Source organism: Neophocaena asiaeorientalis, unplaced genomic scaffold (assembly GCF_003031525.2).
Source record: "Neophocaena asiaeorientalis asiaeorientalis breed wild unplaced genomic scaffold, Neophocaena_asiaeorientalis_V1.1 scaffold546, whole genome shotgun sequence".
In the NCBI taxonomy this organism is placed as follows: domain Eukaryota; kingdom Metazoa; phylum Chordata; class Mammalia; order Artiodactyla; family Phocoenidae; genus Neophocaena; species Neophocaena asiaeorientalis.
Genome location: NW_020175442.1, coordinates 1121136 through 1193224, shown reverse-complemented (window position 1 = coordinate 1193224; position 72089 = coordinate 1121136). Strand labels below are relative to the sequence as shown.

General features: G+C 36.8%; 1 protein-coding gene across 2 annotated transcripts; it reads right to left on the bottom strand.

The window, feature by feature from the left end:
* Positions 1-16367: 16367 nt before the first annotated feature.
* Positions 16368-70743, bottom strand: ZNHIT6 (zinc finger HIT-type containing 6). 2 transcript variants are annotated; one of them, XM_024767841.1, is made up of 10 exons: positions 69905-70743; positions 68693-68758; positions 68499-68605; positions 68328-68413; positions 60544-60647; positions 39792-39860; positions 38284-38364; positions 36814-36891; positions 20915-21039; positions 16368-16535 (listed from the first exon to the last, which is right to left on the bottom strand). In XM_024767841.1, the coding sequence occupies exons 1-10, from the start codon at positions 70573-70575 to the stop codon at positions 16501-16503; spliced, it is 1422 nt and encodes a 473-aa protein (XP_024623609.1). In that variant the 5' UTR covers positions 70576-70743; the 3' UTR covers positions 16368-16500. The 2 variants fall into 2 exon arrangements, with proteins under 2 accessions (XP_024623609.1, XP_024623610.1); XM_024767842.1 differs by lacking the exons at positions 16368-16535; positions 20915-21039 and adding an exon at positions 23450-23850.
* Positions 70744-72089: the final 1346 nt, after the last annotated feature.

Below are 72089 nucleotides of genomic sequence, written 5' to 3'. Positions count from 1 at the left end.
ATCCAGAATGGGGACCTCATGGGGCAGAATAACAGAGACCATCTTATTCCTTGCATTTTGTGCTATGCTTGCTCAAGTACTTTCTACTATTCTGGGCCTGGGATCAAAACGCTTAAGTCTTAGAATAAGAACCATTTTCCTGAGAGGTTATAATATTGGCTTTTTCTCACTCTCCATTCTCCTTGGTTATCCTTGAATGCATAGAAATTCTGTGTGTTCATTAATTCATTCATTCACCCATGTAACTACTATTTATAGAGAGCAACTTTGTGCTGGACATTGTTCTAGGTGCTGAGGGAACAGCAATGAAATGGAAAGACAAGGTCTCTGTCCTGGTAACAGATGAGACTGGAAGGAGTAAGCAAGGTTGGAATTTGTACTTTGGATTTTACCTGAAAAGCAATAGAAAGCTATTCCAAGGTTTTGGTCAGGTAAGAAATATGATCAGATTATATTTTAGATATGTTGTTCGAATTGGCATGTAGAGAATGGACGACAAGGCGATAAGAACAGAGGCCAAGAGACTTGTCAGAGGACCAATGTAGTAGCTGGATGAGAAAAGATGTTAACTTGGACTAGTTTGGTGGCCAAAGAGAGAAAGAGATGTGGACAGAATAAAAAGATATTTAGGAGGTAGAATGAACAGGATCCTGTAGGTGGTGGGAGTGTTAGAGAAAAGGAAAGAGTCAAAGATAACTCTGACATTTCTGGCATAAGCAACTGGTTGAATAGTGACAACAATGGGTAACCCAGGAGGAGCTGGTTAGGGACAAGTGGAGTAAAGGATGAATTAGCTGTGGGTCACACTGAGTACATGTGTGACTGTCGTGTCAGGTAAGCAGTTAGGTCGGGTCTGAAGGTCAGGAGAGAGATTCAGAATGTGGAGTTATCAGTGGTCACTAAGCCAAGGAGTTAGAAGACAGTGTCCAAGGAGAGGATGTAGACTGAACAGATGGGTCACCAACGTTGAACTCATACCTTCAATAAAGGAACTCTGGAATAGTTTGCGTCAGAAACTGTAACTTCTATATTCTGTGGAGCCCCACCTTAATTCTTCTCTGCTACAGTTGTCTACAGTCTCCAATAACAGCCGGCCCCTTCATTTAAGGAGGTTAATAACTTAAGCAACATTAATGGTGGACCCACCATTTGGCCCAGACCATAGAAAGATTCTCAGCTAGTTCTGTTCAGTTCCATCTTGTTTGGAGGGAGACGTGTTCCTCATCATGCCCACATCCTCACACAAATTGTCCAGGTAAGTCTCCCACCTTTGGTTCAAAGGCTTACAGGTTTCCGGGGCCACTGGACACAGGGCTACACAGGCTATGGGTTGGTGTTGGTGGGATGCTGGGGTCTACCCTTGAGGCTATCCCAGCCCCGAGTCCCTTCTACTCTGTTCCTTGGTCTTCATGGCAAATCTGAGGATCCTCTTCCCTTCAGACAGTCCTCTCTGGTGCCACTTGCCCCACTCATCTCCCTTCCTCACACCAGCGTTAGGATATCTAGTCATATGGAAAGACTGTACATTCAGTGGATCCTTTGGGTCTTTGTTTCTGTTTCCATCTGAAGTGCCCTTAGGTACCACGGAGAGAGAAGAAGGGGAAGGAAATACACAGGAAGCCCATTAATTGTCTGAGAACGCTGCCACACTTTCAGATGACAGGTTCACCTACAAATGTTTCAGGAATCAGCTAAGCTTCTGAAGTTCTTAATACTGCCAGGAGTAACTCAGAAGGCTGGGAGTACGGGTGGAAACATCAGGCACACAAGCTGTTGAAAACCACAGTTTTGGTAAATATATGCACCGTTGTAAAAAACGTATTTGCAAAAATCTAGGTGTTTCCAGTCCAGCCCTCCCTATTAATCAAAGGATTTTCTTGAGCTCCATGGCCCAGCCTGCGATCCCAGCTCTGACCACTGCTGCCCATGCAAGTCTCAATGAATTCCTCTCAGAGCCGCCAGACTCCCTTGGCTGGCGACTTGTTCCTCTTGGGACAGTGTTTGCCTGAGCTGAGCAGCCGGGCCCCCAGCTGTGCAGGGCCCTCTCTCCGGTAAGAGGAAACCCTTTCAGCTTAGTCCATTAACACAAACATTCAAAAGCAAACATTCAAAAGCCACAGATCGTGTTCACATAAATAAAATAGGATTGAGAAAAGCTTCACCCCCAGAAACCAAAGGGGTGTTTTAAAAAACTGCCCCTCTGCCGTCCAAGTAGGCAGGCAGCAAAGCCACAGCGATTCCAAAGGCTTGTGTGCTTGGTAGAGCTGGGTGGCTGAGGCCACAGGCCTTTGAAGAGGAAATGCCATCCCTGGGACAGGCAGGCAGCCAGCCCGAGTCTTGAAAGGACCAGAAAGAAGCAGAAAGCAGTGAAAGGGAAGGGGGAGCACAGCTGGGAAGTGAAAAATGGGAGGAAGGTGCAGGGAAAATAAATGGGGAGATTCTTCCCAACTGTGCTCCCCACACCCAGACCAAAGAGTCACTAGACAGAGCAATTCACTGTGCCCCTGAGACAGAGCTGAGGCGTGGAGAGTCCTGGTCAGCGGGCACAGCTCAGAGTGACTAAGGCTCCGAGGAGGGGTGTGTGTCCTCGCCGAGGGGTGGAGATGGGTGGTGGTGTCTGGGCTGAGAGATGCCTTTAGTTTGAAAGCTTCAGAGGAAATTAACTTTACAAGGTGCCTCCCTGTCTCCCAGAGTTATTAAAAGAAAGGAGGGAGCAAAGAAGAAATGGAAAAATGGTAATACCTCAGGAAGGGCTGAGTGATCCCAAATGAAGGAAATGGGAGGCAGATTAAGTGATGAATGTGCAACCTCCCCTCAGGGAGGAAGAGCTCCGAGTGTGACCTTGTGCAAATGGGGAAAAACACACACACACACACACACACACACACACACACACACACAAAGCACAACAACCAGTGTGGCCAAGGACAAAACACACAGAAACACATACATACACCCTCTGAATATCTAGGATGAATGATTAATTAAATATCCTAAGAACTTCCACGTAAAAAGTCTGTTGGTACTTCTGTCTCAATAGGGCAGCACTGAACGCTAAAGGAATGGCAGCGAGTAAGAGACATGCTGTAAATCATGCAGTCCCGAGAAGGTACAAATATGGGAGCCTTTGCGAGTCCTAACAATGGGGGCCATAGATGGATATCTAGACATCAATTGCTCTTTTGGTGACGGAGAGAAAAAAAGAAGCACTAGATCTAAACACTCTGCAAAAAAAAAAAAGAAAAAGAAAAGCCAAATGAAGTAATCCATTTCACAGGGTAGGAAGCCAGGTGTCTTCTATTTGTTAAAAATCTCGGATTTAAATTTTTAAAACCCTCCTGCCTGACAATAATCCTCAGATCAGATGAGGCCACCCTCGCCCAACTCTGGCAAGCCCTGTCAGTGTTTGAAAGCACCATCCCTAGAAGCTTGTGCCTGCCCAGACACGTGCACCACAACGGCCTTACATTCAAAGTTGTGTTCAGGTGGGATAGCAAATCGCAGGGTTGGGAAAAATACAGCGGGAGACAAACAGCCCACTTACGGCCTCTTTGGTCTCTTCACTTCTAAGCCCTCTGGTCCCCTAAGCCCCTTTGGATGGCAAAGCTAGGACCTTAATGCCTCTGGAGGTGACTCAGAGTGAGTGGCCTCCTAGTGGAAGGGCACCTTTGTGCTTCCAGACAGTGCTGAGTTTGCCTGGTGGTGCAGGAAACATCTCCAGCTGGTTTCTGCTGGCTCCTTCATCAAAGCTGCTCTCTGAACTTCTCTACAGGGGAAGCCCTTGGAGGCTTAGAGTTTTCTTTACCAATTTAACAGAGTATCCTGACTGAATTACTTCAGGACAGACGGTGACCAACCAAAGTTCACGAGGTCATGATGGACAGCTCCAGTCTCCATGGGCTAATTTTTATTTTCAACTTTCTAATTATTTTGTGTGTGTATCAATAGACTTACAAACAATCAGCCCCAGCATATTGAGTGTTTACCACGTGCTAGATGCTTTATATATACTACTTTATGTAATTTTTAGCCTGAGACAGGCACCATATTATTTCCTGGGTTAATTGAGGCTCAGAGAGGATGTACAGCTTGCAAGAGGATATATGACTAGAAAATCATGGTCAGGATTTGAACTCAGTTCTATTTCACTCACAAACATGTCCCTTCAATCCGTATACTGGATTGGCTCCTGGGACCAAAGACGGGTTTCTTTCTGCAGCAGGGAGAAATTGGTAAGAAATCCGATGCTGAGCTGAACCTTTAACTAGTATAACTCGATGCTCTGTCTCTGACATCGACCAGCAGGAACATTAGAGAGGCAAGGTTAGGACACTGTATTTAAAAAGTTGAATAATTTCCTAAATCTCTCCTAATCTCTCATTGACATATGTTGAGCCCATTAATATTTTCAGTCTACATCAATCTCTTGAATACTAGGTTCCATATGTTTATTATTTTCTACATTTATTACATTTTTATGTATCCTGAAATTACTTTTACATTTCAAGGGATGCCCTCACTCTCTATTACTCCTGCATTTAATAAATTGGTTGATGGAATCAAGATCCAAAACAAAAACAAAAGCAAAAACCCTCAATAGACTGAAATGAAAGAATGAAAATAAGTAAGAATAAATGACAAGTCATGAACCGAGGTTCAGTTAGTCAGCCAACTGACTACAGAATGATGGTGAAAAAAGATGGATGCTGTCACTCAATGGTCAGCCATAGATGTGGTGATCTCAGGCTGCCCAAATAGAAACATAGGGCCTAGGACAAAGGGTGGGAGAGCTCTAGTTTAGTCTACGCTGTATATATATTAAGGCATGTTCTAGACACACAGCTTTAATAGCAACAAATCAAAAAAGAATGATGAGAATGATGAGAAAACCACATTTCATGAAGAGAGACCTCTGTGTGTGTGTGTGTGTGTGTGTGTGTGTGTGTGTGTGTGTGTTGAGAGAGAAGTGGAATTAACTGTCTTGAAACATTTGAAGTTGGTGGAGCGGCTTCAGAGGGAAGAACTGGAACCAAACGGAAAGCAATTTCAAGTGGCTCAGTGTAAGGGAGAATTTTCTATCAGAACTGCCAAAACAGAATGCGCTGCCTCAAATGGTGATAAGCCTTCCATCCTTGGAGATATTCAAAAAGAGGCTGGATGACCACTTGTGAGAGATGCTTTGGAGGGAATTTTGACATTGGAGGTGGGTGAGGCTGGGGAGGTGACTCCATGACCTCTAGGCTCCCTTCCAGTTATGATTCCCTATTTAATATCTCTCACCCTTCCTTCACCATCTGGGCAATCCCTAAAAAAGCCAGTAATCTCTCAAAGCTTCCATTTCCCCTTTGGTAAAAGCATTACATAAAACCTGTGAAATCACAAGTTTGATGTGAAAAATGCTAGTTATATTTCACTAGGATTCATAATTACGTACTTTTTTAAATAAAAAATATTCATGAATCATGTAAAAATCCCCTTGCTTAACCCCCTGAGTCACCTTTGGAGGCCCTGGACTAGTTGATCTCTATGATCCTTTTGGTTCTGAGATCCTAAGATTCTGTGGTTCTGCGGATTTCAATCATATACTTTGAAGGTCATGACACCCAGGGGAAAGCTGTTTGGAAAGATGACAAGACCACTTCAAAGGAGATGCTCATTTGAATTTCCTCACATTCTCTATGTCACTTGGGAAATTTTGTCATTGCTGCAATTGAGGGAAAAGCCCTACAGAATGACTGCAAAATGAAAGCAAAAAGTTTTAACTAGGATCCATCTCTCAGCTTTGCTTCTAGCTTGATTCTCAGGCTTGTTCCCCTGGTGGCACCAAAAATGGTCACAGCAGTTCTAAAGCTCACATCCCCACATGAGTTAGCCCAGTGAGAAAGAGAGATGGAGTTCTATCATTCCTAGCAAAAATCGGAGGCTCCCTCTAGTATGGATTTCCATGCCCATTCTTGAACCAATGACTGTGGCTGAGATGGTAGAATGGGGAGGGGGGCATCAATCCCAACTAGACCATACAGCTGAGGATGTGGGGAAGTGGCTCTCAAAGGAAATGTGGAGTACCACATAGAAGGACTGAGCAACATTGGCTAGTCCAGTCTTTGGCTGCCTAACATCAACCCACAGGTTCCACACATACGGGTCACATTCCTTCCCTAAAGGGACTTCATGTGAAATCTTTTTATTACTAAATCTAGATCCAAGTCCAGTATTTCATATCAGTGTGCAAATTATGTCAAGTGACTCTTCATGGTTCAGTGATCTGTGGGTAAATAATAAGTTCAGCCACATCCTATATATAATAGGAGAGAGAAAAGAGAACTGCAATAAAAATTCCAAATTGCAAAGAGGAGAATGTAGAACATCCAGTGGCTATCAGTCCTCACACATATTACAACCTTTTTGGACAGAAATGGCAGACTCCTCTATCTTGCAGTGAAGTGGAGGTCTGGGGCTGCTTCAGTTTCACTCTCCAAGAGGATCCCCCTTGTCTATTATTTCTGTACAAGAGCCTCTTCATAGGACAGGACAGCTTTAAATGCCATTACTCTTTGGTATAAATGGGAATGTATATTTGGTGGAGGAAGGGGTCCCAAGGACTGCTTTCAGGATTGGGCAATCGTGGAGTATTGTTCATCAGAGTTGAAGGTTCCTCTGTAGTATAAATCCCTCATGACTTCAGTTGGCTCCCATCTATGTGCTTCTGGTTGTGATGGTTAATTTTATGTATCAACTTGACTGGGCCACGGGGTACCCAGATATTTGGTAAAACATTATTCTGGATGTTTCTGTAAGGATATTTTGGAATTGGATTAACATTTAAATCAGAAGACTGAGTAAAGCAGACTGCTCTCCCTAATGTGGGTGGGCCTCATCCAATCAGTTGAAGGCCTGAATAGAACCAAATGGCTGACCATCCCCTGAGTAAGAGAGAATTCCTCTTGCCTGACCACCTTTGAACTGGGACATTCCTTCAGACTCAAACTGAAACACCTGCTCTTCTGGGTCTTAGCTCCAGCACTCACCCTGCAGATCTTGGGACTTGCCAGACTCCATAATCACATGGGCCAATTCCTGACAAATCTACTTCTCTCTCTACATGTATACCTTCTATTGGTTCTGTTTTCCTGAAGAATGCTGATAATACACTGGTCAAGTCCATGGGTTAGTAATAAAAGTAGAGATCTAGCTGATTGATACCTTCATTTAGAACACATCTAAATGGGAAGGCTGTAAATTAATGGCTTCTGCATCTATACTGGCCTCTTTTTGGGGACAATACAATGCAATGACCTGGAGAAGGGAGGAACAGCTACTCTCCCTTTGCTGGAAAGCTGCACACCAGCTGCATCTTTTCAAGAGGCATGGATGTCCCTTTTGACACGTTGAGGGGGGTTATAATAAGAGGATTCTAGAAGAGGCCTGGGAGATCACACTTATTCTAGGTCATAATCTTTCTTTATTGTACTTTTCCCTTCTTCCTTCTTTTGCTCAAACTAACTTAACTTTATGCAGGAATCTGGCTTTTCCATTCAGTCAAGGATCCAGACGGCTGCACTCAGTTGACTTGGATTGCAGGTCACAGGCAGAAATTGTTTCTTGTAGCAAAGCCCTATTTCATTCCTTCTTGTTTTTAGAGGCATAAGCTTCAAAGAAAACCTCTTTTTCTTGTAAAAACTTACAAAGGCTTCAACCTGTAACCAATACGTTCCTACAACCTAAACTTTCTGTCCAAGTCCCTTAATGCTGCAGCCCAGGGAGACATATGGGCTGAAGGTCCCAATATACATTAGCCAATGGAGTAACCCACTGTTACAGCACCACAAGAATTGCCAATGACCAGCTGTGTTAAAGACTGTTACTTGTCCCAATACCCATTTAATCCTCCTCCTTAGTAAGAAGAGCCACATTTTTAAATTAGACACATTGCCAACCTGAATAAAGACTTCTTCCCATTCCCTCGAAAGCAGGTGTGGCTACATGGCCAAGTTCTGCATATGGGATGTCAACAGAAGTGCTGTGTGCAACTTCTAGAAACTGTCCTTAAAGGGCCAGTTAAGATTATTTTTCCTTTTACAGACGAATCTAATCCTTACTGCCTAGCCTAGGATACAGAGGGTTTCCTATCTTGATTCATCCAATTTTATAATCCAGGGGCTGTAACTTGCCACCCTTCATTTCCTGGTGTCAAATCCTGACATAGTTGACAGAAAATCTAACTTACACAAACTTCATTAAGAAAAAAAAAAAAAGAGGAACATATTGGCTAATATAACTGAACACTCCAGAGGGATAAATGGGCCTGGCTTAATCTAAACCCAATCAGCCTCCTCTGAGTTGTCACCAGTCTCAGGCAGGCTCCCCTTACAGTAGAAAAACAGGCTAACCCGCTTTTAACCTTACATCTTTATAGCAGGACAGAGTCTATCTGCCTGTCCTGTAGGTCCCTCAGATTGTACCAGTTTAGGTCACCTGCACAGTTCTGAACCAAACACAAGATCACAGGAGTGGGATACTCTGATCTGTTGAGCCTGATGAAAACCCACCCTGGAGATAGGGTTGGGCTTAATCCCATCCAAACCAGATGGCTGTGAACAGGAAGGAGCTGGTAGTTTCCCAAAGGAACTCAAGTAGGGTTACAAGAAGGGGGATGCACGTTGAGTAGCAAACAGCAGATTTTTACCATACCCTTCAATATAATTTATACTTGTACCATCACTTGGCCTAAGCTTTACAGATTCATTACTACCCTTTGGAGAAATACTAAACAAGACTATAGGAGACTACAAAATATTATAAAGTACTTTTGGGTAGACTAAGTTACAGGATTTCAAAGAAAGTATTTTTTGATGGGCTAAGAAATAACTTGCTTTTCTTCTCACTTCTAAGGGGTACACATGTTTGGTAGGGGAAAGGAGGATTGGATTGCTTAGGAAAAAAAAAATCAAACCAAACCTCACAACTCGTCTCCTTGGCATTTAGGAAAGTGAGAAAAGAACATCTGGATCATACTCTCCCTTAGACTGTCCACACACAGGTCAGCCACAAACAGTAGCTTCCTTCTTACCGAGTTGCATGAATTCATTACCTGGAAGATTGGATGCCTGCTCTCACTTGGCTTTCCTGGCCACCTCAAGTTTTCCATTTCCAATGCATAGAAGTTTTGTTTGTGAGGGTCCAAATGCGGCAGAAACTATTTACAGGCTTCTAAAGCTGCACTTGCTGCGTAGGCCAAGGGTGTTGGCTGAACAACTGACCAACCTTTCCAGGGAGAGATCTGAAGAAGGTAATTTGAAAAAACACCTTCCAATCCGTCAGGAACATGGAAAAACTTGCTGTCTCTTCTATGTTGGCAGAAGCTCCAAAGCACAGCATCACAGCATCTGGTTAACCGACCACTGAAACTTCAAAACACAGAGATCAGACTCTACTCTTTTTCTTTAGGAACACAGAGGAGCAGTCAAGAGTAGGACCACAGAGCTCTAGGAAAAATAAGAAGTTACTGGGCTTTAGGACTGTCTTTGCACCACAGATTCATACCATATGGACTTAAACTAGAATCAACTGTTCAGGAGCCAAAAGAAATCATGATACCAAGAGGTGATGTGTGACAATCTCTCCTCACAGTAAAAATAACCTAGAGTGCTTAGCAGAAACCTGGGAGAAGGAAAACTTTTCTGAAATAAAAAGTGAAACCATTATTTGATAGTCCCTTCATTACCTACACCTGAGGGGGATGGAAATTTCCCTTTTAAAAATCACGAGGCTTAGTTTACTTCTCCTTGGTTATACAGTTCAGAGCACTTGCTTCCATGAAATTAAGATTTAAGACTCACATTTCACTGTTTACAATGCCTTTCATTTGTCTTTTCATGGATTTTCTCCAACCATCCCATTTCCACTTCTGAAGCCATTCCCAAGATTTCCTACAGGTCCTGAGATTATACTTCCTCTCCCACGATTGTCCTAGCTCCCCCAAGCCTGTCCTGTCCAGAGGCAATGCCCGGCAGCTCTCAGTTGGATTCACCACTGTACCAAGAATATGTTCCTTCCGCAGCTCAACATAAGGTCAACTCGACAATCATTAACAGCTATCTTTGTGTCCTTATGTCCTTTCCACGTGGGTCCCCTTCACAATACAGTCCTGGACAGCCATGTTCCCTGAGGTCTGCTGTAACAGCTTTGAGCAGTGTTTAACTTAGCAGCGCACAATTCATAATGGACAGTGAAACAGACTTGATGCTATTATGTTGGAATCCACTGAAAGAAACTGGTGCTAGCATTAACAGCTGGTTTCAAACTAACCAAAGTGATTGAAGTCTTTATACCCAAACCAGCAAAATATGTGAGTAACATGGATGAAAGACTCAAGAGAAGAACTAAACACGCTAGAAGAAACAGCCTGCTGTCCATCAACAAAGAAACCTCCAAGAAAAGCGGCTTCACAAACCCCGAAAAAACTGTCCTACTTTTTCAAAAAATTCATTAAAGTAGCCGATTAAAATAATTATCCATTTTTAAGTGGCAGTAAACTGTAATATTCTCTCTAAATTATCATGAAACATAGTATGACTTCAGGATGGCTTGGTGACCTGGGCAGAGCCCACCTAGGAGGCCAATTAGCCTAATGGTTAAGGAAATGACCTCTGAAGCCCCCTTGGCCGTGGTTTAAATCATGGCTCGCCTAGTTACTTACATGTGACCCATCTGGCTTGGACCTTAATTTCCTTTCCCACATAAAATGGGGATGATGGTACTGTATTTTATTGACTCTAGAGCTCACATTTCAACATCCTTGATATCTTTAGGGTCTTAAAAAGGCTAGTGGCCAGGCCACAGTCACGATGTACCTGTCATTCATTGCTTGTGCATATGTGGGCTTAGCGGTTCATTCTGGTGGCACAAGTCAACATCAGCAACCCTTCAATATTGCATTCCACAGACCACCGTCCTAATAACTGTTGACTGAAACCCTTCTATTAACATCTTCTGATCAAGAAAACGCCAGCATTAGAACTTGCAGAATGGGTGTCAATGACTTTGAAGGAAATTGCAGTGGGGGAGCACTTCATTAAGTATTGCTGCATCGTGAGGTCTGAGTCATGAAGGTCAGGCTGTAAAGTTTCAGGAATGCCTTACCCAGTGAATTTCACTTGTTTAAAGTATAAGCACAGAATGATATCAAAGTTTGTCTCAACATCACATTACATCAATTCTAGCTATTTTTTCAATATTTTAACATCTCAAGTCAGGATGTGTCATACAATTAATTAAGCTGTGTTTTTTTGTTCTTAGTGGTATACAAAGTGGTGTGTCTTACAATTGATGGAGTCTGAGATTTGTTGAAATAAAATGCCAAAAGAGCTCTTTACATAAGTATAAGCATTCTAAATTGAGTTTTTAAAAAGCATTGTCATAATTTAATTGGCAGCATTGTTTTCATTCTTAGTGTTATATAAAATGGCACATCTTATAATTAATGACAGTTTGGATTCAATGAAACTCAGCAGTACCTACCTCACAGGATTGTGAGGATTCAGTGATTAATGTTTTAATGTGCTGAGAATGGGGCCTAGCTTATGCTAAGTTCTATGTCCTTAGCTATTAATATTAGTCTATCAGTCAGGGGCTTTGCTGTAGATTGAGAGATATCAATCTATAACAAAGCCTTAAAATTTTGTTTTCAACTTAGAGAGCTTCCCTACTTCTCCCACCTTATCTCAATACCCAGTCTTTATTGAGGGCTTACTTTATGCCAGGAACTGTGCTTGATACGGTGATGCAATTATCACCCACACTTTTGGACTTCAAGACCAAGTAAACAATGAAGAATTTTATCAATAATTATATAGACAGGAAGAAAGATAATACCAGGTACCAACAGGAATTAAGAGAAGGAAGAAAACCCAATGTCCATCGTTTACCATTTAACAGTGTTACCTAAGGATAAGCTTTAACCACTATGTGACTTGATTTTCTCATCTGTAAAATGGATTTATCATAAACCCTGTCAATAATACTGCTTGCAGTAACATGAATCGGTTCCATTTTCCACTTAGCCCCTGTTCACAAATGCATGTGGGCTCAAATCCTTAACTCTTGGTTGAAGCAAGGAATATGAAAGAGGGGGTGAAGGTGGGTGAGGAAGTGGCAGGCTGTCTCAGGAAGTGCAGAGGCAGAGGGTGAGTTAATCTCAGAGAAGGCTGATGAGACGGGCATCGACTACCTGGGAGATTTCTGGACTAATTCTGTTTTCCTAGAAGTACAAGTCAGACATAGGACTGATTCACAACTGTTGAAATTGTGCTTGGTATTTAGTAAGCTATTAATACACATTGGTTATTACTCTTATTATAGTGTGATATTAAAAACACTTAACCATCAGTATAGTATTAGCATCACCCAATCAGGAGATACACGCAGTGTGAACATAACTATGGGTTCTACATGGGAGGATCATAGCAATTACTGGTCAAGCTGGGTCTCAAAGGAGAGGGAGAGTATGCTCACGTGGAGAATATGAACAAGGAGAAAGGCACTTCAGGGGGAAAAAGGCTGGGACGTATATATGGTAACCTTTTTGTTGTTTTACAATACTGAAGTAAAGGGTGGAGATGAAAGAAAGAAATGGCTGCAATATTAGCTTAGGGCCAAGTCATGAAGAGTAAGCATTTGGTACTTTATTCAGTAAGAAAATAAAACCGGCAACAGCAGAGCTGTGTAGTAGCTCATCAAAGGCTAAAGGATGCATTCGGTTATGAAGTTCAAAATGAGTGCAGCCCACCACACTCCAATATGGAAAATGTTTACATTTTAGTTCATTTTAAAAAACATATGCACAGATACTTTACATAGCTTCCAGTTGACCAAAGTTGAAAGAAAATACTTTGTAATGAAGTACAGATCCCCCAAAGGTTTATTTAAGGGCCTATTTTTATTTAAATAGTCTTTTTTTTTTTTTTTTTTTTTTTTTGCGGTACGTGGGCCTCTCACTGTTGTGGCCTCTCCCGTTGCGGAGCACAGGCTCCGGACGCGCAGGCTCAGCGGCCATGGCTCACGGGCCCAGCCACTCCGCGGCATGTGGGATCCTCCCGGACTGGGGCACGAACTCGTGTCCCCTGCATCGGCAGGCAGACTCTCAACCACTACGCCACCAGGGAAGCCCTGGTCTTCATTTTTTGAAGCATTGTCCTCCAGTACAACTCTAATTTCAAAATCAGTATTTCTCAAATGTTCATGAAACTGGAAATTTCCAAGTCCATGATGGAAACAGACTGGTGCTCTGTGCATCTGATCAAACCAGTAGCAACATAATGTCTAACACAAATGGGAAGCATTAAAAAAAAATAAAAGCCCATAATGGCAACTCAAAGCAGCAGTGGCATCAAATAGGAACTGAAATCTCTAGTTAAAGCCAGTGAAGGTTTGCAGGTTAATTTTGAATTTTACTCCTTATGCTATTTCAAATCAGAAACCTCTTGCTACTCAAATTCAAGTAAGTGTGCGGTGTACATCTGTTTGTTACTTTTGTATTCTCAGGAACAACCTTTCGTCATCTGCTCCCTACACCTTCCCCTTTTCTGATAATTTTCCCTTCCTCTGGGGGAACTCCACATCAGCTCAGGAATGGAATGTGATCCAATCTGGGCAAAATAAAAGTTCTTACTCCAAATTTTACATAACTTGCTGCCAAGCTTTGGTTATGATGATGTAAGCTGAAACTGTCAACAGCTGTCACCTACCATCCTCACCTCACTGCTTCCCACCTCAAAGAGGGCATCCCCAAACAGAAAGTTTGCCTGGAAGAGAAAACCAATCCAGGAAAAAAAAATCAGGGTCAAGTATGGGGGCTGGAAAGATGGCTTCTTTGGTTCTTTGGATCCAGCCATGCCTGAATTTCCCGGTGTAGGAGCCAGTAAACTGCCCTTCACGCTGACACTAGTTTGAGTTGAGTTTCTGACACTTGCAATTGAAAGATGATTGGTTAATAATCAAAAGTATACAATATCTACCTGAAAATAAACAACACACTTTAATACAGTAATTTATGATTAAATAAAAGCAGAGTAGGCTTCTTTACTTAATATTTAATGACTGATATGAAATCAGGTACAACACACTGTATATGCCAACCAAATTAAACAAAATGTATAAAGGAAATTGTTGGCCTCATAGTTATGTGTTTAACATTTTACTATACATTGTGAAACCTGAATCCCATCACTTGCTACAGAGAAACAAATTGGTTCAACTACACTTAGGAATCTTAAATATTCTAGTAACTCTCTTTAATTCATATTTATAATATGAACAGGTACAAGTTTTGTTTACTGTAAATTTATGGCTATTAATCCCATATGTAATAATTAGCAATTACGGAAGGCCTACCTTCCCTTTGAAATCATTGTTTAAAAAATAAAGAAGGCCAGGTGGAACTTTTCTCCTTTTAAAATGTGGTTCGTGAACAAAATGCAGGATGTTGAACTTAACATGGGTCAGGGAGTTTGTTTATTCATCAGAATTTGTCAGGAATCCAAAATGGTGAAGGCCTCTAAAAAAGAAATTGGGTTGTAATACTACAAACTTCTAGGGCTCTCAGTGAATTATTCCAATTCACCCCCTCCAAGCAGCTGACATGGTTATTCACTAAAACACACGTTTATTGTAAATCCCCTGGGAATAAATGTGCATATTAATCAAATGAGTTGATAGTTATGTCAAGGGAACTCTGCTAGTTAAATTCTTTCCTAAGGAATAGACTATAATAATTTAAAGTCTAATAGAATTCTAGACAATAGGGATGGTAAAGATGCATTAGATCATGTAGGGGTTTTTCCCTTTCTTTTTACACCTGGGTAGGGGGAGGGAAAGTACAGGATAAATCCTTTGATTTTTGTCCAGTTTTCAATTTAAATTCTAAACGGGATGGAACTCAACACTTTTCTTGGAAATGAGACTACATCATAACAGATTTCACTGTCAGGAAATTCCTCTCCACCCTGATATTCAGATCACATGTTCTTTTTGTGTTCTTTATCCCACTTTTCCCAATAACAATTCTATGACACATTTGATTCAATTCATTCTCTTTCTTGCCTGTCTCAAGAAGACAAACTTCACTGTTAAATTTTGAATTCCCGTTTCATTGTCTCTCCAGTAATACTGTGCAAAACATAATTCGACACAAAGTTTTTGCTATATGAGGAGAAGATTCCTGAAGCTGCTTTAGGAAGTATATATATTTCTCAAATGGCAATGCCTTACCGTCTATGAATCCCATTTCCACTATCACTTTTATACCAAGGGTCTTTGTGCCACTATTGCCTTTAGAGGCTCTTCTCATATATATGTACACCAAGTTACATATATCTGTGTTCTAAAAGTTTCTCCTATGCTCATGTTCTCATTATCTTTTCATATTTCTAATCTTTCCAAGTCTCTTTAATACCTCTGGTTTCCTTTTGGTCTAAAACTTATTCTAATTGTAAACTAAAAACAAATTTCACTAATGTCCAATTTTGTCATTGTTTTTTTAACCATTAAGTGCACAGATGCAATACAGATGTAATAATCTTTTATAGTCATATTGCAATTTCATAACTGTATAAATTCCAATAAAACTAGGAAACTTTAATTTTAATACGTGAGATCATAATGTATAAAGAGCTGTCATAAGGTATAAATTATGTATATAAAATAATTTATATACATACATAAATTATGTATGTATAGACATAAATACACATATACATTCCAGTAACACTTTGATGAGTTCCAAGTGTTTTTTCTTTAGTTACTGCTAGATGTTTCAAAACACAGCATAAAACTGCTCATCACAACACCCTGTGTGGTAATGACAAGAGTAGAGTGGGAATGGGATGAAAGGCAAAGAATTCATAGTAAGACACAGCTCACTGTGTGAACAAGTAAAGCCAAATTCATGAGCACTGATGGTTCAAACAATGTGGAGCCACTGATTTTCTGAAATGAATATAAGAAATAGCAGTTCATAGTATTTAGACAACCCTTTACAAAGGACATCATACTGGGTGCTACCCAAGTATAAAAGACTCATCCAGTTGTCTCAAGAGGTTAAGTTACATATAATCCCAAAGACAAGAATAGGTAAATGATGGACCAGTCCTCCTGTGGCTAGATGGTCTGCCACATGGCCTTTCTGTTTAGTGAGGTTCCACTAAAGAGAACGCCAACTTTGTGGCTGACACAGGTGATCCTTGGGTTTGGTGTTGCATCAAACTAACAAATAACAAAAATTTCGGCCTACAGGATGAAGCATATTAAAGCCTGTGCCTTACGAGTCAATTTAAGAGGCTAGAAAATACATTAAAAAAATTTTTTTTTCAAGACTGTTTAATTACTTTTCAGAGAAACAAAAACTTCCAACCACCAAGCGACAATACCCCCAAATCTTCCAACAAGGTCCTCTGCAATTGTCTGGGAATTTTCATGTTCTTCCTCCAAAAGAAGTGCTCAATTTTAATTGCCAATGTTCTTAGTAGATTCACCTTTCACTGAAAAAAATAAGTAAACATACAGTCAAGTGTTTATGCTGTTTCTGTTTAGCCTGTTCTGTTTTCCCCTCTTCTCTCCTCCCTTCTGATGCATACCAACAGCACTGCTCATGGTGACAGACAAACCATGTCATGTCCCAGGCAGCTGGGATATACAATTCTGGCCACAATAAATAGAGAAATGATGTCTGAAAGTGGCAATTATATTTTGTGAGGTAACATCCTTCCTGACTCTGTGGAAGACTTGGGAATGGTCACTTCTCAGTGTGGGTAGGATCCAATACTTTTGCCACTGAATAGACCACTATTATCACAGAGGCTGGCCAAGTGTGGTTGGAATAAATTTTTTCCATGATTTTTTTTAAACTTAAAATTGAGGGTCAGTATATGTTGAGTGAATGTGGGCTGACAGAAGACTAGCTAATCTCCATCTCCTTCTTTTCACAGGAAAGAAGACTCAGAGCAGAAATGGAACTCCTTTAAAGGAGCTGCCTTGACTACAGCAAGACTATGATTCACTAACTAAACTGAGAGTTCCTTGAGGATAGACACTGGATCTTTCTTTCCTATATCTATCCCCCCCAGGGTAGCATGTATGCTGAATCAATATAACTGTAAGTTACTCCAAATTTTAGGTTTCTTTTTTCAATTTGAAAAATGGGAAGCAGAGTAACCGCACCACTTATTTCACTGTATAGTGAAGCTAAAAGGAAATAACACATAAACACTTTGAAAATTGTTAAGGTTAAAATAGAGATCATTTTGCTTGAGGCTTATAGCCCTTTATCTCCATTGTGTAGATAAAGAAAATAGAGCTCAGAGAAGCAGAGTGAATGCCAAGGACCCAGCTAATAAGAGCTGATGCCAGAACCATAAACTTGGATCTTGCCTCATATTCCAGTTGCCAAGTTCCTTGGGGTATGCCGATGGTACCTAGATGTACAATTGTACCAGCAACCAAACTGGTGTCCATTGAGTCCTTTTTATGAGGAAGGTACTGAAGTAGGTTCTATCCAAGATATGGTCCTGATCCTTGTGGAATTTCATAAACTCTAGCAGAGTCCTTCAAGTATCTCCACGATATTACAAGTTAGTTGTTTTCTCCTCTGGCTTTCTCTGCACTGAAACCATTATAGAACCTATTGCACTGTGGCATTTACATGTGTGTTCTTGTGCCTAAACTCCATCCCCATCCCACTGCCACACACACACACACACACAGAAAGAGAAAGGAAGAAAAAGAGGGGGTAAGCAGGAGTGAGGGAGGAGAGAGGAAGAATGGATGAAAGGATTTATTGGCCCAAGAAGAGACTGAAGTGGGAATTCCCTGGCAGTCCAGTGGTTAGGACTCCATGCTCTCACTGCCAAGGGCCCGGGTTCGATCCCTGGTCAGGGAACTAAAATCCCACAAGCTGCATGGAGTGGCCAAACTCAAAAGAAGTTAAAAAAGAAGAGACTGATATGTAAGTAACTGCTATGCTACTATTTTCACTAATTCAAGTAATCATTTTTGGGTTGGACTCCTCAAAAGACAGAGATATTTTCTAATTTTGAGTTATATTAGAATAACAGAGACAAATATTTTGCTGGTATTTTTAAGTTAATGGGCTTTGTGCTGTTTGGCACTGCAGTTTGGGAAACACCTTTTCCTTTCGCTGCTTACTGAAGTTGCCCAGTTTTCTTCTTTTGATGGAACTCCATTCTTTTTTCCTTAGACTGAAATGTAGGATGCTTTCATTGTGTCATTTAAATCTACCAGCTAACTTTGGCAAACAAGGACCTGCGAGACAAGTAACACCATTCTGAGCACCTCCCACTGGATTGATACAAGGTGGGTGAGCAGCTCTCTACACTCTACACCTAGTGGGCTACCTTAACTGCTTAACCTTTTCCAGTCAACCCTTTTCATTCTGTAAAAAGCAAAAAGCAAGCAAACAAAACTTGTCTATTGCCCATCAGAAAAGGCAGACTTTTGAAAAAATAAACTATGGCAATCTAGACTTATAACAAACATTATAATAATCATCAAGTGTGAAAAACAACTGAATCCCAGTCCAGAAACACATTTTTCCCAAACTAGAAGAGAGACACCTTTGCTATGAACTCAAGATCAAAATCCAACATTTTTGCCTCTGGAGAGAGAAAGAATTTCAAGGCTTTCCAAAGAAAATGCCCTGTTCTTATACAACCCTCCCCCTGCATTAAGGGACCACCCTGCAGAACATCCAACGCTGTGGGAATGTACAAAGAAACAGACAACTTGAAGTGCTTACACAAAGAAAAGCATCTACGGGAAGGCCTGGCGTTATTTTTAAAGTGTGTGTATTTATGTGACAACACTGATATGGTCCTTAAAATCCTGCTAGATCCTCTTTGGTTCTTTGCTTCAGCAGCCCTAAATGATCTTCTATACTGAAAGCACGAGTCACTTGAGCTTCCTGTAAATAAGCCAAACATCGTATACCCACCAAAAAATAGCAAATTTTACTTCATAAGGTTCCAAGTACACTACAAAAGTAGCCTTTTCTTTTTGCTTCATGACAGGAAGCCTTACTTCAATGTGCATTCCTAAACAAGGTGAAAGAGGAACTGTGTGTGCTGTGGTTATTTACACAGACAATGTTTGCTCTGGCCAGTAACCCACATTACTAAACAACTTTCCCTGAAACCAACATTTAGAGAGAGAGAGCTATGTGAATTATATTAAGGAAAAAGTAAGGTTTTACACAGCTTAAAAAAAAAGTGAAATTGGTCATTTAGAACTGAAATTTCTAACTTAATTTGAGAAAATAAAAATGGATGTTCTCAAATTTTAAAAAATATAAAGTCAAGAATTAACCTAGGCTTCCCTGGTGGCACAGTGGTTAAGAATCTGTCTGCCAATGCAAGGGACACAGGTTTGAGCCCTGGCCCGGGAAGATCCCACATGCCGCGGAGCAACTAAGCCCGTGCTCCACAACTACTGAGCCTGAGCTCTAGCGCCCGCAAGGCACAACTACTGAGCCCACGTGCCACAACTACTGAAGCCTGTGCACCTAGAGACCGTGCTCCGCAACAAGAGAAGCCACAACAATGAGAAGCCCGCGTACGGCAATGAAGAGTAGCCCCCCCTCACCGCAACTAGAGAAAGCCCGTGCGCAGCAGTGAAGACCCAACACAGCCAAAAAAAAAAATCAATTGATTCAAAATGTTTAAAAAAAAAAAAAAGAATTAACCTAAAGATTTAGAGACATATAACTGATTATTAGAAACTTTGTGTGTGCCAATTAAAAATCTGGTTTCACATTGTGGCACTGACAAAATTTTGGCCACTTAGGGAAAAAAAGTAATTCTATTAACTTTCACAAAGAAAAAATTCTATTAACTTTCACAAAGAAAAAAATACACACATACAGAGAAGACCTTACAACAAAGGTTACTGCCTATTACAGTCCATAATGATGGTATAACAATAAAACCTGAACCACATATTTCAAAAGATATTTTAAAAAATAGAGTTCAATCCAATCCAAGGATTCTATGGCCCTCTGGAGTTTGTTACAATGAAACTTGTCCTGTACCTATAACTCTTAGCTGAAAGTGCTATCTAATGGTTTTGAGTTAAGTAAGTAGCTCTCTCTCTTCTTAGAAGTAATTTTAAAATTTTATTCATCCTCTAGAATTTACATACTGAAACATAATTAACTTAATCAGTAAATGCAGATATGGGTAAGTCACTTTATACACTAACATTTTACTTATATCGTTTCTGGTTTTAATAAATTCTCCCAATTCCACTACTCACCAAAGAGGGGAAAGTATCTACTTTTAAGGAATCACTAAAATGCCAAGGAATATAGCCAAGGAAACAAAATCAGAGAAAGTAAAACCAGTCGGTTTAAAAGAAAAGGAGATAAAGGGTCAAGGCAATGGCACCAGCTTATTCTAAATGCAGTCCAAATTTTAAACACAATGTCCCTTGAAACATTTCCCTTTTCTATAAGGCAGAATACTAAAAATGTTTGTAATCTCTCATTTTAGGAATCTCTAAAGAATTTTAATTAGGGAGTAAATTTATCTGATCATAGCCAGACTGTTACTTGAAGACTATTACCTTAAAAAAAGACAAAAACACACAAAACTCCCCAAAGGCAAAGTATATCCTTTTACAGCCAGACATTCAAACCGATTCATTCATTTTAAGTTGATGAAAGCTTACATGCTCTGAAACAGAATAGAAGCAACAGCTCAACCATATGGTTCTTTACAGTATTATCTGTAGTTACAGAGTAAATTCAGTTAGGTGTGTAAGTACAGTGGGAAAATATATAAAGACAATAATGTAATTGCTTCAGTTCACTAGAGTTATTTAAGCATTACAGGAACAAATTTACACTTACCTTGGTGAAGAACTTCCATGTCATTACTGTATTCTTTTAATACCACATGTAATGTTGGGTACTCAATGATCACTTTGTTCCTCAAATTGTCAAGGAGACTTTTGTCAGGATCCATTTCATAATATCTTATAGTAAAAAAGCAAAACCAAAAAATACCATTTTATTTGAAATTACTTGTAAATAAAATATGAGTCCCTTACATTAAAAAATTTTAAATGGTAATGACATCAATTCAACAGCTATTTCCTTATAATATAGTAACTTTACCAACATAATCAGGTAAAAGAGCGATTATTATAGAGGTCCTAAAGCTAAATCAAAAGTATATGAAATAATTTGACATTAGGAAAGCTCTAGAACAAGTCATTCATTTTCATATCAATAAGGGATAAAGGCTAACTTTTATAAAATGAATTTTTCTTGGATAAAATATTGACTAGCTAAAAATTCAAATTCCTCAAATACATTTAGTTTGAGTCTTAAAAGAAAACCAAACAACTATCCCATGATAGTTCCTAGTAATATATGGTGCTAAAATGGCTACAAAATACTTTTGTAAAAACTTAATTCTAAATTATAAATACTTTCTGGAAATATATATTACCATATAATTAAATTTGGCTTTCCTTTATTTTGAAATTAAAAAAAAAACAGGTTTGAATTTATGAATGAGGTAAAAGCACAAAATTTAAGAAATATGGAGTTCATTTGTCACGGTATCATGACATAACCAGTAAATGTGTCACAGGTAATTAGATGGTAATACTCCTTGAAGTATGAAATTCTCAAGTCATTACTTAAAAAAAAAAAAAATTTTTTTTTTTTTTAGTTGATTAAAGTTGCATGCCCCTAGCATTCTCCCTTGCTTGTTTTCTGAGGTAGGAATAAAGGGGTGGAATTTCAGCTAGCTCACTAGGAGCTGCATAAGGGAATGTGTTGGCAAGTGACTATCACGTCACGACAAAGAGGAGAAAGTAGAGAACACCTTCACCAGTGTAGTGCAGAAGTTCTCCAACTTTTTTTCTCCATCTCCACCAATGACAGATGATATTCACATACAAAACATACATCCCAAGGGATACCAGGCCTGACAGCTGGAACTCCATCCCTTCCCCTTCCACTCAAGAAAGTACACTGGAATACCAGTCAGTGATCAAGAGTGAGGTTACCATCGGGATACATTTGAATCTGCTGTAATTTTAAGAGTAAATCATACAAACGTTGATATTTCTTAATTAGTGACAAATTATTTGCACCATACCTTGCAGCTGACTCAGAAATGCAGCACACTTACTAAGAACTCTTGGTATAGTGATTTCTCTGTGTTCTAAGTCTGTCCTGTGCAATATTTTTCCAATAAGGGAAAGCAGAAGTGCTTAACAAAGTGCAAAGCCGAGCCCATTATAAAAACTGATTTCTTTTTAAGAAGTGGGTGACAAGTGAGAGGACTTGTAAAACCAAGACTTTACTCCTGTTTGCCTGACCACATGCCCCACTCCTGGAATTAAATTCTTCACTTTAGAATCACAGAATATTTTTTATGTGGAAAAGAAACTTGAAATGCAAAATATTCAGTTTTCCTAAACCAGCCACCCTCGTGCCCATAGGCCACAGAGTGCATACATTCTTTTCCCTGTGTAATATAATACAGATGTGCTTACAATACTTTAAAAGTGTTCTTCCAGCATTCAAGGATTAAATGCATCACATTTTTTGCACATTATTTCCCTTTGAAAGAAGCAGTGTTTTTTAAAAAGTTAGCAGTGATTATACAAAAAAGAGAGGCTGAATTAGATATAAAAGTATAAAATTAACTTATAAAGTGAAATATAAAGTGGATATAACTAAATTTTTCTTAAGAGAAAGCAAGACTTGAATTTTCAAATAGGAACTTTTCAAGTGGTATCCTACAAACACTTGAAGCAACTTATCTTCTGTGCATTTTAACTGAATCATAAGGCTTCTATTAAGAGACATTTCCCAAATCAGGGAATGTTTTCTATCAACACTTATTTCATTTTTTTCGTAAATAATTTTCAGTGTATACCTAATGTTTTAGGCATTTTATTTCTTTTTAAAATATTAAATCTTCATTAAGCTTCTCTAGATTTCCAAAGCTGAAACAATTTAAAAAAAAAAAAAGAATTCTTCAAAAGCCACATGGTAATCAGAACCTAATATTAATGCTGATATAATACAAAATATGATCCCAGCAGAGGAACATTCAGAGATTCTTAAAAATTACCATGTAATAAGTTATACATTATTTCAATCTTAAAACTATAATTAATTACACTTGTTTTATTAATAAAATTGGTCCCTATTTTATGTGCCATGCAGGCTCTGTACAAAGTATTTAGAATGTAAAGATTTATGTAAGAATTTATAATGAATTACTTTAAAATATTTCACTCAAATGCAGTGAAAATCTGGTATGTTGTGTGGTTTTAATGGGAACCACTGAATTTTATTTAGTGTTTACCCGAAGATGTTGTAAACTTCTAATCACAGCAATATTGCTATTGAGTGTCAATAAGCTTCAAGGCCTCAGCTTTCCAGTCTGTCACTTAAAACAGGTCAGACTTCACTAGATAATTTTTCAATGAAATTCTGAATTTCTTTTTCTACTAGGAGTGGTTACTCTTAGTCTACCATTAATATTTGCCAGTAATTAAAAAGTAAATTATGTAAATTGTTTTATAAAGAAAGGCTATTAAACACAGATGGGGTAACATTGTGGGACATGGGGTTTAGTTAAAGGAAGCAGTAACTTTTAGTGGTTGCTTGGGTTTGGAGTCTAACACCAAGTTAAAGTCCTGGCTCCATCACTTACTGGTCTGCGATTCTGGACAAGTTACTTAACTTCTCTAGTTCCTAGTTTCCATGCTTGAAAGTGGAGATAACAGCAGTATCATTTCAGAGAGTTATTATGAGGGCTAAATGATAAAACACAGAAACTGTTAGCTCATTTACTTAAGCCATGAACACAGTTTTACAGTTGTATTTACCTAAAATAACAACGCATTCTTACAGAAACTTTAGTTCAGGACAAAGTCACTGAACTTCTTCAGTAACAAAGAATGGCACTTCTTATGTAAGCACTGAAACACTTATTTGCCTTTTTATGCATTTTGCATTTTAAACGTAGCCTTACAACTTTCCGTATAACTTTCATTTTTTTATTATTTTATATTACATTTACTTCCAAGAGGCTACAACTACTTTGAATCCTCCTGTTTCCATTACCTTGAGGCAAGGTGTAGAGTCCAGCTTGGCATTGCCCAAAACATTTAGGTGTTAGCTCCTCTGCAAGTCATTAAGTCACTGAATCCTAAGGGGCAGCTTCATCTATTTTTGAAATTTTCAGGAACTCTGGTGTTCCCATTAGTGAAAGGGCTCTGCTACCACAAGACAAACTACTTGGGTTTGAAAGAATTAAGATACCAACATTTGTCTTTTATTTTACCCTTAGGGACCCTCTCAGACATTTCCTCTTGTTATTTCACTTGCTTTACTCTCACAGGCTCACTAGCTGACCCTGCTCCAGGCAACTTCACAGGGGCATTGTAAGGGCAGCATAGCTCAGTAGGCTAAACAGGTGTTACAGTGTTTGACATCATACAAATAAAAGTTGTCTTGATACTCAAGGGTATGCTTTTAATCTTGGCTCTGTTACTAACTTTCAAAGAAACTGGCCAAGTTCTTGTACTTCTTTCTCTGCACTTCATTAGCAAATTAGGATTTATTTTTTAACTTCCCATAACTCAAAAGGAAACAGAGAATAATAAAAAAAAAGGAGTCACAAACCATTCTATTTCCCACCTGATCACTGGCACCCCTTAGATCATCTCCCCTTCTATCCCCTAATAAAATACTTAAACTAAATTTGAATTTTCTCCAAATTTAACAATCTAATAGCAATCCCTAGGCCACAGAATTTTTTCCACTATAAAATAAGGTCATCTGATGAGGTGATCATCAAGATCCCTCCAGCTCTAAAATTGTACAAGTTTTGATATTTGTCTGCCCAAGGCAGCACTTAACCAATATTCCTAATAGTCGTTTGTATTTATTTCTTAACTTAGGTTTCTAGGTTAAAAGTGCAACTAACTGATTCCAAACGTACACAGTTGAATCTCTTGCTGTTTAAAAAACTTAACCTTAATATAAATCAGTTATCCGATAGCTAAACATTTATAAAGTATGGCTCATCTTGGTATTAACTGAATTCATTAAAGTTCCTGAATGTATTATAAACTACATGTTTTAGATTCATACTTACCAAATTCCTTTAAAATAAGTAATTTAAAAGTACTAAACTTATTTTAATAGAGCAGAAAGAGAACAGATTAAGTGAACAAACTAGCTTTTAAAATCCAAATGAAAAGGAAGAAAGAAACCAGATTGTTAATGAAGACCCAGAATAGGAGAAAAAAGATACATACATTCAAACTAAAACATATAAAACCAAACTAAGTACAGGGGTCAGAGAGTTTTTTAACTCTTCTGTTTACAAGTAAAAGGTATTATTTAAAATTTCTCCAAATACTCCTGTGTGACAATTTTTGCAACTCAGACTGTCCACGTCACATTAGAAGTAGATTGTGTCAAAGTTAAATTTTTTCTTACCTAATTTCTCTAGTTTTCATATTAAAAAGATAACAGTAACTGAATTAGTGGTTTGCTGCACTTTGTTTTGGGACTTTTACGTAATTTATGTAAATGTGTAAACGAGGGCTCCACATACTTGACGTGGGGCACCAGTCATGAGTGGGGTAGCACAGACACATGCCTCCATTCAGAAAGCTCTACGGTCAGAAATGCGCTGGCAGATCATCCTGTCTATTGATGACAAAAGGTATGGGATGCAGTGAAATAAAGTGACTAATTACACATTTTAAAACATGCTTTAAAGAGGGCCTTACAAGGCTTTTGTTCTAGGTGCTATTTGTTCAGGCTTTCCTTATCTTCACTAGTAAGCTCAATTACTTTTAAATGCAGAAGGCTTGGGTTCCAATCTTATCACAGGTCCTTAGAAGCTGTGACTCCTCAAGGGTACTCAGTTTTCCTCATCAGTATAATGATGGAAAGGTTATCTACTCATCAGCTAGCTTATAAAGATTAAATGTAACAGGTGAAAATGTTTCTAAAGTGTAACTTGCCAAACTGATATTAGTAATAAGACTTTATACTTCAAAGGTAATTTAGCACCTTTAGCAGGGAAATAACATACTTATCAGGGATTATCTTCATGATCTATATGATGGGCTAGTTAGTAGAAAAGGCATGAACTTTGAAGCCAAAAAGACCTGAGTCCAAATCCAGGCTTTGCAACTGTAGCTTGGTTTCTTTGGGCTAAGTCAATTTCTCAGAGCCTAAGATTCCTATCTTGTAAAGTAGAGATATAGTATGTACTTCATTAGAATTAATGCATGTGAAAATGTGAACAGTGCCTAGCTTCATTAATCAATCAATTCCTCAAATATTTATTTAGTGTCTACCATTACAGATAGTCTGCTAGGTAATGGAAGTTCATAGAAATAAACCCCACATTTTATTGGGAGTGCCAGTCAACAAACAAACTATCACATTTCATTGGGATAAGTGTCAGGATAGAAATCTAAAGCTAAGTAGATACTCAATAAACTTTCTTTCTTGTCCCTTATTCACCTCCAAATGTTCTTTCAAATATTATAGTGCCTATAATATCTAGGCACTTCATTTGCTAACTCTAGCTCTCCTCCTCCTTAATTGGTTCTTAAAATCCCTCCTCCTCCATGGATTTTCTCCTAATTAACATAGGAAATTTTAATTAGCCTTACTCTTGTTAACAAAACATATGCTTCCTCTGGTGCTAGACTAAATGCAGGAGTCTGATCAGTACAGACTCTTACATTTTCAATCTTTATTAGGAAGTATATCACTTTGGAAAATATGATCACGTTCCTCAGAAAAACTTCTGCTTAAATGTTAGTTAAATAGTTCATGAATTAACTACACCACAGAATTATATTATTTTAGAGTTACAAAGAACTTAAGCTACTTTTTTTTGTCTTCCAGGTGAGGGCACTGAAGCCCTGAGGAGTATCTGGCTCAGGGTTGCTCAAGGAGATGCAGAGTTAGGACTGTAAAGCCAATCTTTTGAGTTCTTCACTCAACTCTTTGCTTGTTTGCTCATTCCTCGCTCAACACATATTTACTGAGGGAGGTCTACCATGTACCAGATGCTGTTCTAGGAACTGGGAATACAATGGTGAACTATTAGGTATTCACTAGAGATGAAAAGATGAAGGCTTTCTAGGAAGAAAGTACCTATACAAGGTAGAGGATATGGGAATACACATAGAATTCATACAGTTTTGGTATGTATAAATTTCAGTGAGAGGTCTGCTTGAAAAGGTGAAGCACTTTGGCTAAAATGAAGTATCTGAATCACCTAGAAATATCAATTAATTATGTCATTACTCTCTCTGAAGAGTATATAAAGTTAGATATAAATTATTATGTAACATAACTAGAATGGATAAATTTAGTGGATTGAGGGTTAAAATTTATTTTCCAAGTTTTTAGAGAAAACTCTCATTTTATATTTTACATAATTCCCTTAATCAATGATCAAAATAGTACATATTTGAAATGAGATCATTACTATGGAAATTGTAGTCTTTATAATCTGTTAAGAATTTGACCATAATATCACTTTGGATCTACTTTTCAGTATAGCCTCTCAAATTAAATTTCTCAAGTTCACAGCAGCTGAAACTTCACTCACCCAGCTCTGCCAACTAGTAGAGCTTCAGCTTCCCTAGAGCTACCTAAGAGTAAACTTCCCTAGAGCTAAGTTTACAAGTCTTATCATAAAACTGCCTCAAGCAGAAGGCCACATACGAAACCCATTCCATCACTGGACGTGTCATCTCTGAGATGATAAAAGTATTTAGCACCCTGCTCTACATATTTTCTTTATGTGTGTGGACATTCTTCAGGTTGATTCTAACATTTTCTAGTCCTTAAATGATCCCTTGCTTCCGCTGTTCTAGAGTCTATGTCCAAAATGTGGCCAAAGATTAAGACCATTTTGAGCATGTACTCATCCTGATCTTGATTCTCACTTTGGAAAACAATCAATAATCCCAAAGAGGGATAACAAAGAACTGGGGCTGGGTTCCACATAATCTAAGAACGTGCACTGTGGTCATTTATGGCGCTGAGAGGCATGTGCTATATTGCAAAGGCTTTGGAGACAGGTGGGCCTAGGTCTGGATCTAGGTTTCACCAGTTAGTGGTTACAAAGCTGCAGTCAGGGCTCTCCGTACAACTAAACATATTTATAATGTATAATGTATGTACAGCGTAACATAATTATAGTGTATACAAAATGCTTAACAAAGTACCTAAAATACAGTAGGAGACACTCAATAAGAGGGTGTCATTAGGACTTCCCTGGTGGCACAGTGGTTAAGTATCCACTTGCCAAGGCAGGGGACACGGGTTCGAGCCCTGGTCCAGGAAGATCCCACGTGCCGTGGAGCAACTAAGCCCGCGTGCCACAACTACAGAGCCTGAGCTCTAGAGCCCATGAGACACAACTACTGAGCCTGCATGCTGCAACTACTGAAGCCCGTGTGCCTAGAGCCTGTGCTCTGTGACAAGAGAAGCCACCGCAGCGAGGAGCCTGCACACCACAATGAAGAAAGCCCGTGCACAGCAACGAAGACCCAACACAGCCAAAAATAAATAAATATGTTAAATATATATATATATTAAAAAAAAAAGAGGGTGTCATTAATACTTATTATGTTCCATAAAGACATCCATCAGCCTCTAGATTTAACCCCGATTTTAAATCACCCTTGCAGCAAACGTTTTTTTGTGTGTGTATTTGGCAAAACTTATTCAGGTTCTTCACACTTTCCTGCTTACACCTAACCTAAAATAATTTCAGAAAACAATGACACTTGTAGATTTTAAAACAGACATCTAAAATTTCATTTAATTTCTTTACTCACAAGTTGAAATAGATATAAAGAACGTAATTTATGGTATAGTGTAAATATTGATGGTTTAGAATGAAAATGTTACATCACTCTTATAAAAATTCACTAGAATCTAAGTAAAATGGGAATGGTACCAGTATCATCAATTTAAAAACTGCATGAACAAGTTCTTCCTTAATAGTTAGAAATCTTATATAGTTTCCTTTTTCCCTTGATTGTATTTCCATTCCAATTCTCCACAGAATTTTATCCTGAATACTGATACATTTATGCTTGAAAATCTTTTACTTATAGCCCAATCACACTTCTCTGTAACAAAAATGTGTATGTAAGCTAAAAATTTAATTTTATTACCTATGACCTTAAGGCTTTAAATGTTAAAATTTCTTCTGGATTGAATAATTATTATTAGTACAAAACTGATCAAAACACAAATATATTACAAACATTTATAGTAAAACTTTACTGGAAATGCATTTCTTAATGTGATGGGTGAGTGCTGATGATGGCATCTTCTACTACATGCAAGGCTGTTTACGACTGACTCTTAGATTAAGTGATTTCCCCCATTTATCTCTGCAGAACTCATTGCCAGAATTAAATTCCAGAAGGAAAATAAAAGGAAGTTTAAGTAATCTCATCTAGAGAGCACACTGCTGTTATTCACTAACCCTTCCTTCATCACAGTTATTTTCAAGGGATCTAACTAAAAGGCAGAAATGGTCTCTGGCTATTTACATAAGACAAGGCATCTGAAAGTAGTTAATGCTGTTCTTAGAAATTCTGGAATTCCTTTAATGTTCTCTGACATATATTTAATTCTGTACCATTATTATCAAAATAATCTTAACTTCCAAGGTCTTCAGTTCTAATGGCAGGATATTTTTTTAAAAATCCTAACTTTTAACATATATATTATACATTTCCTATTTAGAGTATCTTTAAATATACTTTTCAATCATTCTCTGTAAGCCTGAAATAAGACTTAATTTTCTACTTCCAGTTCACTTAGGCAAAGGGTACAGACTAGTATCTTTAAGGATGTAGAAATTTGACTTCAAAAATTCATCCTAATATTAAATGACATATTTCTTTACACAACTTCAACAACTCAACTGAATAAACATCTACCAAATATTTATTATATAGAAAACATGCTAGACACTTGTATGGGATTCAAAAATGTCCTCAAGGATTTTATCATCCTTGGCAGTGTTTCTCAAAGTGTGGTCCCAGGGATAACTTATATCAGGGTCCCTCAGGAGGCAGAGACTTTAACAAATGCAGGTTTCTGGGTACTAGGTAAGATTGACTAAACCAAAAACTCTGAGGGTGGGCTGAAAATTGACATTTTCATCTGTCCTAGATAATTATGATGGACACTGAAATCTGAGAAGCAATGTTCTGAGAAAAGAAATACTGGTTAAATGATCAGTTGAAGAGATGCTTATGGTAAGGTAGCAAAATTGGCCAGTAGGGGTATGGGCTAGGTGAAAAGCAAGGAGGGACCTGGCAGGACTACGAGGTGAGGCAGGCAAGAGACTAGACTCTTAGAATCAACAAAGTCTGAGAGGTGGTATCTTGCAGGCAGAGTTGAGACTCTAGGAAGTCAGAATCTGAGCAAGTAATGTGAACTGGGAGGTCACTCTGCTTTAAGGTAGAAGGGGGTCTTTGCTTGCTGGTGGGTGGGTGTTAGCAAAAGTCAAAAAGACGTCAGGTGGGTCTTACTTGAGGCCTTTAGAGAAACCAATTTCTCTAAAAGGGCGTAGGAAAAAGTGTCTTACCTCTTAACTTCAGAGTGAATGATTTTTAAATATTTCATGTTACAGATCCAAAGAAAGTAAAGTAACCTCAGTTTTTTATTTAAAAAAAATCCTCTCAGCACGGAAATAAAATCATCCAAGAGAAATAGCTCATTCTTTTGCTGGTTCCCTTTTATAAAAAAAGAAAAAAGTGTTCCAAAATGATTAACTACAACCAGCACAGCAGGAAACAACTAATAGAATCTGCACGTACAATAAGGTAGTCCCTCCAAAAAGAGTAATAATCTTCTGTGACGTGCATGAAATCAAAGCTTAGATAAAGCTTTAATTTGGCTTGGGTTTAAAGTCTCAACTCTTGGCTCTATATGCCAATTTTTGGAAGCAGAGTAAAGGCAACTGGTCTGTGCATCAATCAAAAACTGACATGCAAAGATGCCATGTTTTCCACTGGTCACCTGCTATGCCATATGTATTAAACACATATCTATTGTAACATTATCACACACCTATCTCCCCTCCTTGACTGTGAGCATCTTGAGGGCTAGTCTTTTAGATGTCTATGTGTTCCTAGTGCTTAGTGCTGTGCTGGTACATGGAAGGTGCCCAATGAATATTATCTGAATAAATGAAAAATAAAGACTTCATCTTTTTTTTTCTTTTTTTGAATTTTATTTATTTTTTATACAGCAGGTTCAAGACTTGATCAATCTTAACCCATTGATACTTTAGGTCAAGGTTACGTATCAGAAAGCCTGTTCTCTGAACAGGTGCTACTTTTTCTGAAGAAACTTTAATTAATTAATTTATTTATTTTTAATGGACTGCGAAGACTTATTTTTATTTATTTTTAACTTTTTATTTTATATTGGAATATAGCCGATTACCAATGTTGGGATAGTTTCAGGTGCAGAGCAAAGCGACTCAGCCATACATATACATGTATCCATGAAGAAACTTTAAATTATACTTGGTAGTTTTAACAATCTCTCTCTCTCTCTTTCATTTTATATATTGAGAATTGAAGCCTGCAGGAATTGGCAAACTATGGTCAGCAGGCCAAATCGTGCCCATTGTCTGTTTTTGTAAATAAAGTCTTACAGTCATGCCCATTCATTTATGTATTGACTATAGCTGTTTATGTGCTACAATGGTGGATTGGCAACTACAACTGTATGGCCCACAAGTCCAAAAATATTTACTGTCTGGCCATTTGCGAAAAAGCTGTCCAAACCCTGCTTTAGAGTATTAAAGTGGTATCAACACCTAGCACATAGCAGGCACACATATATTTAAGTGCATTAGTATACTACTTATTAAAAAAATTAAAACTGAATTCCTATTATGGGAAAGTCACTGACTCAGCACTGCAGGAAATATAAAGATGAAGATGCCTAAGGCAGCCACTGTCTTCAAAAGGGAGTTTATCATCATACGGGATGTTTTATTGGGATAAAATATAAGACAGGATTGCAGGAACCTATGAGAAGTTTTTGAGGCTCAAAGGATAAGGATTACATCCAGTTGAGGGGAAGGGATAGGCTCCACTGTAGACACTGATAAACAATAATCTTCTCAAAAGAATGGAGAGAACATACAGAAGGCTCATATGGAGGCCGACCACGTAAGGCAGGGTGGTGAGGGAGAAGTGAAAGATGGCTCTAAGGTCATATGCCTTGCTTACAAGAAGAATGACAGTGCCAATAACAAGGAATGACTGTCAACATTTATTGACTGTTTACTAGATGTCAGGTACATCAGCAGTCCATTTAATCCTCATTTAAAACAACACACACAGAAACACACACTAGGAACAAATGGATGTGGTGTGATGAGATCTAAACATGTTGAGTTTAAGATTTAATGAGATGTGTAAGTGAAGATACATGCAAACTAACATTTGAAGTCTGGGAGAAAGGTTGAAAATATCTCTAGATTTGGGAGTCATTTGTACAGAGATAACAGTTGATGACATCTTAAATAAAGTAGCCCCTGAAGCTTCATATTCTTCCAATACTAATTTATGTCAAAAGAAATGTAAACTAACATGATTGGGTATCTGCCCCCTTGTGGTTAGTGGTGAGTGACCTGTTGGGAGCATAGCTAATATTGAACTTAGAGTACTTCCCAGAAGTATAAGAAATCATTTGGCTGAAAGAAGCCATTATTTTTCAAAAAGTAATACGTAAGTCAACTGCCAGCCACACAGAACTTGTTTTTAAAAACAGATTTCCTCCTTTTATTGATACTAAGAAAAGTAATTTCTAGGATTAAAACAACAAAAACTCTTACATTCATTGAGTCAACTCAGCAAGATGTTGACCTAAATGCTGCAACTTGTAATACATGAATAATACATATTTACTGAGACTGATTTGCTATGTGCCCGGCACCATACTAAGTAGCTGACATGCATTATCTGGAAGCAATCTTCACAACAGTGCAATACCTTTGGCTTGATCCCCTCTTTCAGATGGGAAAACAGAAACTTAGTAACTTTCCAAGGTCTGCATCAAATTTATAACATTATTTCAAATTTATAGAAAATCTACTTTGATGTAGGTTTTTGGATAAGAGCAAAAAGGTTATTTTGGAACATCTCATAATTTGTGTTAGGTTTGAGAAGTAGTGATTTAATAAATTTAGTATTTGTAATGGTAAAACTTTTGGTCTACAAAGTCTAACCTGGAACCTCTTAAAGTAAAATAACGTCTACTTCTCCACAGATTATGTATTCTGGAAGGAGTTACTATTTCTTGTTGGAATGCGATATAATCTTACTGTGAAGGGAGCTTAGTAATAAGGGATTAGTATAGAAAGGCCATTCTTTTTGAAAATAACGTTCGAGAAAATGATGCCACTTCTACTTGAAACTCAATGTGCCCTAACTTCCATCTCTCAGAAGACAGATTCATGCCAGGTACCCCAGTCACCTTTACTTCATGTCTGTTTTCTCTGCTACAACAGAACTGTACCCTACTCAGTCTTGTATAAACCCCAATTTTTATTTATATGCCTAGGAGAGTAAATGTGCTTAATTAATGGCTTTTGAGTAAATCTGGAAAGAATCATCCCACAATAGCTTAAATCACATCTTTATCAAAATCAGGATCTTATATAAACATCAAAGCAGCAAAGTAAACATAAACAATGTATCTGAATTTCTTCATGAAAAATAAATGATTCTATTAATAAGTAAAATATAGGTCTAAAATTCAATAGATTTGAAAAATTACAATTAAATGGACAGTATCAAAGCTGGGAGTATCCTAACTTGTCAGTAATAAGTTAGCAGCAATACAATGGCTGACTCTGATGGTGCCTGGTGTTACCAACATAGGCTTTTCTGCCTCAAAACACTCACTCACTTTCTGAGAACAGAAAGCTGGTGAGAAATGATGTGGCAAGAGGGTACCTTACATGAATTCTCCTCCACTGGGAATGTAAGCTCCACAGAGATAGGAACGGTTTTGCTTGCTGCTATCAGCCTAATGTCTTGAACAACACCTGGACCACAATGGTTACTAAGTGTTTGCTGAATGAATGAATGGATTTACTTAAGAAGACATATTTACTTTTATAAGAAGATACAAATTCAAACCCTGTGTATTCTGGAAAGAAAACTCTGAAATAGATCAGCAACAAATTCTTTAGAGTTAGACATACATTCTATTATCAACTAAACCTAAAAATAAAAGTTGTATATGGCAAAGCTAAAGCCTGGGAAACATTTAAGATTGATCTAGCTGATCAGGTATATCATGGGACAATTGTCATAAACTCTTCAAGAATGGAAAACACAACCACTGGAAATTGGCAATACCAAGTATTTGGTAAAAAGACTCCACTCTGAATTTACTGGAATGCTATAAATCATATGATACATTTAAAATCAGAAAGCCACAAGGAAAATACATGGTTCTACCTTCTAAGTACTTTTCAGGAAATAATAAAATCCTCCTTATCTTAAATTAGAAGCCCACATTTTATAACCTATAATAATCTTACTTAGATGTTCTCTGAATGTACTTCCCTTTAATGATATAACTGTGATTAAGCATACAATCAAAAGTGAATGCTCATCTTAGCCTATCTATGAATGTACTATCTGGTGAACACTGGTTAAAAAATCTTTAATTAAAAAAAATCTATTTCTAAATGTATCTCCATAGTATCTACTTGCATTATTCATGATTAGAAAATCCTAATAAAACTAGGAAGTTTTGTAGAAATTAGGATAACTATACCTTAAGGCTGACTGAACAGTCAGAAATATAAGGATGTACCTTACTCCAACTTAGGTCCACCTTCATGATAAAAGCTACCTCAATTGGAGTTTCTAACATTATTATTGCCTTAAAGTGATAATATCACTAGTCAAAGTTAAATAGGGTGGCAATTTTTAAATACAAAATTCTTAGATCTTGGTTGTAAACTTCTGCTTCCTCTTCTTTGATGGTATTTTCATATATCATTGAGTTCAAGTAAACAACTCAAATGGGGAAATCTGGAAGACATGTTTTCTACACAGATAAAGGAAAGTCAGAGTACTTTTCATGTCACTAAGTTTGGCTCAGGTTTAGTAACAAAACAGCCTATTCTAGGTATTCCTTAAAGTCAATACCACTTAGCTTTTCCTTTATTAATCTATCATTCCCTGCCCTTTGGGGATTAAGAAGGTTAACCCAAGGCCCAACCAAAGTCCTTTTTGGGTTCCTAAACAAGGAAAGTCATAAAATAAGAGAAAGTAAAGGACCTTAAAGGGACATAAAGCCCAGAGAAGTTGAGTGTCTAGAATTAGGTCATCTGATCTCACTGCAGTACGCTCCTTTAACCTTCTTTTTTTGGTGAAGGTTTATCCTCTTTGGTTCTTTGTTAAAATAAAACCTACCAGTCTTATTAGTATCTTCCTGTGTTCTGGTCTTTCTATGTTCTCATTTCCTTCTATGCAACTGCCCAAAACAGTTTTACCAAATGCTCCCCTCTGGGTCACGTCATGCTGCATGCATTTCTGTCACTCTCCTAGAAAACCCTGTCTCCTAGGGCAAGCTGAGATCGCCATTCTCTTTCCCTCTTCGTAGATTTACAGTACATATTTCCAAGTCAAAAATGAATGCTATCTGGGCCTATGCAGTCTGCCCTATATTATAAACTTTAAAATATTCTGTATCCTACATTTACCTTTTATCACATACAACTTTGGTTTCCTTGAATTTTAGAAGATGTTTTTTAAGAATCTATTTATCTTCTGTAGTAGTAATAGTAATAGTAGAAATAATAAAAGCATGCACTTACCATGTGCTAAATAATCATCTTAATCTCTCATGATAATCTGATTATCATCACCTCCAGTTTAGAGATGAGGAAACGAAGGCAAGTTAGGCTATGTAATTTACTCAAGTTAACATAACTGGAAGCAGGCACAGCTGGGATTCAAACCCAGCTCTGCTTTCACAGCCTGGATGCTTACATCTCTAAGCTCTACTAGCAGATGAGACCAATCCTATCTAGTCTGAACTGGATCTAGTAGTTTTGTTAATGAAACGATGGAAGACAGGGAAAGCATCACAGATATTAAAGATCAGGGTTTTGCAATTCAATGTAATGACACATAACTGCAGACACTGAAGGGACTCTCAGAGATCTTTTAGTGTAGTCTCCTTCATCATTCCATTAATGAAGGAACAGGGAGCCCAGTGATATTAAAACTCTCAAATCACATAGTTTCTTAGAACCTGGCTTTCTTCACATTTCTATGTAGAGTTCTTTTCACTGTGATATATACAATGGTCAGTTCATCACAGGAATTTTTTATTTCCCAAAAGCAAAAACTTGAACTTTGGAACTCTGTTGTACAGAATATTTCTTGAAATAAGTTAAAATGGGATTGAAAAATCTTTCAGTTGCACACGATGTTACTTTAAAATATTCTAACCAGGGTGATTTTTCAATTGAATTTATCCTGTATTATGATAAGTGTGATTATTTAAAAATTTTAATTTGAAGGTCATTTTTAAAAGCCTAGGCTTTGTTGATTGCCAGATAATTAGCATAATAACTAGCCACTTAAGCTAAGCAAGCTACTTAATTATACTACAGAATTAGAAAACATTTAAAGAAATGGAGAGGGAAGCAATTTTACCTTACTAAATTTTGCTGCATATTTTCTGCCTTCATTAAAATTCTGACCCCAGTCTGAGAGTGAATGTAGGCTTTCAACCTGAAATAAAAATGTCATATTAAAGGAAGCAAAACTGATTTTTAATGTATTTTAAAACTGTGCCTATGGAAACTAAGCATCTATGAGTAGTTATTAATAATACTTAAAATTTATCTATCCAAGCACAGAAACGGTGTTAAAGATATTTTTCAACCAAGGATCTGTTTTAAAAATTACCTTCTCTCTGTACAGATTAATCTTGCTAATTTATTTATTTTTAAAATATGTGTCCAATTTGGTGGCAGGTATTTTGTCTTATTGTTAAATATATGACCAGCAATAACAATTAGATTATTGGTAATAAGAGGAAAAGAAACTCAACTCTGGTAGCGGTCCCAGAGACACCGCTTGATATGTGACATGGATTTGTTTGAGTCTGGGCACCACTTTCTATGAAAAGTAGAAGATGAAATTTAACTAGAACTGAATCAGACACTTCAGAATCCACTCTGTTTCAAATTTTAACCAAAACAAGTATTCATAACCTAAGCAGGTATCAGCCGGTGAAAAGAAATTCCTGCTCAGAAACACGAATAACTCACATATTAATAGTTTCCTTTTTTGAGTGCTGCTTACTATGTGCTAGACTCTGTACTAGAACTGTATATATGTAATTTTTTACAAGCTTCGTAACAACTCTATCTAGTAAACATCATCGTTCTCATTTTACTGATGGAAAAAATTAAGGTGCGGAAGTAAGTTGGTTCCTGATCACATAGCTAATAAGGGACAGAATTAGCTATTCTAACCCAGATATTCAAAACTGAATCTTTCCACTATGCTATGTTAACCATTTTTGTCCATGGTGTGTTTCTGGACAGGAGGCAGAGTGTGTATTACTCAGTTTTATGAAGACTTGGCTGAAATAGGATTTCCTGTCTTTAACTACTTGGAAACTCAGTTTTCAGAGTTTTTAGTTCAACTGTGAAAGGCAGTTTAGTTTAAGGGGTAAGGGTACAGACTCTGACTCCAGACCACCTGGATTTGAATCCTAGCTTCCCTACTTATGAGCCATATGAAGTCACTTAACCACTTTAAGGCTCAGTTTCCCCATCTGTAAAATAGATATAACGGCAATAATCTACCTTAAAGGGTTATTGTGAGGATTAAATGAATTAATACATTTATTATTATAAGCTTCAAAGAGTAGTATCTGGAATGCAGCAAACAGTGTTAAGTACTGCTGTTATTACTATAACCAAAATCCTTACCCAGAGCATCATCTCTGACTGACAAAGCCTTGAGTACACACCAAGGAAATGGGACAGAAAGTAAACAGTACAGAAACATTATACTCTAATAAAGACATGGCTTTATTTAATAAATATGCATATAGTAAATACCTCAACATTTTTAATAATTTCAGAAAGTTACAAGATTTTTGAAACATACCTTTGACGAATTACAGGATCAGACTTTTCAGGATCAATGTAAGGTCTTAGGATTTCATTAATAGTTTTATCATCTGGTACTCTTCCCAACAAAAACAAAAACAAACCTTATTACTTATAATTTTCTATTAAAGGTGTTAATTTAGAATTACTAAATATTGTGGCTTTAAAAAAATAACTGAACACAGACCTTTTATTTTAGTCTTAGCAAAATATAATATCTTTTTAAGCAAAAATTACTTAGGAAAAAAGCTCAAAAACATTTCTTGGACACATTTAACAAGTCTTAAAAATAATATTTTGAGACGTTCCCTATAAATCAATTATAAAAATACAAAGCCTCATTTAACACACTCCTGTTTTCAAAGATGAAAAGAAAGATATCACAGTGAAGTAGATTCGAAAGTTGCAGAAATCAAAAATCTGAAAAAAAGTTTCAGATGATGCTAGTTTCAGTGCATGTTCAAATTTATTTATTCTAAATCATAAGACCAGGTTAAAAAATTGATACTACTCTCCCTGGAAACAAAGCATTTTAGGTTTACCAAATTTCCTGTATGTATGTCTGCATATTGTTTTATACTATAAAGTTGTAGAAACAAAATTAAGACACTGTTTTGAACTAGCGATTTTCCTTAATCATTTATACATATTCATATACACTACTGTGCTACACACCCCACCTGTAAAATATGAGTCCTTTCCCTGTCTTTAGTCTGCTATGCAACCTTAAATAAGGAAGTTCTTCCCTAAAATCCATATGACAATTACAAAGAGAGGACATTTATGCATAATGTGAATATATGCTAAAGATATTATTTAAAAAGCAACTTAAAATTTTCCTAACCCAAGGAATCAAATAGTATTTCACCATTCAAATTTTAAAATAACATTTGAAATGTTCATAATATGAAAAAAGTAGGATAAAAAACTGTTATGCAAATTACTTCCAATTATGAATACACACATATACATGTCTAAAATCATGTATTTTCTGAGAACACACTATGATGTTAATAGCAGCAATTTTATCATAGCAGAATTTTGGCTTATTTTTCATTTCCTATATAACCACCTTGCTTAAGATTCTTCCTCTTGATTCAGCCCTCTTGATTCTCCCTGCATCGCTCTCCTTAACATCTGTCCCCATGCTGAAGTAAACACCATCATGATTTCTGTGCTAATCATTTCCCTTAGAGCTCTACCACCACTAAAAGTATTCCTAAGAAGTATACTTTCATTTTTTTCATATTTACATACGAAAATCATACTCTGAATTCTTCCTTAACTTGTTTTTCTCATTCAACATTATGTTTGAGATTCATCCACGTTGATATGTGTAGATGTAGTTCATTCATTTTCAGTGGTGTGTAGCATTGCACTGTATGAATATACCACACTTAGTTATCCAGTCTACTATTGACATCACGTTTAAGTTAACAGTTTATTTCAAATATGGAGACAAAATGAAAACAAGTGAGTTCTTAACAGACAGTCGTGATACTATACCTTTTTTCTACATACACAGCTTGACTCTGAGGAAACTGGAGCTTCACATGCCAACAAAACTGTTGTTTTCTAAGACAGAAAATAAACATGTGGAGATCAAGGCAGACAATAAAAGTCTGAACAAAAAACTGATTTCTTGAATTTTTGTTTTCAGATAATAATTCTAAAAGTATTCTTAGAATTTAACATATTTTTTCTACTAAAAAGTATTTTCTCTTTTCTAGGATTTTAGAGGCAATTTTTTTTTTTTTTTTTGCGGTACGTGGGCCTCTCACTGTTGTGGCCTCTCCTGTGGCAGAGCACAGGCTCCGGACGCGCACGCTCAGCTGCCATGGCTCACAGGCCCAGCTGCTCCACAGCATGTGGGATCTTCCCGGACCGGGCACGAACCCGCGTCCCCTGCATCAGCAGGCGGACCCTCAACCACTGCGCCACCAGGGAAGCCCTAGAGGCTATGTTTTTTAAACAATATACTTGCAAGAGGTTTTAAGAGGAAAAAACATTAGGCAGAGCAGTTCGAAATTCCAAGGACTTCGCATTCTTAAATTAGAAGGCAATTTCTCATAGTTCAGGGGCTTCTGAGATCACTTTGCTACTGCTTGAAGTTTACAAATAAATTTCCTTGTGACTAAAAATAATGAGCTGATGTCTCTGCCTGACTAGTCTGGAAAGTAGGTGAATGAAGTATTGTCTGGTTGAGACCAGCTGGCTGCAGATACACTTCTGAGCCATGAGTACTTGCATTCAGTAGCAAAACAGGAGACAAGTTGGTTGCTAAGCAGAATGCACTCTGAGTTAGTCCCTTCGCTTTCAGTCTAAACTTTGGTTTGATAACAGGATCAACAGTAATAATTCACTAAACGTGTGATTTTAGAAAAATAGCCATATGCTCTATTTAACATATCTAAATGTGGTGACACCAGACACCATTCCTTTTTAAAAAAATTTAATGCTCAAAATAGTCAATCCATTACAGAAATTTAAATGTCTTCATTACATGATCGTTTTGCACATTCTCCTTACTTAGAAGAAATTTCTAACAACCCACTGGCAAGTTAATTGCCAGCTGTATGTCCAAGCAATGGCTAGCATCTCCTATAAAACTATCCCTTAGCAGCACGAGCCCAAAATCTAAAATAATTTTCTTTTAATACAATCTAGCAGAGTATCTCCCACCAAACATTTATACGATTTAAGCAAATTTTTGTCTGAGGACAACTAGCATAAAATCAAGTAAAAATCCTTCTATTAGGGTAAGTAATCACAGATTTGGTTAGTAACAAGACAGTTTTGAGCACTAGTTAGAGAAAAATATGCTTGATTACACTTATGTTGATAGTGCCACTTATCACACAAGAAACAAGCATGTTAAGTTTAATATTTTTTTGGATAGAATAAAGTTGTAAAGCACCCCTTACTAATTTAAAGGTCAGATGTCTAAAATCTCAGAGGAAAAAACTTAAAAAAAAAAATCTGAATGCAAACCACAAAGTTACTGGTTTTAAACAAAGAAGTCTTCTAAAATGTAACACCTTGCAATATTTGTTATCTGTGAACAGGCATCGTGTAGTATCACTATCAAGAGGCTGAGAGATACCACATTTCTCTCTTACTATGAAATAAACTGATTTTTTAATCTTAATGCACAATATGGTTTCTTTCTAAATAAATTTGATAAGTTACATGGGGAAGGAAAAAGTTGACCAACTTGTCATCTTGTGGAACTGTAAATCATACTCAGTTACCCCAACCATTGCTTGAGTAATTTCAAGAAACATTCACCTTTCTTAACATTCAGTAGACCCTAAATACCTTCAGAAAGTACTTAACATTCCAAAAACAAAGAGAGAAAAGCCCTTGAAAATAATTTTATTTGCTGTAGTTAGTTGTGGTTATAAGGAAATCATTCATTACTTTTATTATATATACATTGCTAAATTATGACTATTATAAAAATCTTTCTATATTTGGCCTCAGTTCAAATATGAACAAATCTGAAAAGTACGTTTAGTTTTAAAAAAATGTGATGTTGCACTATTTCAAAAACAAAAAGAGAATAAAAACATTTAATGTAACCATAATCAGATTTAACCAACTTGTATATTGCCATATTTATATGCTTGAGATGCTTTTCTTCTAAGAAATATAAGATTATTAATATGGTTGATGAGTCTTTTTACTGTTCCTTGATCCAATTCTCTTCTCATCATCAGAGGTAACTACCATCCTGAGGTTGGGTGTTTATTTTTGTCATCCATGATTTTATATATATATATATATATATATATATATATATATACACACACACACATACACACATATATACATATATATATATACATATCTATAAATAATACAGTATTTTGTGTGATATCAAAATTTATTTCAGTGTTATACTCTAAATATCTTATGCTTTGCTTTTCATTTACATTATGCTTTGGAGATTTATGAATATACACGTAAATTAGTTCATTAATTTTAACTGCTACATTTATTCCATTGCATGAAGAATGCTAAAATCTATTTATCTACTCTTTACTGATAGACATTTATGATTGCTTCCAATTTTTTACCATTTGTTCTTTTTCTTCCATATTAAATCACAGTAAAGAAAAAAATAAAAGAATATCCTCAGGGATGGGACCATCATTTACCTTTAACTGGTGCCCAGAACTAAAAGTTAACTTCATTGAAAAACTGCCTGTACTTTTTTACTCTATGGTAGTATAAGAGGCATTTGAGAACAGTAATGCAGAGTATAAGATTTAAGAGTGGACAAAGAGGTTGAAGGGTGTTGTATAAACAATTCCTGAAATGAGTGAGTTAATTATCTCTAAAGTAGTTCTTTAGTTTTCCTGAAATTGATGTGGTCCTGACACAGGCAACTAAATCTCTTCCTGCGCCTGAAAGAATTGAGTTTGTTTCTCATTTTTCATAAGTATATATAGTGATATATGTCCCACTTAAAAAAATACACATACATCAAAATCCCAACAACATTACTTATGAGGGGAACTCTGAGTCCCCCTCTTTTTTGCTTATAAGTTTTCTGAAAGGACAGATTTTGTAAAGGAAAAAATTAAAGAATGCTTCGGTGAGTATCTTTAGGCATATACATAACTGTTGCTGTGTTTTGGATTATTTTCTAAAGATAGATTCCAAGAAATAGAATCATTAGGATAAAGCTGGGTTTCTCAACTTCAGCAGTGCTGACATTTTGGACCAGATAATTCTATTATGGTTTGAGGGGTGGAGGTACATTGTCTTGTGCATTGCAAGATGCTTAGCAGCATCCCAGGCCTCTAACCATGAGATGCCACTAGCAACACCCACTCCCTTAGTTGTGACAACCAAAAATGCTCCCAAATATTGCAAATGTCCTCCGGGAGGCAAAATCACTATTTTTGAGAACAACTGGGACAGAGGTTTAAACATTTATTATTGTTCTTAATGCATTAGGACTACTATTCCCTAAATTCAATAAAATGCTTTCAACTATAATAATGTCATTGTGTCCTTGTCGTATTTATCAACGTTCTCAAGAATAGAAATACGGTACCCAGAATATTCTCAGTCACTTAGGCACTCCAAGGCACTATGTTTAGAGTTTGATAATAGACTGGTGAAGTAATGGTGGTAATCATTAAACTTAATGTTCCCTTCTGGACAACCTGATAAAGTAACAGAAAAACTGACCCCTTCTCTCTGAGTGCCACGAAACTGAAGTAACTATTCATGCACAGCAAACCCTTTTCTCCTCCTCCCCCAAATATCCACACACACACACACACACACACACACACACACACACACATTCTCTCTCTCACACACACATACCCCATGCATTTTCAACGGGGGCAGCATCACCCAAAAAAGGCTGAAAACTGGTTCTTAGGAGGGTAAAAAAAATCTTAGATAGTATAATGGTTTGTGGCCCTTTAGAGGGCGCCTGTACATAAACAGATATATAGAGTATAACTGTGGTATCAAAATATTGGGGGCGGGGCTCAATTTGAGGGAAAATGTTTAAAAAGCCTCCTTGGGAGGCAATAATGAAAAAAAAGTTGAGAAATACTTATATGTATAAGTATTAAATGACGAAAATAAATATTTTTTATACTTGATTTTAGTGAGTTAATATAGGACACTTATTTAACAACTCTTGCTTACTAGAAACTATTAAGGATCTTTTCTCCCACAGTTTCAAGAAAGTAATATGTGGATGAAGACACAAATTTGGGGGGGAAGTACTATACCTATATACTCAATTATTCTTCTGACTTCATGACTTTATAAGTATGAAGGATATGCCCCAAGCTTTTAACTACGGTTATTTCTTAACATTGTGAAAGGACTTAATTCTTACTTTATGTGTCTGTATTAAATAAATTGTTGACATAATGACTAGTAGTTTTTATAATCAGAAAAATCAAATATGTTTTCATGGGGAAGTGCAGGATGGTAGTCACAGAAAGGACAGCAATAATTTTAATATTCTTTTTAAACTTAAAAACATTTTATTATTAGAAGTGTTATTTTAAGGTGTTTCTTTTTTATCTCAGAAATTATTATCCAACCAGAACTGTCAAATGATTACTTATCTAATTATTTGACAGCTTCAAAGCTATCTTCCTCAAGAAATATGCTACGACTAAGAGTTACACATGGAGGCTGACTTCTAATAACTAAGATTTCTAATACAAAGTTTAAATAAGCATGAATATTTTTGTTCCTAAAAAAAAAAATCACCAATTCTCATTCCATTCCATCACTGATTAACCAACATTTACTCAAAAAATACTTCTAAGGGCTTGCTAGGCATTAGGGATGCAAAGAGACCGAGGGGATGAGCCCAAAGCAGACCTCTTTTTAGGGCAGTGAGTCAACCACCAACCCACTGCGTTTTTCTTCCAAATCACTGTGAGAAGCTTATAGAGTTTCACATAAAAGAACCCTGTTCTTTACTGACACTGTACACAGAAAGGATATCCAATATACTGTAATGCCCAGAGGTAGGAGAGGGCAGAGATTAAGTGGACTCTGTCTGAAACCTATTCTTAACAAAATTTATTACTTCATGTGATCTTGAGCAAGAGACACATCTCTGTGCCTCAGGGTTCTCACAGTAAAATGGGGAGAACAGTATTTATATCATAGGATTAAATGAGTACATACACGTCAAGAGCTCAGAACATAGTAATCAAAAATGCTAGTTAATTTTTTCCATTGTTATAATTGTACATTCAGTTTAATGTCCTGTGAGTTATGAAGCTCAGAACAGAAATACTGATGGGGCCTTTAACTTAGAATATTGCGCCATGAATTTATAACCAAACTCTACTTACATGGAATTCAGTGTTTATGAAACTGGACATGTGGGCTAATGCCAGATTATAAAGGGCTCTGAATGTTCTGCCAAACAATATGGATTTCATTCTGTGGTTAGTGCACTACCAACAAAGGTTTTTAAAGAAGAGGGAAATGAGGGGCTTACAAGGAGATCTCTCATCCTACTATTTAACTCTAATAACTGTTTCTAGAGTATATTCAGGACATTAACTTTTTAGCCCTTGTTTGTAGTTATTAAGGAAAGTAGTTCCTACTACTTTTGAGAAGTTCACTGACATAGTGCAGTTTAAATATGCCTGGAATTTTTACTTATGATTTTTAAACACAGGTGACTCCACGAGGTAAGCTAAAGCTAGATATTCCACAAGTCTGATCTTCAGAATACTATACCACTTATTAAGTTAGAAAAGCCTACAGGTTATGAAGACTACCAGTAGATCCTTTTACCAGAGAGCACTAGCAAGTAGCAATAACAATAGTCATCCCCTGGTATCCTGGGGGAATTGGTTCAGTCCTTCCCCACACTCCACTGCACAGATACTAAAATTGAAGATGCTCAAGTCCTTTATATAAAATGGTGTAGTATTTGCATATAACCTACAAACACCCTTACATATACTTTATCTAAAAAAGTTTTTTTATTTAAAAAAATATTTGGTTAATTAATTAATTAATATAGGCTGTGCTATGTGGGATCTTTTAGCTGTGGCATGCAGACTTCTTAGTTGCGGCATGCGAACTCCTAGTTGCAGCATGCATGCGGGATCTAGTTCCCCAACCAGGGATCGAACCCGGGCGCCCTGCACTGGGAGTGCGGAGTCTTATCCACTCGACCACCAGGGAAGTCCCCTCACATATACTTTAAATCATCTCTAGATTGCTTATAATACCTAATACAACATAAATGCTATGTAAACAGTTGCTGGTGTGCAGCAAATTCAAATTTTGCTTTTTGGAACCTTCTGGAGAGTTTTTCCCCCCAAATATTTTCAATCTGTGGTTGACTGAATCTGTAGATGCAGAACCTGCAGATACAGAGGGCTGACTAGTTTATTAAGTGCCTTTTGAATGTCATGCATTGTTCTAAATGTTTTATATGTGTTAATGTATTTCACTCTTGTAATTCTGTGGGATAAGTGCTATTATTTACAGGTGAGAACACTAAGGTAGAGAGAAGTAAGTCACTCCTCCAACACGATTATTCAGCTGGAAGGTGGCAGAGCTGGGATTTGAACCCAGGCAGCACATTAACTCCAGAGTCTATGCTCCAATCTAGTATACTATTATGAACTTTCCAGAAATGAAAGTTCAGTAACAAGCCATGTATTTTTCTGTACTGGTAATTCAAATGGATCTCAATTATATTTTATTTTAAATATTTGCCTCCATATTTTAAAATCACTTTTAAGAGTTATAGTGGACATTTTGTCTCCTTGGCAACCCTTATCACCATCCTCGTTCCCAATCCATAACCATATTTTGATGAATGGATCCCATCCCTACCTCCAGGACTATACACTTAACTGTCTGGCTTAAGAAAATCACATCGTATGTCCTCCTGGACACAATGGTTCAGGACTGGGCAGATGACCTAGGCGGTCCACTCATGGTGAATTTCAGGTTTCCTGTTCAGTTATGCTGGGAAAGAAGCATTCCTAAATATTTACATAAACTGTTACAAGGATTCAGCTGACACCATAGAAGATACAATGGAGAATCAGCAATAAACTGGGTCCTTCAAGATACAATTGAGTCATTGTACCTATTCACCCTGAAGTCCATCCAACCTCAGAACATTCAGTTATGAGAGCCAATAATACACCCTATTTATAGCTCAAACCGGTTTGAACTGAATATTTTATTTCATGAAAAATAAAGCATCCTAACTTTGATACAAGGGATTAAATTTTTCTTTCTAGATGTCATCTTGCATTTCTAAGCAACAGAAAAGATAGACTAATCTGTATATTGTCAACTGTTATAAAATTTGGACACAGCAAATAATACCTGATGGAATTTCAGGAAAAAGGCATTTTGTTCCACTATGGGTTACGAAATCTTGTTTTAACTTAAAGCAGAAGGAAAATCTACAAAAATGTGAAACCCTTCAAGAAAAAACAAATGTACAAAATATCTACATAATTCTTCACTCATAGGCATTTTATCTTTTTGAAATGTATTTCAAGATCAAAATTTAAAGTTTCAAACATAAACGTAACTATACTTCATAAAAATAATCCATCTATTTTATTAGGATTGGTACCATGGTAAGTGTTTTTGGAAGAGTGAATACAAAGGATCTGTGTAGTTACTTAGCATGGATTAAAATTACTGGAACTGGGGAGAATCAAAACCATAATTTTATGTCTCACATCATTATGAAAATACTTTGAAAAGTTCCAGTTATATATTATATTTTGCTCTTTTAAAAATCAGTTTCACTACTACATGATAATAGGAAACAGGTTAAGTATGTGTATTGGCTTCAGTAGACAGTATATTAAGAAAATGGATATAGTAGGTAAAGATCGAAATGAAAAAGTACATTTTGCTTCAAATAACTGTAAATACTTGAGCACTTAATAAAGCAGTTCTCCACTGGGAGTGGCATTAATCTCATTTGGAAGTGGCTAGGCAGTTTTGATTGTTCCAAGGCTGGGAAGCACTTTAGGCATATAGCGAGCGGGTAGGGACCAGAAATGCTAACCTTCCTGTAATGCACGGGACAGTCCCACACAACAAAAATTGTCCTGTTCAAAACGCCAATAGAGCCCCTACTAAGAAACACCAGAACACAGAAAGGATAGCAGATATGTGCATAACAAAAACTGAATACCAGCACTAAATGCCAGCATCTGTTTCACATTAACTTTGGAGAAAATATGTACTATAGGAACTCTGGCAAAGGAGAAATAATGGAGAAGATGAACTACCATGTGTACTTTCACAGATGTCTAGGAAATATGAAAGGGGAAGACATTCACGGATTAAGAATATAACCAGCCTGGGCACATTTAGTTGAATATATTAGGAAATACATATACATACAACATAATATATAACTGGAACTTTTCAAAGTATTTTCATAATGATGTGAGACATAAAATTATGGTTTTCATTCTCCCCAGTTTCAGATGGGGACAACTATGAAGATCCACTATTTGGTATGGATCCTTTAGAGGAACAGGAACGTATTCCGCTTAAAGTATGACTCTATCTCAACTCCCTGGCATGGCATATAAGGTCCTGCAAGGCCCAGCCCCAGTGGGGCTCTCTCCAGTCTTATCCCCTACCACTTCCCAACTCCCACCCTAGTTTCTAGATATACCAGACTACTTACATTGTCTTCAATTTGCTACTCTTTTTGCATTTGATATTCTCACCATAGACTATCCTTCCCTCTGTCTGGATAAAACCCTAGACTTAAAAACTCCTCCTTGTCCTTCAATAATTTGCTCAAATTCTATCTTCTCTTGGGAGGACTTTCCAGTCTCCAGCTCCTGAGGAATAACATTTCCCCAAGGCTGGGGCACTGAGCCCTCCTTTGTGCTCCCACAACGCTCCATGTATCTTCCATCAGAGCATTCACCACACTACGTTATGAGTTCGCTGTCTTGTCTTCCCACTGAACTACTTGAGAAGAAGGACAGTGACTTACTGGCATATAAGTCAGTGGTTTTTAGGTAGAGATAAACATCAGAATCACCTAGTGCCTTTTTTTTTTTTTAATTAAACACAAATTATTTTAGAGCCCTTTAGGTGCACAGCAAAATCAAGAGGAAGGTACAGGTTTCCCATATATCCTCTGCCCCTACATATGCACAGCCTCATCTGGTTCTTTTATAATGTAAAGATACCTAAGCTCTACCCTAGGCTCAATGACTCAGGAATTCTGTTGGTCGGGCCCAGGTATCTGCATTTTGAAATTGTCCCAGTTAATTTTGATGTATACTCTAGATTGAAAACCACAAAACTGGCACATTATTGTCCGCATCTTACAAATAAGGCAATGGGCACAGAGAGGTAAATAACTTGCCAAGAAAACTCCCTTACACATAAAAATTAAATTAAATTTTGTCATGTTTAATACAAAATAAACATTTGAAAATTATTAAATATATTATTATTCCTCTTTTAAAAAGTAAAGACACTGAGGAAGACCCTTCATTATTTTGGGTAATGAGAAATACTTGAAAGAGATATTTCCAACTGCCTGAAAAGTAGCAATTTCAAATGGCGGGGGGATAAAGAAAGGAAGGTAATTTTAGGCCATGGAATAGAGTACAACACTTGAGAGCTTCAGGCAGTTCATCCAAAGCCACATGAGATGACAGATTTCACCTACTGGCAGTTCTGCCTATGACCAGCGAAGGTATCTCTGAGCTAATGACTCCAGTGGGTACAAGAAGCATTAAAAGATTCTGAGCAGGTGACCATCATACTAAAAACATGCTTTAGGAACATGTATCTGGCATCAATGTGTAAGAGTGACTGAGGTGAGAAGACACTGAAGGTAGGGAGAGCTCTCAGAAGTTCCCCAATAGTCCCAGGTGAGACAAGTTGGGCCTGCATGGGAGAAGACAGCTGATAGTTGCTGCGGTGAAGGAAGTGGAAAGGGACTCATTACTGAGGCATATCATGAAGAAGCAGACTTGGTGACTGAGGAAGGACTTCCCTAACTGAACCAGTATGGGGACCCTGATATGATCAAGAATGTTTGGTTTCCATTTGTATGAATGCTGGCTAACTGTTGCTGTGGAAAGATATACCCTCTGTGATGCTGTGGCATAAGAACCTCCTTCTTACCATTGTCTACATGGCCCCAGTAAGGAAATACCTGATTGACTGAGGAACCATTAGAAAACCAGTGTGAAAGAATAGAAGTGTTAAGTCCTTGCTGTTGCTTTGAAATATTTTCATCAGACTGTATCAAAGCAGTTACTGGAGAGAAACCATAGAGCTAATCATTTTAAATTAGTTAACAAGTTTGTACTGAGCACCTATTATGTAATCCCCCCAAATCGACCTCTCTCACCATGACCACAACTGCTAAATCCATTTCATTTTCCTTTGCTCTTTTCTAAAGTTAGTTTGCAACAAAGTACAAACCTATACTACTTATAAGACACCATACCCCCCAAAAAAAACCAAACCCACAAAACCAAAACCAAAAAACCTGTGCTTTAAGAAATGTATTGCCACATAATTGTTTAAAGAAAAAAGTGCTACTGACATTAATACAGAGGTGGATAGGTATATCATCGCAATAAAATTTGAATGCTGTAATTTTATCCAAAAAGTAATTAAAAAATTTTTTTTATTTAAGTAGAGTTGATTTACAATGCTGTGCCGATCTCTGCTGTACAGCAAAGTGACTCAGTTACACACATACAGACATTCTTACAAAAAGTAATTTTAAGAATCTATAAAAGGTTATTTCTTTACAAGAGAGACATCTAGTGGTTAGCTTCTAAAATAGGACTGGAGCTCAAATAGCAATTCACACTGTTGTTTAATAATGGGCACACTTCCACTATCTTAATACTCTAAGTTTAAGAGAGACCCCTAGACAGAGAGCCTAAGAACTCTGGGCCGAAAGGAAGATAGCAACTCAGTTCTAAGCTGACAGCTGTAAAGGAATGAAGAAGGACTGGGCTGCTTCGAAATGAGGGTCGAGGTCATGTGGAGACAAACTGCCAGAAGACAAAGGTCAAAAGTTGGGTCCATTCCTAGAGAATGGGAGGTTAGACCACACAAGAGAGTACATGCCTGGAGTTAAGCTAAAGATATTATTGGGGAGGAGTCTCTCAATCTAATTCTTTTTTCCAAATGACAAGTCAAAATATATTCCCCCTCACTGCTGAATCCTCAGGTCCAAATAGCCAGGAAAATAAAAGGAGAGACTTAGGCAACCAAACGAGATGTGATATTCAAACACAACCAAGATAATCTCCAGGTTTGCTATCCATGGCTTTCTGTAGCAAAACACTAAAACACAACTGAAAAGATGCAGCCATGGATAAAAACATGGAATTTTATATGACAGTATCAGAATACTTTTCAAAGACTATTGAATATATTTACAACTCAAAATGTATAATGGTCTTGCCCACATCCATCAATGTCTTTTAAAATTATTATTTTAAAAATTCGTTTATTTATTCTTAAAATAAGTATTACATGCACATGGTCTAAAATTCAAAAAAGGTACAAAAGGGCACGTAATTCCCATCCCTGTCCCCCTCTACCCAATTTCCCTCCCTTAAGAGAACTACTATTAATAGTTTAATATAAGTATATACGGATATAACCTTTACTTTTCACACAATGGTAGCACACAATGAACATAGTTCTGTATCTATCTTTATTCACTTAGTATTTCTGGCAACCATTCCAATATTCATACATTTAGAGCTGCTGAATTTTTTCCCCATTTTAAAGGCGTACCATAATTTATTTAAGCAGTCCACTATTGATGGATATTTAGATTCATACTACTCTTTTGCTATTACAAACAATGTTGCACCATATGTATGGTTATATATATCAGATAAATTCCTAAAAGTAGAATTGTTAGGTGAACAAGTAATTATCATGCCTTCCTGATCCATCTATCTTCGACAACTGACCTTCCCTTTGGGGCCACTACTTATTTTAGGCAATTAGGGCAACTTGGCGGAGAAGATCATCTGAAAACTCTCTCAAGGCACACAATAAGAAATCCTGGAGAAATACAGCAAACATACTGAGCTCATCAAGAAGTATGAAAAATATTCAGGGGCCAAAAGGAAGCAGGAACTAAAAACCATAGTGGAATGTGGAAGCTATACCTGCTCTGGAGGCCTTTGCTTCCAAGTAATCAAGAGGCTTGGTAACCAAAAGGCTTATGTTTCAACAGCCACTGCGGGACATGAGACAAGATACTGATCTCACATAAGCTGGAGACCTCAAACTGAGATCACTGCATAAAACTATGCAGTGAAAGAGTGAACCAGAAAAATTCTGCCAACCAGCAAAGGGAGACAATGAGGAAACCTGTCCACCTCAGCTTGAGGTCTAAGGAGAGGAGGTATAGGAGGTGGGGGAAAGGTTTCAATTGAGAATGAATAAGTATGGACTCCTCAAATAGGTTTCGGGCTCAAATTATCATCAGTAGTATAGTCTGATAAACTTCAGACTAAGAAATTAAAGAGGGTTCTGGATTGGTGCGATGGGTGTCTGGCATAAGCAAATGCATACCATCTCCTACATGAACTTGAGTTCATAATTACATTTTAGAAAAAAACAAGCAAACAAGCCATCAAAATGAAGAGTCAGCAGAAACAGCAGACAGCAGTAACAAATTTCCAAGAAATTCAGACAATTATTTACACAAATAACAAATGCACTAAATTACTGAATAAAAAGGGAGGTTAAAACATGAGAAAGGAATACATTCTACCTAAAAGACCAGGTAGATTTGGGAAAGGAACAGAACTTCAAGAAATGAAAAGTGTAACTGAAACACAAACAAAAAGCCCACTCAGTACATGGGCTAAATATCAGATTAATTAGACACAGCTAAGGAGGGAAAGTGACTTGGTTGATACACCTGAATGAATTACCCAGAATGTAGGTAAGACCGACAAAGAAATAAAAAATTAAGATAATGTATTAGAATTTTCCAGAATTATGCAGAAAGCAGAGCAAATCCAAAGGAAGATAAAGCACCCCAAAGACAAAAGTGAAGAACTTAAAAGCAACTGACATAGAAAGATTGTATAAAACATCAGTGTTCTCAGTAATGGCAAAAGAAGTAAGAAAACAGTGGAATAAATAAACTGAAGTACTAAAATAAATGTCAACTTGAGATACTTCATATTCAGCTAAACTATCATTCAAAAGTAAGGGTGACCTATATGATTCATATATATGAAATTTTAAAACAGGCAAAATTCATCTTCAGGGTGAAAATTAGAATAGGTTATCTGAGGAGGAGAGGAGATAACTAGGAAAAACCTTTCTTGGGTGATGGTAATATTTTATATATTTACAGGGACTGGGTTATACTGGATATGCATTTGTCAAAACTCAACAAATATACACTTAAGATTTGTACATTTTATTGCCTGTAAATTTTACGTCAATAGGAAACGTGAGCTTCATATCTTTCAGACAACTATTTAAACTCCAACATTATTTTTTAACTGAACATACTCAATATCATGGATGTCATTCCATGACAATACATCTGTATCTAACTGTTTTTGTTTAATGGTTGCATAGAATTCCACTGTATGAAGGCATCATTATTAACTTAGCTCAGCCCAATACTGAGGGATACTCGAAGCTGTTGCCAGTTTTTACACTATTAAAAACAATGTTGCGATAGATATACATGTACATATATCTCTGTGAACTGCACTAATACATTGGAGGCTAAATTCCTTGAGTAGGCAGGTATAACATTTTTAGAAATATTGTCTTCTAAAATGACACCTAAGTTTTACTCTCAAGAACAGTGGAAGAAGAAAATGGTCTGGCTAGCTCATACCTTCATTATATCAGATATTGTTAATATATGCTTGTCAGACACATACTGTGTGTGTGTGTGTATGTATATGTATACATCTTTCTATGACCATCTATTCTTATCCTTTGCCCCTTTTCCTAATTAGTTACTAGTCTTATTTATTAATGTGTAAGCACTGTCATATATGTTTAAAGATTTTTTTTGGAAGCGGGTCTGGTAGTCTTTTGATTTTATTATGGTCTTTTTTGGCCAATTAAAAAAAATTATGTAAATTTAGTTTTTTTTCTTTTATGGCTTTGGATGGGATGTTCCTCTCATCAAAATTATGAAAATATTCCCATATTTTACATTTCATTTTAAGTTTAAGATTTTACTAACATAATGTTGTAGGTCACTTATTCTTCAAAAATAAACTTATTCATAGAAAAAGAGATCAGATTTCTGGTTACCAGAGAGAGGGGAGGAGGGGGAATTGGACAAAGGTAGTCAAAAGGTACAAACTTCCAGTTATAAGATAAATAAATACTAAGGATGTAATATACAACATGGTAAATATAATCAAGATTGTTGTGTGTTATGTATGAAAGTTGTTCAAAGAGTAAATCCCAAGCACTCTCATCACAAGAAAAAAATTTTTTTCTATTTCTTTAATTTTGTATCTATGAGATGACAGATGTTCATGAAATGTATTGTGATAATCACTTCATGATATATGTAAATCAAATCACTATGCTGTACACCTTACACTTATACAGTGCTGTACGTCAATTATATCTCAATAAAACGGAAAGAAAAAGATTTTAATTCCACCTGGAAGTTCTGGTAAAAAAACTGTCAAATGGCAAACAGTCTCAACCCCATTTATTGAATAAGTCATTCTCTGTATTAATTTGAAATACTATCTGATCATATACTAGAGTGCCAAATAGCCTCATGTCTATTCTCTGTTATCTGAACTAACTGTTCATTTCTACATCAACACCATAAAACTTTATTAAAATTTCATACATTTTAATGAGTCCAGCCTTATTACTTTCTTTTCCCAGGTTCTCCTGGTTGGTGCTTCTCCCATGTTTACTCTTCCAAATGAACTTAAGTCATTTTTATCATGAATCCTTTCCTTCTCCAAAAAAAAAATTTAAAAATCCGAAATCAAAACCAAAAAACATCCCATTAATATTTTCATTGGGACCACATCAGATTTAAAGATCACTCATTTAAGAAATAAATGTTATTTCTATAATATTGAGTCTCTTAATAACATGGTCCTTTCCCCCCATTTGTTCAACTCTTTTAAGCCATTCAGTAGAATTTAAGTTTTCTTCATAGAGATCTTTCATATTTCTTTCAATAGTTTTTGATTAGCATTGGGTGAAAGTAAACATCAAGTTACATGCCCCACGTAAGAGATGAGGCAGAGAAGTTACCTTTGAAAGAGTCACAATTTAAAAGAAGTAGTTTGGGATCTGCTATAAAATAAGTAGGGGAGCCTTACATTGCACACATTTCCTTACTAAGCTCCTCTATTTTTAACAAAGAATGTCTTTTCTGTATTGGCTCAACTTATTCTTAATATAAGCATCCCTTAACTTTTCTTTGTTCATTAAAGTTATCCATTATGACATTCCAGCAAATTCACCAGTCCTCTAAAATTTGTTGCTACTGATATTAAATACACTTTTGACATCACAGGCTGGTTAGTGTTATATGCCACTTTGACTATAAAATGAAAATTATGGTTCCTAGTCTTAGAAAAATTCACATATCACATAATTTTGCCTATGATTTTCAGAGATTTGAAGTCATACTGGTCAAAAACTCCTACCATAAAGGATGCCTGGCTTAAAATGAACCTATGATTCTAAGGTACCTAATGCACTTGCTACCACATAACCTGCTGTTAGTCCTACAGAGGTAATTCAAGCAGAATGTGCTTTAGTCACACTTCATATGGGGCTATTTAATTGTTTTTAAAAAACGTTTTATTTTCAAGTAATTTCAAACTTTACAAAAAAGTTACAAAAACACCACAAAGAATTCTTCACTCAGAATGCTCAAAAGTTACCACTGGAACATTTAATTTTTTTTTAACATCTTTATTGGAGTATAATTGCTTTATAATGTTGTGTTAGTTTCTGCTGTATAACAAAGTGAATCAGCTATATGTATACATATATCATCCCCATATCTCCTCCCTCTTGCATCTCCCTCCCACCCTCCCTATCCCACCCCTCTAGGTGGTCACAAAGCACTGAGCTGATCTCCCCGTGCAATGCAGCTGCTTCCCACTAGCTATCTACTTTACATTTAGTAGTGTATATATGTCAGTGCTACTCTCTCACTTCGTCCCACCTCCCCTTTCCCGTGTCCTCAAGTCCATTCTCTACGTCTGCATCTTTATTCCTGTCCTGCCCCTAGGTTCATCAGAACCATTTTTTCTTTTTTTAGGTTCCATATATATGTGTTAGCATATGGTATTTGTTTTTCTCTTTCCGACTTACTTCACTCTGTATGACAGACTCTAGGTCCGTCCACCTCACTACAAATAACTCAATTTCCTTTTTCTTTTTACGGCTGAGTAATATTCCATTGCATATATGTGCCACATCTTCTTTATCCATTCATCTGTCGATGGACACCTAGGTTGCTTCCATGCCCTGGCTATTGTAAATAGTGCTGCAATGAACATTGTGGAACATTTAATTTTTAAGAACTTCAATTTGAGTTTTTGTGTATACTATAGCTCAAGCTGCTTAAACAAAGGAACAATTTAATACCTAGGGAGTAATTATCTTAGTACAGGACCAAGATTGCATACGAACAATTCCAAACCCTGAATCTCTGAAATTGAAAAATTTTCACAACTCCTCTAGCAGCAGAAACCTGACTGAGCTCATTTACAGTCATTATTTTCCCATTAAAATGTAAACATTTGTAGGTTTCACTGCAGAAATAGTATTGTTTGATTACATAATGCTGCCCCAGACCTACTAGGGATGAATATAATATAGTAAACGTAACATATCCTCAAAGATTTCCAGTAAGAGAATGCAGATCGTTTACTATCATTGCACATTATCTACTAAGTGCCAGGTATTAATTTAGGTATTATTTCATTTACTCCCCTCAACAACCCAGTAAATTCGCTCTTGCCTGAGGTCACCTAACGTGAACATATGTAGAGGCAATATTCAAATTCAGGTTTATCTCAGTCAAAACCTTAACCACTTTTGAAAGTTTAAAAAAGCATTGAAAACAAGTCTCTTAAAAACACAATACTGGTGATGTGGGAGGTAAAAAGAATTCTTTGATAAGATGTAGCATCCTCTTCTTCCCTCCTTCCAGCAAATAACACTACGATCATCTAAAATTTTTACCGTTTTCATATGAATGTCTGAGAAAACACAGATATCACAAAAAAGGTACTTCTAAATGCCTTCCTTCACTTTTCCCCCCTAACAGTTAAGTACAGGACCATATATATTTATCTTGCTACTTATATATCACCTTTTAGCAATCAAAATTTTCTGCAATCCTGATCTTGCCAAACATCAAGTTCAATAAGTATGTCTTCCGTATTCATCTAAATCAGTGGCTCTCAAATTTTGCCTCTCCCCACTGCCCCCATCCCAGGGTGTGTGTGTGTGTGTGTGTGTGTCCAAAATCTAGTCAGTAGAAGCCAGGGATGCTGCTAAACATCCTATAATACACACGCCAGCCACGCACGACAAAGAACTCTGTGGCTCAAAACATCACAGTGCCAAGATAAGAAATCATGATCTAAATCACTGATGAAAATGCTGAACAAGAATGAACAAAATATAGGAACACGCTAAAGAGATTTCCAAGCTGACTATCAACCAACTAAGCAAAATATTCTAAGTATGGCTATTAACTAACAGGGAATTCACCTTAATGCTTTACTATTCATCAAACATCCAAACACAGACATTTTAAATTCAGTTCGTGGCATTTTCCATTTGTAAATAATAATGGGCAATTTAACAAAGAACAAATAGAAAAATTCGGTTCCATAGATTTCAATTATTTATTTCACCAAATTATTTTGAATTATTTATTTCACCAAAATAGTTATAAGAATGAAAGATCATCTTACTACCACAGATTGGATTAAGTCAAACTTCACTCTTGAATTTTAAGATATTATTCTGAAACATGTGGCCAAATATTCCATATCTAAGTAGCAATTAAATAAAATCAAATTAAAACAAAATATCATTTCCACTTTCCAAAATAGCAACAAAATTTTTTAAAAAAGAGACAACTCAGTGCTAGTGAGATGTTTAAACAGGTATTCTCATTTACTACAAATGGAAATGAAAACTGGCTTATCCCTAGTTTATTATTACTAGCCCTACTTTATAGATGAGGAAACTGAAGCACAAAAAGTTAGGTGGCTTAGCTTAATATCACATGGCTAGGAAGTAGCTGGTTAGAATCTGAACCCAGGCAGCCTAGCTCCAGTTTGTGCTCTTAACCACTCCATTTTACTGTCTCTATGTTTTATAGAATTTTTTTTACAACTCTTTAAAATGCATCAAAAATGACTGGAAGACAAAATTAAGGGTGAAAAGACTGGCGAAAACATTTACAATGCATGCAACAGATCAAGATGAGATATAAGCAGGCACATTAAATGAAAAAATTCAACTGTTCAACCTCTAATCAGATATGCAAAAAAGTCTAATAATATTCAATTAAAGTGCAGTATAACTAAAATAGGCACTCATACATTTTTGTGGAAGGTACGAAGTGGTACTTTTTTGGGGAGGACAATTTGGAGTTTCCTTCAAAAGTATAAATGCATGTAGTCTCTGACCCACTTTCTAGGAATTGATCATACAGAAAAAGTCACATAAGCACACAAAACAATTTATTCAAGGATGTTTATAACAGCATTATTTGTAATAATTAAAATCCAGAAATTAGCTAAAAATGTTCATGAATATAGGAATAAATAAATTAGGATACAGTCATAGTTGAAATATACTACTTAAACAAAGCGAGGCAGATTTGCATTAACAAGTAAGATGTCCACAATATATTGTTAAATAGAAAAAAGCTAGCTGTAGAAAAAAGTGTGTGCCTTTATTCACATAGATGAATAATGTTTAACTTGAGGAGAGTCATGTAACTTTTTATACTTTTATATAAGTATTTAATATTATGCTTTACTTTATTAATTGAAAAAAGGACACATGATTAGAAGAAAACAAAATATCATCAGTGGTTGTCTCTGCGTAGTGGAATTAAAGGTGCTATTTTTCCTTTAATTTTTTTAATGATGAGGATATATTACTTTTACAATTGCTACTATACGCTGATTCCTTCCTACACTCCAGTTAGTGTCTAGGTAAATTAATACACTAAGGTCACAACTACACAGTAGCTATCATTAGCTCCATTTTACAGATGTGAAAGCAGCTAAGAAATTGATTCTAAAGTCTACTGTGTACTATGTTGCTAAGCTCCGCATGGGAAGACACTAAAAATATAAGAAAATCAAGCCCAAATCATTGTAAATTCATGAGTAAAAGGCATAATGCAAGAAGAGTCCAATTTGCCATTTCAGAGATCTGAGGTGTTCCAAAATAACAGTATAAATTTGTGTTCTGAACCCAGAAAATACACCGAATGTAGTATTCTTGGAAACAACTTCCGACATACATTCATGTGTCTAGAGATCCCAAAATTAAAAATTTGAGGCTATATTAGTAGTAGTAAAACCATTCTGAATGGTTTCTTTCATAAAACAGAAATACATTTTATATTTCAGATGGCACAAACCAGTTATCTTAAATTTCAAACAAATTATGTCTATTTCTAAATATGTCAGTTTCAAAATACACAAAAGAATCATCTCATATTTGATAAATGCAAAGTATTACTTTACTCCTAGAAACCAACCAAAAAAAGGGAAAACCACCTTTATAAATATTTGTCTTGAAACATAAAAAATAAGTGGATAACACCATTCTCTAATAATATAATATTTTCTGAAAAGATGGAAGGTTTATTAGAATAATTCTGATCATTCTGTCTCTTTAATTTATGTAGTAAAATTGTGAGGGAACCTTACAGTTTACCTAGTACAACCCACACCATTATGCAGATGCAGCCTGGAGAAAAGAAGTAATTTGCTCAAGGCCTCACAGTTACTAAGAGGCTGAAGCGGTGAGGACTCACTCAGGTTTTTGGACTCTAAATCCAGAATATTGACTTTAGAAAGGTATTATCCAATAATTTAGTGGGCTACTTATAGTACTTTGGGATCCTGTTCTTTTCTGTACTACTGGGGCCTTTTTGAACCAGCACTTTCAGAGAGCAGGAAACTCATCTATAATGTATTATCTGTATTCACAGATTCACTACAGACTATATGTTTTCCAAGTTCCCCTTCTTCTCCATCACTGGCTCTCAAATGAAATTCTATTTGGAATCCCAAAGTAAAAGGATTATAAAAGCCAAGCTGCTCTGGTTAAAAATATGCAGGAATTCTGCTTTGACTTATTGCTTTGTACTTGAAGCTTCTGAAATACTTTCACGGTATCTTAGGTCTCAGAGAGAAGGACAGACACGTACACACACTCTCTTCTTTCTCTCTCCATCTCTCACCACACACACACACACACACACACACACACACACACAGAGCAAACCCAAACTGTTATTAAAGTCACATGACATAAAATTAGCATAAGTTCCTAAATGTATATTTCCAATTTGTGCAGTCATCTTGTCCTGTACCAATAACAAACACCTCACAGACCACACTTTGAGTAGCAATGTTCTATAGTAAACCAAACCTTAAAAGATGTTCCTAATCAAATCAGAACATCTGATATACTAAGAAAGAAGTCAGACACTTACTTCTTATCAAAAAATGTTGAATTTTCTTTCCTTTTGCTGAATCCATTGGGTAGAAGTTTTAAGTTAATAGCTTGCTTTCGAGCACGATTTTTCATAAAGTACATCTAACAACCAGAAACAAATAGGCAAATTAATATTAAAATGCCTTAAATTCCAAAAGCACGTAAAACAATGTTCAAAACATAATAGTTAAGATTTATTGAGTACTTATGTTTCACAAACTGCCCTAAACAGCAATGTCTCATTTAATCCTCACAATACTATGAGGCAGGTACTATTATTACTCCCATTTCTGCTATTTCAGCTATTTCTGAGATGTAAAGCCTACATTCAAATCCAGGTCTGTCTAATTCTAGAGCCTGTGATTTTAACCATATACTCTATAAGCCAAAAGAAGAATTTTATGGGGCTTTAAAAAATACAGGTTTTAGCAATCACAGGGATTACTTATACAGTTCTTTCTTTTTTTACTGATGGTTTCATACCATAGTTAGCTATATATATATATATGCCTGTTTCTATTACTAGTCAGGTAGCTTCATTCAGGGAGGAACTATGGCACTGCCTAGTACAAGGCTTAACTTAAAGTAGCCACTGATGTAGGATGTACAAAATGGGATATGAGAATTCTAGCTCTGACATGTGTTACTCCATGGATCATGTAGGTTGGTTGAGCCCATGCTAGCCCATGAAATGATCTGCCTTGCTTGTTTGGTTAACACAGTCTTAAACCTTCAACTTGGTTTATGATAGTCCAGATCTGCAATGTTCTTAGGTACCTGGTAGAATAAAGGAAGGCCTGTTTCTTCTAACCTTCAAAAAATTCCCACAAATAATATTTAAAGAAAAAAAAAAAAAAGCAGTACTCAACAAAAAACAAAAAAGTATAAACAATATAAGAAAACAAGGCTCAGTGTACTGGAACCAAAAGAGAAAAAAGATGTAGCTGAGAGAGCTCCCTATATATTCAGACACTAAAAAAATCATACACAGATTACAGAACTGCTCTGCAAAATTTAAAGGAATAAAAGAAGGCCTGAAAATATGTGCAGTGAAGAGAAACTATAAAAAGTGACTCACCAGATTTTTAAATAAGCCAAAGTAAAATTTTGCATTAGAGATAAAAAAGATGAAAAATCAGGAGAGGTTAAGGGGTAAGTGTGATATAGGGAGAACGCCTAAGCCACATTTAATGGTAGTTTCAGAAGAAAAGAGAATGAATAAAGCACAAGTAATATTTTAATAGAAATGAGCTGATAATTTCCCATAGTTGATGAAAGACACTCCACTTATTCAATAAATCTAATAATTCTCAAGTAAGATAAATAAAAAGAAAGGTGCATTTTCACAGTATAGTAAAAAATGCAGAAGACCAACAATAAAAAGAATGCATTCAGAGAAAAAATATTTCAAAGGCAGTTAAAAATGACAAATGACTCTACAACAATAAAAATGGAAGCCATAGACAATGGAAGAGTAATTCTGAACCCAGAATTCTATAGACAAAAATCATTTAAGAGTGATTTAAATGCCAATAGAGTAATCTAAGAGGTGGCAACCAGCAAACTCTCTCTAAAGGACATTCTAAAAGATCTACTTGAGGTAGAAAGTGATCTCTCAGACAGATAGTCTAAGATGATGGCAGAAAAAATAAAGAGCAAAGAAAGTGGGAAATATGAAGATAAACCAAAACAAACACTGACTGGATAAAACAGTAATTATTGTATGGAGATTGAAACAAAAAAGACAATCTAAATACCTGAAAACAATACGAAAAGTCAGTAGAGTGTTAAATGGAATTTAAGTGTTCTAAGGTAACTGCTGGCAAACTAGGGCCAAATCCTGCCTCCTGCCTATTTTTATAAACAAATTTTGTTGGAATACAGCCCTGTGCATTTGTTTATGTATTATTCATGGCTGCTTTTTTGCTACAGTGGCAGAGTTGAGTAGTTGTGACAGAAACCATAAGGTTTGAAAAAAAGGTTTACTATCTGACTCTTTACAGAAGAAGTTTGCCAACTCCTGTTCTAAGGTCATTGCATTGTTTAAGTACAGGCTTAAGGTACTGATTAACTTTAGATACTGATAAATGAAGTATGCATGCAATGTCTAGCCTAACTAATGAAAGGATAGAAAAAGGATGCATAAGTTCTAAACTGATAGAAGAAAAATTCAAATGATAAGAAATTACTCAATTAGTCCAAAAGACAAGAAGAAAAAGAACAAAACAAAACAAAGCAAGTGGACAAATAGCACAAGTAAGGTGACACATTTAAAGTCAAATATATAGGTAATTTTTTAAAAAAGTAAATGAATTTGATGATTCAGTTAAAAGTTCCAGATTGTCAAAATGGAGAAAAACTGGAACCCAATTATGTGGTACTTTGAAAAGGTACACCCAGAACATGAAGATACAAAAAGGCCTAAAGTAAAAGTAAGGGACAAAATACACCATGCAAATACCAACCAAAGGACTGAAATAGTTCAATACCAGATAAAGTACACAAAAAGCTTGAGACAAAAAGGGTCACATCATAATGCCAGAGGTTAAATACACCAAGAATTTCCTGAAGTATGCATCTAATAATTTAGCCTTAAAGCATATGAAGCAAAGCTAACTGAACCACAAGGAGAAACATACAAATCCTTTTGATTTTATCTATTGGGAAATGTTAACACACCTCTCTCAGTAACTGATAGAAAAACAGACAAAAAACAAAAAAAAACTAGTAGCACTATAATTTGAACAACATAATTAACAAATCTGACCTAAAAGGAATGAATTTAGAATACTAGATTTAGCAAATGCAGAATAATTTTTCTTTCCCAAGCAAACAGAGAACATTACAAAATCTGACTACATGCTGGGCCATAAACACAAGTCTTAACGTATTTTAAAAGAATGAACTCAGAAAAAATATGTTCTCTGACCACAATGCAATTAAGCTAAAAATATAAAAGGATATAACAAAAGTCAAGAGGACACATTAACAAAATAGAAAAGGAATTCACAATAGCAACTGATCTAGAAAAGAAGAGGACACAAATAAGGATTATCACAAATGATAATACAACTTCTACAGACATGTAAAAGAAAATATGAAGAACTTTATGCCAATGCATTTGAAAATTTAAGTAAAATGGAAAAATTCTTAGAAAAATGTAGTCTACTAACAATGACTCAGGAAGACAGAGAAAACCTAAATAGTCCAATAAACAGTAAAGAATAAACTTCCCAAGCCCATTAATAAATTTTACCAAACTCCCATGGAAGAAATAATCCCAATGTTAGTTAATGTATCCAGGACCAAAATGGGAGCATTCCCAAATAATTTTATGAAACTAAAATTACAATGATACAGAAACCTAAGAATACCAAAAAGGAAAATCAGAAGTCATTTCACTCATGGACAGAAATGTAAAAATGAATGAATGGATAATGTGTACATATACATAATACAACTGAATTCTGCAAAGTATAAAAAGCAGGGTATGATAATAATATACCATGCAAGTTTAACTTACAATAGAAAATTGATTAAAGGATTATTATTCATACTAGAATATTATATATTAAAAGAAGAAATAATCAAATACAGAAAAAGCATTTGATAAAATATAACCACCATTCATGTTAACATCTGTTAGCACACTAGGAACAGAACTTCTTTAATCTAAATATCAAACTGTATCTACAAAAAATTTAAAAGCAAACATCATGGTGAAATCTTGGAACTTTTCCCTCTATGATCAGGAGTTATGAAACAAAGATGTACAGAACAGTTAATATACCAGGCCCGAGACTGTTATCCTTAGAAAGTTCTGTTGGCAAGATTGGCTCTTGGCTGGTGTCTGGGAACTTGACTGACTGGTAAATGGACCCTACACTGACATAAAGCTTTTCCTAAAATGATAAGAGTGGTTCACTGTGCTGAAATTGCACAAAAATGTGGTTTTATCTGCTTCCCTTCTGGGAGTGTGGAATTTGGCAAGTGCTAGGGCGAGAGTGTTTCTGCGATCAGCCCCCAATAAAAACCTTGGGCAGTGAGTTTCCCTGGTAGACAATAACTTCAAACATTAATTATCATAACCCATTGCCCGAGGAATTAACTGCGTACGATGTGACTCCAATAGAAGAGGACTTTGGGAAGCTTGTGGCTGGATTCCTACAGACTTTGCCCCATATACTTTTTCCTTTTGCTAATTTTGCTCTGTATCCTTTCACTGTAATAAATTTTAGCCATGAGTACAACTGTATGTTGCATCCTGTGAATCCTTTCAGCAAATCATCAAACCTAGGGATGCACTTCTACTTACAACATAAATATCTACTATCATCAGCACTATTTGACATTCTTGGAAGTCCTAGCTATACCAAATAAGGCAAGAAAAAGAAATAAAAGAACAAGGACAGAAGGATAGAAACAAATTGCGATGAACTGTTTATAGAGAAAATCTCAAAGAATCTATAGATAAGGTATTGGGACAGACTTTAGTATGGTTACTACTATAAAATAGACAACAAAAATATCTCATTCCTAAATACCAGCAAAGAGATAATAAAACATTAAAAAGAAAACACTACTTAAAATAGTATGAAAAAATAAAGTGCCCAAGAATAAATCTAATAAGAAATATGCAAGACCTTCACTGAGAAAGTTATAGAGATGTGAAAGAACCAAATAAATGCAGAGATACAACAGTCAAGGATTTAAACATTCAATGCCGTAAAATCCAATCACTCAAGTAACTCTACAAAATAAATGCAACCCCAATCAAAATTCCCAGGTGGGGAAGGTAGGACTGTACAATCAATAGGCTGATTTTTCATATTTGTATAAAATTACAAAGAGCCACAGCCATATTTTAGAAAATACTCCAGAAAATATTCTAGAAAAATGGCTATATTCTAAAAAATGAATGAAGTGGGAGGACTTACTTTTTCAGTGAGTTTCAGTAAAAGACTACAATAGTTTAGAGTATTGAGCATTGGTGTGGATAGATAAGAGGACCACCAGAATGAACAGACAGGCCAGAAACTGACCCAAGCATATATGGATGCTTGATATATGACAAAGATGGTCCTGCAGAGCAATAGGGAAAGGATGAATTTTTTCAATAAATGGTGCTAGAAAAAGTAGATTATCCATGTGGAAAATTACATAGGACCTCCACTTGACATGCTAGACAAAAATCAATTCCATGTTTACAGACATAAATGGGAGATGCAACACTGTAAAGCTTTTAGAAAATAGTTACAGGAAAATAGCTTCATAACAAGGTAGGGAAGGATTTCTTTATAAACTCATAAAACTATTAACTATAAAGGAAACATACAACAATTTTTACTACATGAAAATTAGGAACATCTGTTTACCATAAAACACTAAAGAGAGTAAGAAGACAAGCCACAGAATGAAAGAAGGAATTTATAACACATACAACCAACTAACAACTAGCAACTAAAAATACAAAGAATTACTACAAACCAGTAAGAAAAAACAACTGACGAATGAAAAGATGAACAGAAGACTTAACAGGCATACCACAAAGAAGAATATCCAATTGGCCAATAAAATATTTGAAAGGTGCTCAATCTCTTTAAGAATCAGACTACAAATTAAAAATCATAATAAAATAACACAGCCATCAAATTGACAAAAACTCAGAAACTCTGACCAAGTCAAGTATTGGAGAGGATGCAACAACAGGTACACTTAAACACTACTGTGAGTATAAACTGGTATCACCACTTTGGAAAATGTTTTGGTAACGTACAGTCAAATTGAAGATATGCATACGCCACAACAAAGCAATTCAGCTTCTAGGTATAAACCCCAGAAAAACGTATGTATAAGCAAACCACAATCCCTAAACAGAAGTGTTCACTGTTTCTAAAATTTAGAAAACCCAGAGTCCATTTATTACAGAAAATCCAGAAATAAGAATGGTTCAGGAAAGGGCATAAGCTGGTGGCAGGAACTTTTGAGAAGCTGGTAATGTTCTAACTTTAGACCTAGGTGGTAGTTACATGGATGTTTACTGCATAATTATGCATTAAATTGTGTATTTCTGGACCTCCCTGGTGGCTCAGTGGTTAAGAATCCACCTGCCAATGCAGGGGACACAGGTTCGAGCCCTGGTCTGGGAAGATCCCACATGCTGCGGAGCAATTAAGCCTGTGCCCCACAACTACTGAACTTGCTCTCTAGAGCCCGTGAGCCACAACTACTGAGCCTGTGCACCACAACTACTGAAGCCCATGCGCCTAGAGCCTGTGCTCCGCAACAAGAGATGCCACCACAATGTGAAGCCCGTGCACCGCAATGAAGATCAGCCCCTGCTCGCCGCAACTAGAGAAAGCCCACGTGCAGCAATGAAGATCCAACATAACCAAAAAAAAAAAAAAAAAAGTGTATTCTATTTTATGCTTTTTTATATGCATGTCATATTTCACAAAAAAATTTAAAAAATTTATCTTTTAAGTAGAATTTAATTATGTCTAATTAAGCTTGAGGGAAAAAAAGACTTGGTGCATGGTAATTTTTCTTTCAGATGTGGGTAATGTCATGTCTGTACCAAAAACACCAATAAAATAAACTGTTTAAAAGGTACTAAAATTCTGCAACTCCAATACCAAAATGGTATTGAAAAATGAACATAATTCCATGATGTGATTTAATAATATTATTTTAGAACAATAGCAGTTGCAAAATACTTCAAATATGTAAGTTTTTAATTTTGCATAGTGCATAAGGAATGAAAAAGGGATGAAAGTATGAAAATTAAGTATATTAAAACAACAAGTCCTGTTAGCTCTTCCTTCAAAATTCAAGTGTAATCACTTCCTAATAATTCTAACAGCATCCTCTCTGACTAGAACCACAACAGCAGCCTTATAACTGGTCTCTCAGCTTCCAATCTTCCACTCTTGCCTACTCAAGTCCACTTTCCAGAGAGCAGCAAGAGTGATCTTTCAAAAAGCAAACAGGCTCAATGTCCACCCATGGCTTCCATTTTTACTTCGAATACATTAGGAGCCCTCACTAGTTTCTTTAACCTCACATTCTACATGATCCTCACTCAACTACGCTTGTCACCTTGCCCCTCTTCTAACTCCTCAAACACCCTAACTTCATCCCTGACTTTTTTTTTTTTTTTGCGGTACGCAGGCCTCTCACTGCTGTGGCCTCTCCCGTTGCGGAGCACAGGCTCTGGACGCGCAGGCCCAGCGGCCATGGCTCACGGGCCCAGCCGCTCCACGGCACGTGGGATCCTCCAGGACCGGGGCACGAACCCGTGTCCCCTGCATCGGCAGGCGGACTCCCGACCACTGCGCCACCAGGGAAGCCCCTGACTCATTCTTTACTTTTGCTTTTGTCTCTACCTGGAAAGTCTTTTTCCAAACCTTCACATGACTGCCTCTTTCTCATCATTCAGACTGCTGCTTAAATGTCATCTTTCAGAGAAGCCTTTCCTGACTACTGTACGGAAAATAGTACCCTTAAACACCCTCCTCCCCCAGCAAACAAACACCATTTTCATTTTCTTTAATTTCCTGTGTCCTATCTTCCAGATGCACTTAACATTACCTGAAATTATATCTGTTCCTCTACTCATCTCCTGTCTCTCCTGCTACAATACAAGCTCCATGAGGAGAAGGACTTTGTTTTGGTCACTGCTGTATCCCTAGTAACTTAATATATTTGATGAGTGAAAAAAAAAAAAAGAATCTAATTCATTAGAAGAAATTCTAACTGGAAGGGAGTAGAAGAAATACTTACATGTTTATTGCTTATTGGTCTTTTTAAGAAAGCATCTCTAGAAATATGGTCTGCTGTTCTTGCCACATCTTCCAAAAATCGATAATCTACAAATATCGAAATAGAAAAATAAACAAATGATATATGCCAATGGCCAGGAAGCATCAATCGGCTATGCAGAAGATGGCTTACCACTTAGGAGATTCATTTCAGAAAACTGTTGCATTGAAACATATGCAGTTTTATCTCGAACTCCATTACATGTCAGTTCTGCTTTGTGTTTCTTTACACAGGGCAAACTGAAGAGACAAAAGAGGAGGTACTTTTACACTTTGAGGTAAAAAGGATACAGGCAGAGATAACAGGGTAGGAAATGATATACATACCTGCAGGAATAGCGCATACAGCGTGGACATCTGTACTTTGCTTCTTCTGTACCACAAGTTTCACATCTATAAAAGCCCACATGAAACTTGATAAGTTATCAAATATTAATTTTACATGTTTATTTATAAACTTTTAATGCTGAGTCAATTACTCATCACAATCAATTTACAGACATGTAATCATAGTGAATAAAGTAGATGCAAGTAACTCTTATGAAATACTTGATAGCTGTCAAACATCATTAGAAAATTCTCCTCTAGGAAACGACAACTACATTTACAATGTTGTTAATGATATGTAATTCAAGAAAACACGTATTAATTACAAAAAATCATCTCACTTTGACTTCCTTTCCTACTATAATCTGAGAATGAGATCATTCGATATTTTAACTTGTAACTATTGACACTGCTAACAATTGTGTGCGCGCACATACCCAGAAGTCCAATCCATGAGCTATGTTTATTTATCTCAAAGGCAGACACACCAGAAAAAGATATAAGACCCAGGCAAATTTAGAGAGTAGCAGTTGCATCGTTCTTGCTCAACTCCTCACCCAACCTAGAATGGGCGTCAAAATAATCTAGAAATGCTATTATCCAGCATCTGTCTTCAACTGTTCTTTTAGGATCTTGGGATACTGACAATCAAACTACAGCTACTTCTGTTTTACTGTGTTCGAGACAGTGATAATCCCAAGAAACTGACTACTCTTATTTCCTATGCTGCCTCATTATCACACTATAAGGAAATTAAATCAAAAGCAATAAATATTCATAGTACCCATAGAGAAACTAGACGGTTGGGTGAGTTCAAGTGTATTTTGTCTAATTTTAACTTACTCCACTTTACCCTTGTTGGTTTTATTAGACTTTTCCTCACACCTATCCTCTCTCAAAAGAATACTGGGCCAAGAGCATATTAAGTCAAGCCAGATTCTGGTACAAGGGCTTTCTGGTCCCAAGGATTTTCACTTCCTAACTTGGCCACTAGACACTAGTACCAACCTCACATATTTTCACTGAATTTATTGTCACCTGACAAAACCCTCCCTTCCCAATCGCCCTTCCCCCCATCATTCAGGCTCCAGGGACCCAAACTGGCACTTATTTATCATTATTCCACACCCTTCTGGTAGTGTAATTTCTTTCAGTCTAGACAACAGAGAATTCCATAGCTTTATTCCCCCAATGGAATACTCCTTGCCCTACCTTGACATGGCCAGTTTCCGCTTGGAGCCCACTGGGGGATTTATCTGAGGCTCTTCTTTCACCTTTGTATCATCCATCACTTCTTCTTTAGGGAAATACTTCTCTTCTTTTACACACACTTCATCCATTATTTCCTCCTTCTTTACGTTCTGATCAAGAAACATCTCCTCCCCTTTAATCTTCAAGCTATCTTTCTTCTCTTCCTTCATTTCTAGCCAGTCCATCACTTCTTCCTTCACCTTCACTTTCTCTTCCTTTAGCTCTGGTTCTTCCACCTTCTCTTCTTTTAGCATCAAACTACTATCCGTCTCCTGCTTCACCTCCAACGTGCCTGGTTTTTCCTCTTTCACCTCAGGCCCATCCTCCACCTCCTGCTTTACCCACTGGTCATTCCGCATACCTTCTTCCATTTCTGACCAGTCCATTACTTCTTGCTTCACAACTGCTAGGTCCACTCGCATCTCCTCTGCCCTTGGTCCATTTCCTTCTTCCCCTTCCCCTGTCTTCCCCATTCCGGTCGGTCCATTCCCCGCCTCTCCACTGCCGGCCTCCTCGGTCCCTACTGTGCCCCTGGCTCTCTCTCCATCTGACTCGAGACTTAGCCGCGCCCCTTCAGCTCCACTCTGGAGACCTCCTCCCGACGTCTCCTCATTTTCAGCAGCAAAATCCATCAGCTCAAGATCCTTGACCTCCGTTGCCACTCTGTCCTTCAATATGGCTGGTCCACGCCAATAGGAATGAATTTCTGGCTACAACACCGACAGCGGCCCACGTGTGGATCAGAGAAGTAGCAAGCAGAAAACGCCGGCCCGGCGCGTCTATCCAAACAGTCGTAAAGCAACGCTTCCGCACATTGCCGCTTCACGACTCGTGGAGCTCTTTACGGCTTGCTGCAGTCCGGCACAGATCCTACGGGATCCGCGTGAGGCCGCGCCCACTGTCATCCCGCCTTCGGGGCGGGGTTTCGCCAAACCCTTCCCTTGGGGAGGCCGCGCCCTATGCACGTGGCCACACGCTTCCGCTTAAAGAGAGCGTCTCCGCGCCGCGGGGGGGTGGAGAAGCGGGACCCTCACAGCTTTGTATTTGGAAGACCACCCTAATCTGTTCTGAACTTGCATCAAAATGGAAGAAACACCTGATATTACGCCTCTCCATGCTTCAGTTTCTTCAGCAGTACTCCAGAGACGGTGGTATTACAAATCTTTTGGTTTATTTTGATGATTAAGTGTAATCATGCATGGAAATAAGCTAGCAGTGATGAAACTCAACATATGGTTGCTATTATTACTGGGAATCCTGATAGGTTTCAGGTAGGAAAGAGGGCATTAACTTTAATTCTTTCACTTCTTTGTCCGTAACAGCCGGCATCAGCCAGTTCCCCATTTACAGCATCTTACAGGATTCTAAGAGAGAGAGTATATATATATATATATATATAGAGAGAGAGAGAGAGAGAGAGAGAGAGATGTTAAAGAACCAAATAAATGCAGAGATACGACAGTCAAGGATTATATATATATATGTATATATATATATCACATATTTAAAGACTGGGCCAAAAATTCAACCCCCAGGACTAGAACATCTTAAAAAAAACCCAAAACACAGAAAACAAAAACTGGCCTGGCATCCGTTTCAGTTACTTTTGAAAATTAATATTACATACTGAGCATTAGGCATTTTCACCTAATCTTTACATAATGTCTGTGAGATTCATATTTTTCTCTCTGCATAAGGAGACATCAAAGAAATGGATTTTTAGCTGTGGGCTGCTTTGTGCCAACCCCTCAAATCCTGTTATGGTTTGCAGGGCATTTAACTGTTATCACTCATTCACATGTTCATCAGGGAATGGGAATTTTGAATGGGTGAGCAGAATGAGGAAATTTTGAAACCTTAGTTGGGGCTCCACTGATACTGTAGCACTGGAAGGAGCATTGAAGTAAGTTGGGAAAGTTTCGTAAAATTTTTTAATGGGTTACGAGGAAGAGGCTTGCAAAGGAGTCATATGGACAGTGTTTTGTCAGTATACTTAGAGGTGCCAGCTACCCATGGAGTCAAAAAGAGCCTGACTGGTAACCCTGTTACCGACCAGGATTCTTGGACTCCTTAATCAATAGAGATTGATAAGAGGCCAGATAAGAAAATCAGGCAAGAGTTTATTGGGACTAGTGCTGCAGCACAA

Bases quoted from the DNA above. Each gene is read 5' to 3' on its own strand.
- ZNHIT6 (XM_024767841.1), bottom strand. From the start codon at position 70,575: ATGGATTTTGCTGCTGAAAATGAGGAGACGTCGGGAGGAGGTCTCCAG. The intron at 39,861-60,543 runs GTAAGTGTCTGA...TTTCTGTCTTAG, and splicing joins TCAACATTTTTTGATAAGAA to AAAACAACAGTTTTGTTGGC. The intron at 21,040-36,813 runs GTAAAATTGCTT...TTTTACTATAAG, and splicing joins ATGCAGCAAAATTTAGTAAG to ATATTATGAAATGGATCCTG.